General features: G+C 44.2%; 2 protein-coding genes across 7 annotated transcripts in view; one reads left to right on the top strand and one right to left on the bottom strand.

Annotated features, from left to right (window-relative positions):
• Positions 1-15,405: 15,405 nt before the first annotated feature.
• On the bottom strand, positions 15,406-35,601 carry ipmkb (inositol polyphosphate multikinase b). The gene is made up of 6 exons (XM_023993148.1): positions 34,713-35,601; positions 33,276-33,361; positions 32,351-32,447; positions 31,773-31,945; positions 19,714-19,795; positions 15,406-19,483 (listed from the first exon to the last, which is right to left on the bottom strand). The coding sequence occupies exons 1-6, from the start codon at positions 34,915-34,917 to the stop codon at positions 18,837-18,839; spliced, it is 1,290 nt and encodes a 429-aa protein (XP_023848916.1). The 5' UTR covers positions 34,918-35,601; the 3' UTR covers positions 15,406-18,836.
• Positions 35,602-57,061: 21,460 nt separating this feature from the next.
• Positions 57,062-72,089, top strand: part of LOC111968227 (neurexin-1a) — a 64,014-nt gene continuing 48,986 nt past the window's right edge. For 5 of the 6 annotated variants that reach the window (XM_023993150.3, XM_070444891.1, XM_070444890.1 and 2 more), the window contains exons 1-2: positions 59,147-59,573; positions 64,335-64,364. In XM_023993150.3, the coding sequence (XP_023848918.2) occupies positions 59,240-59,573; positions 64,335-64,364 (364 nt within the window). In that variant the 5' untranslated portion in view covers positions 59,147-59,239. Of the gene's footprint in view, positions 57,312-58,164; positions 58,841-58,923; positions 59,574-64,334; positions 64,365-72,089 lie in introns of those variants that run through there. The other variant, XM_070444894.1, reaches the window with a different exon arrangement.

The following is a 72,089-nucleotide window of genomic DNA, read 5'->3' on the forward strand; positions in this document are numbered from 1 at the left end:
GGTAAAGAACATCTAGGCACTCGAGAGCACCCTTACCTTAGGCTTTATTTTCCAGGTCTTTAACCTTTTTCCAGATCTTCTTGGGGTTAGACCCACAGAGAGATTACTGCTCCTTAAAGTAACTAACTTTGGCCTTCCAGGTAGCCTGAGTGCATTTGCCTGAACGAGAGCCAGTCTTGAAGTGGAGTAACTCTGCAAGATCACAGTCGAACCAGGGGCTGAACCTGTTTTAATTCTCATTTTCTTTATGGGGGCGTGTTTGCTAACAATATCAATTAAAATATAAAAAAAGAAGGTCCATATCCGACAGAGGGGATCAAGCTGATTCTATACCAATTTACAGAGGCCAGGTCATGAAGGAAGGCTTGCTCATAAAATAAAATGTGCAAGCGTCTATAACAAATCAGGACAGGTCGTTTCACTGAGCAGCCATTACGAACACAGGCTGTAAAACAGTGATCACTAAGGTCATTACGGAAAACACCAGACTGATACCGATTTCCCCTTATTTGTGAGGATAACATTGAGGAGAGTAGCCTTTTTTGGGTGTTTGGAGTCATACCTTGTGGGATTGGTAATAATCTGAGAAAGATTGAGGGCATCCAATTGCTTTAGGACTTGGTCAGGTGGTTTAAGCATGACCCAGTTTAGGTCACCTAGCAGGACAAATTCAGACTTAGTGTAAGGGGCCAGGAGAGAGCTTAGGGCAGGTAAGGTAAAGGCCGGTGCTGATGGAGGACGATAGCACCCAGCAACAGTCAATGAAGAGCTATTTGAAAGTTTAATGCTTAAAACCAGCAAATCAAATTGTTTGGGGACAGACTTGGTGGAGACATGCCGAAGCGACTTACGTATCCTTGGTAAAGATTGTCACTCCCCCACCTTTGGAAGATCTGTCTTGTCGAAAAAGGTTAAAACCAGAAAGGTTAACATCAGTATTCAAAACACTCTTCCTAACCACATCTCAGTAATGACCAACACATCTGGATTGGACTGTGAACCAACACTTTCAATTGATCCATTTTATTTATTAATAAGCTTCTAGTGTTAATGTGCGAAAACCCAGGCTTTTACGAGAGCAGAAATCAGTGAAACAGATTCAGAGTACAACTCAGAACGTGGCTAGCAACTGTAGATGGGTCAGGGTGTACATGCACATTTACAGATATCATCAACTGTAATACAATCAAGGCACGACGAGGTACAGGAGAGGTCTGTCAGTGTGATTGTTATATACTTTGAATGTGCAATAGATGGCAACAACGATCATATTACACAGCAATTTCATCAGATAACGATGAATACAAAGCCGGCGAGAGTGTGTGAGATAGGGATGGGAGGCCAAAAGTCTGGTGTAACCAATAGAGAGTCGCAGGGAGTCCCGAGTGTGGAACAAACATAGTCTGTCCCACTGTTGGGTAAACAAGAAAGTTCATAGTCAACAAAGCATGCAGGAGTCATGAGGCAAATAGCAAAAATGCACAAGAAGAAAATAGATATAAACGACTTTGGGACGTGTCTGTGTGCTGAGGCGAACAAAAATCTCAGGGGAGTGGATGGAGTGTGCGGTACGCCTTACCAGACATGGGAGACAACCAGGCAGACAGTGAACAAGGGGGGAGTGTGGTGGGGGTACTGTACCAGACATGGGGAGACAACCAGGGGAAGACACGTGAACAGAGAGGGGGAGTGTGACGTGGACCAATCATGTAGCGTCAACAATGTTTTAGCCAACCCAGGGCATGACAGGGTGAACAGGAGCGGGGGAGATGTAGGTCCGGGGAGGTACCCTTATGAACCACGATCAGGCGAACGTATCAGACCAAAGGCAGACACTAATGAAACCACTGAGACGGAGGGAAAGTCTTGGTGAGAGCCGCTACGAAGACTGAATTGCCACAACGAAAAGTAGGACTGGGAAACCATGCAAAGTATCCCAGGACAGGGATAGACAACCAGCATACACGAAGTTAAACAATGACCCTGGAGGGGAACGAGCGCCAAAACGAAGCCCCACCAGATAAACAACAAGGAAAGCGTGAGCGACGAAGAGTTACGCGGGCCGGTGACCGTCGGGCGGACGTGGGAGACGTGGAAACCCTGGGATGGCGAAGCACGCGAGGTGTGGATACTTGTACCAGACAAGGAGACAGACCAGGCAGACAATTGAACAGAAGAGGGGGGAGTGGTGGCGGGTACCTGTACCAGACAGGGGAGACAACCAGGGCAGACAGTGAACAGAGAGGGGGAGGTGTTTGGGAGTACCTGTACCAGACAGGGGGAGACAACCAGGCGCAGACAGTAACAGAGAGGGGGGAGTGTGGTGGGGGTACCCTGTACCAGACAGGGGGAGACAACCAGGGCAGACAGTGAACAGAGGGGGAGTGGGTGGGGTACTGTACCCGACAGGGGAGACAACCAGGGCAGACAGGAACACGAGAGGGGGAGTGTAGGTGGGAGTACTTGTACCAGACAGGGGGACAACCAGGGCAGACATGAACAGAGAGGGGGGAGTGTGGTGAGAGTACTGTACCAGACAGGGGGAGACAACCAGGGCCAGACAGTGAACAGAGAGGGGGAGTGGGGTGGGGAGTACCCGTACCTGTACCAGACAGGAGGGGACAACCAGGCGCAGACAGTGAACAGAGAGGAGGAGTGGTGGGTGGGAGGACCTGTACCAGACAGGGGAGACAACGCCAGACAGTGAACAAGAGGGGGAAGTGGATATGGTGGAGGTACCTGTACCAGACAAGGAGAGACAGACCAGGGCAGACAGTGAACAGAGAGGGGGGAGTGTGGTGGGGGTAACTGTACCAGACAAGGGGAGACAACCAGGGCAGACAGTGAACAGAGAGGGGGAGTGTGGTGGGGGTAACTGTACCAACCAGGGCAGACAGTGAACAGATCGCCAGGTGGAATCCAAGCAGCAGTGCAGCAGGTAACGGGAGTAGGGATACGACACCATTCTTCCACAATACATTTTATAATTTGGTGTTTTGTTGATGGCTGGTGGAAAACGCTGTCTCAGGCGCTGCTCCAGAATCTCCCATAAGTGTTCAATTGAGTTGAGATCTGGTAACTGAGACGGCCATAGCATATGGTTTACATTGTTTTCACGCTCGTCAAATCATTCAGTGGCCACTAGTGCCTGTGGATGGTAGCCAACATAGTGCCCAAAATAATGGCCTGCCCAGCATTTTTATACATGACCCTAAGCATGATGGGATGTTAATTACTTAATTACATCAGGACACACACCTTTGTGGAAGCCAGCTTCCTCGTTTACTCAATTGTTTCAATTATTTTGTCAGTTACCTGTACGAGCAGTCGAAATTTGGCCATAGAATTAATGACCGAAAAATACGTATTTTTTACGCCCGGAATATAGATATTTTTAACGTTCGGGAAAATATGTCTCTCGACGTCCAGAAAATATGTATTTTCGAAGTCTGGAAAACACGTATTTTCACCTTTCATTCAGCACCTAAAATGCACCTGACGTCAACATCTGGAGAATACGTTGAAAATACATATTTTTTGCTTACTGGGACTGGCTCACTGTTTTCCATCTGTGGCTGAACACTACTGGGTGTTCACATTCTAATCATCTTCAATTTAATTCATCGCCTCTCGCTTCCCATTCAGTGTCTTGAAAATGTGATCGCACACATTTATTTGAGAACAATGTTGACTGATCCTATGCCAACAATCATTCCCCTTTTGTCTGGCAACCGATTCATCACCCAATGAATGTACTGTAACAAAACAAACGGCACAACACATTGAAATGCCCAATCACACACACAACAAACAAACACATATGGATGCACACAAACACACACGCACACACAGCAGCAGCATCTCGGAAGCAAAGTCCACAGCCTATCTTTGGGGGAAAACTAGTAAACGTCTACTCCATTCTTCCTGTCACATTTTCCCTGGCGCTGTGGTTTCCCCACAAGGCCTCGCTCTCTTTCTGACAGTTCACTTGATTTTTGAAGTTCAACATGAACATCTCTGACAGAATTAGAACGTTACCCTTATTTCTCGTGACAAATCACCTCATCAGTGAGGTAAATGCCGTACCTTGCTTTTCATCCCGTCTCAACAGAACAGACTGAAGGAAGCAGCCACGGCCTCATGCTCTCTCTGTCTCCAAACAAGGAGATTTGGGGGGGGAACACGAGTTCAGTGGGGCAATCATTTACAAGAGCTTGAATGTGATATTTTGAAATGCAGAATGTAACAAATAACTTCATTTCACATCATAATTCATATCTGCTAGTAAAGTTGGGTGGAGGTACATGAAAGGGGTCAGGTTATGATATATATTCAATGTACTTTGTTCTGGAGTCAGACAACAACATGTAGGCCTGCTGTCATTTCATGGGAACTAAAGTAGGGTTATTTCCTGGCCTAGGATGATATGCATATTTTCAGTTTAGTGGTGAAGCACAAAACCCTTGAAACAATATGACAAAATGGAATTTCCTCTTCACATATCTTTGATATAGCATCATGCATACTGTATATACACGCATACCGTATATAGTCAAGCATGCTGTGCTTGACTATAAACCAGAGGGTCATAAAATGTGATAAACGTTCTGATAGCCATAATATGCTTTACATGTCAGATACAGTGTTTGAATTGGCGTTCTAAAAGCGATATGGTGAGAGGTCAATCAGACTAAACACAAACAGAAACACAAATCAGACGACACTTGAGGTTGTAGAATTCAGCGATATCAGTCCAAGACAAATAGCAGCCTGACAGTTTGGCATTGCTGATTTGCTAAGTCCAGACATTAATGAATCACTTTGTCCTCATAGCTGGGTGATTAAAGTGATGAAAGGAGAACAAAGGCAAAGCACTGGTACGTCCGCCTCACCTCTCAATACGGACTGATTGACAACCACCGCTTTGATGGATTGGAGAGGTCAGAGAAAAGCGGCAGGATCGATAAATATTAAAGTTGATGGCTCGTTTTTCCTCAGGCCAAGTCCTGTACAATAGGAAAGTCTAGGTATGATTCCATCTCACAGTGTTAGATTGGTTCTCTGTCTAGAGGACCAAACCTGAGTCTCCATCAAATTAATACCAGTAGTTGTTTTTGAGGGATAGCGAAAGACTATATCTCCCTAGATCTCAATAACACTTCATATTTTATCCCAATCAAATCATTTGAATGTCCAAATATCTGCTCAAGGAGCCATTTTAATAATTTGGGGCTATATCTGTGTTGTTTGTGTCGGGGAACACGAGGATTGCCTTTGACCTTATTGTGGATTCTGACTGTTTGACATTTGAGAGGGGAACTCAAGGGGTGTGCCAGGGTCCACAGAACTTTTTTTTCACTCAGCGCCACACTGAATTAGAGCTGTGTTACTGGCTTACATGCATTTTCCATGGCTCCTGTGATTGTGACGGTACAGTAGAGCAGAAACAAAAGCCCTTACGTTGCATAGATACGTCTCTAAGGGTGCCTGAGTGCCTGATCACCTGTCCTTTTGCTTTTCTATAGAAAAGTGTCCTTTCAGATTGGTAGCATTTTTGTAATTAATACATTTTTATTTTACTTCTAGTCTCTTTTCTCTCCTGTTCTGTAAATAATTGCCAATCAGACTAGCTAATTTCTCATTTTAGAATCTTGGGAAATTCCTCCTTCCCCGGTTCCTCTTCCCGCACGCGAGCGCCAACTGCTCTCGTTCTGCTATTGCACATGCAGAAACTACTGGTGGCTAGCGGTGGTATGAGTAGTAGCACTGGCACACTGGATACAGTCAATATGGGGAAGGAAAAACCCTGAGTATTCTGTACCAGGATCAGGGAACACCACACAGGAAGGTATGACCACTCTGACATGTTTGCCAAGGTAGCCCCATTACCACCAGACAAAATGTCAATAGGCACAGTATCTGTATCAGCTGGGAATGACAAACAGCTCTTACACAAAAAAAAGGGCATTGTCATCATTTTCACAGTATTATTCCAACCTCATAGTGTGGAAATATCTATTCTACACTGTAGTTCCTGGTCTGATCCTCTTGGCAATGAGCGACCGTTCTCCTGTTTGCATGACTAGCATGCCAGGGTTGCTTAGCCAGTGGCGGTGCCAGTCCCTGGCTCACTGCTGTCTCATCACATTGTTCCTTCCTGGTGGAGGGAGGCTGAGGATGAAGCTGAGGCTGTTGACAACTAAACTGTTAAGATAGAAAGACTCAGAACACCATCATTGTGTAGTAAAACCATGAAAAGTAGTGCACCTAAGCTGAGATCTAGTGTTTGGAGGTTGTTTGAATGTAAACCCTATGTAAGTGTCATGATATACTCAATGTATTTCAAAGCAGAATGGAAGTATTCTAAAACAACCAAAGGGGCTCGTCAATCTGAATACGTGTGTTTATGAAAGAGTGTTGTGAAAGGTGTTGGTGTTTCAGTGCATGTCCAGTAAAAGTCTCATATAATCAAATGTTTTTTTAAATGCATATGATTTATAGCATACATTTTGATTGATTATAAATATTGATTGAGAAGGTGGATGTGAACCTGGATCTCCTGCTTATCAAAACACTGCCATAGTCCACTCAACCAGTCTTCAGGACTAAACTGTTTTGCTGAACCACCCTTGTTACACTCAGCACATGGGGCTCCATTCAGATTTGAGATAAGTAGACTTAATATGGACTATATAAAAAATGTACTATAGCAAAAAAAAATGTATATGTCCATGTTAAATCAACTTATCTCATGTCTAAATAGGGCATAGAGAATGTTATTTGGTGAAAATGAACATTTGTTTTTTTCATACCTTCACATCAGAAGACAAATGTTTAGATTAAAGGCTAAATGTGAACATCAAACATTGTTCTGCTGTACTGTTCAGAAATCCCACAATCTGAAGCATGGAGGTGGAGAGAGGGCATTCGTGGCAGGTGTGCCCTCTAACAAACTCTATGGTCAAGTGTAAAAAACAGTCAACAGCTGTTGACTCGTCTATATTCGTGTCCTTCACGACAGATGAAAGCACACCGAACGCTCAGATGAAACGCTCCAAAACAATCCAAAAAAGTACGTGTCAATGAAAATGTGAGTACAAAATGATATCACATTGAAGAAGGAAATAGAAAAGGAATTCACTCAATAAGATCATTTGTTTTGTGTAGCATTTTCGTGTAGCATTGTGTAGCATTTTCGCCCGCTAATGCTAATATTCCAAGTAAAACAGCCATTTTGTTTAATTGATGAGTTATCTTGATGCTATATTTGCATAGCTTAATCACATACATGCTTTCTGCATATTGGTATTGATTTGTACTTGTATTCATATTGCAATTTATTAATATTATAGCATTTAAAATGTAGTTATACATTCATGTACTATCATTATTGTTAATTATTTGCCATTTCTGTCTCCCTGCAGACATACTACGCAGACATACTACGTTACTCACCGGCTGGCCAATCCTAACCAAAGCCAATCAAAACCAGGATCACTAGACTAATGTCAACTGAACTGTCAACTGTCAAGCATATCATCTAACTCAACTGTGCTGTGATTCAATTCATCTGAACAACCTTCCATGACATGTACCATCACCATCTGAATGTAAAGACTCAGGTCAGGACATTAGTATAACGGATGATTGGTGGACCGCATTGAGCCATTGGGCTGTTTTGTATGTGTGCTAGCAGTCGTTGCCTTTTTTTTTTTTTCATGAATGTGAAATATGCCACATTTCTGTTGATTTTGAAGAATAACATGATAAATACCTTACAGATCTTTGAACGGTTTGTTTCAATATAAAATGTGAAAGACCTCATTTGCGAAGAAAAGATAAAGCATTTCAAGCTTCATTTATGTCTTGAAACATTTTTTTTTTTTACCCATGAATCATTATTTAGAAACTTATAAGAGTATTTGGAAACTTGAGAAGAAGGGATCTAATTCTGCATTAGACAGGACTTGAAACACACTAATAGTCTTTTCAGACTTTAATTACTGCTCCCAGTCTCTGGCAAGGTGGTGCACAACTCTTGATTAAGTGGCGTTACAACTATTGGAGGCTGCTGAGGGAGGACGGCTCATAACAATGGTTGGAATGGTATCAAACACATGAATGTGAAATATATTTTTAATAACCAAAAATATTGTATTTTCACCGTTTCAAGCCAGTGTACAAAACTGAAAGTAAAAGAAAAATGAAACAAAAGAACATGAAGAATATACATTTTGCACATAGAACAGATCTACCGCTTCTTAGACTTGCTTGAAAATGAGTATGACAGATCTATAACTCCTATTTCTATATGAATTTGGTCAGGTCACCAAAAAAGTTACATATTGCAGCTTTAACTAAATGTAATCCTAACAATGGTCCTTTGGAGGAAGGATTGTTGACATATATTTGACATTTGTAACTAAAAGTATAATTGAGAAATAATTATTCAAAATCAGCATATTTTGAATTATTTTCACATTTAAAACTAGCAGAGATCCCACTCGGGAACTTCGATATGCCCATAGAGTATATTATGTTCAATATATAGAAAAATGTGCCAAATCAAACATTTTATATTTTCAATATTCATGTGTATTTATTTCAATATTCATAAATTAATGTCAATATTTTGGGGGGGGATATCAAAATACTAATATTTCAGAGAAAGCGTACAGCTTCATATGAAACATTTGTAGCAGATGAAACATGGACTCTTAAAGGGGGGTCTGGGTAAAGCCAAAATGTCATAAATATGCCAAGTTTGATTAATTATTTCTCAATTCTGCTTTTAGAGACAAATGTCAAATATATAAAATGTCAAATGTAATTTTCCACACTGAGGTCGAAATAACACTGACATTGTGAACATTTTGATAATGCCCTTTTAGTGTAAGAGCTTTAGGAAAAAAAACTGAACCAATTAAACATACAGCGATGATAAAATATAGATATACTGCATTGGGGCTTTAACAATTCTTCCTCCAAAGGACCATTCCATGGATAGTGAAAATCCTGATATTCTTTGGTCATGGTTTCGTATGGGAATCACATTTATAAGAAAGTGTCTGGTGTTGACCGATCTGGACACCCCTACCAGAAGTCCAATATGACTTCAGGCACGTTCCTCTGGCCAGAAGTTGCTGACACATGCCAGATCTTACAACTCCTGGATAGATATTTTAATTATCAGTTTAACCACATCACATGTTATAGCAATCTGTCAGTCGATGACGTGGCACGCAACCATTGGTTGATGCATGCAACGTCTGAGCAGGGAAACATTACCCTTATCTGGAAGGGAGGACTGCTCAAGGCTGACCTCTGACCTCTATTGCCTCTGACACCAGCCAATAGAAGGCATCATACTTCTATCCCAGCATCATGCTCCCTCCAGGTCTTCAACACATGAATAACACCACAACCTTCTGGGACATTTTATGGCACACAGTAGATCATTTGTCATATCATGCCTGTTATTGGGATAATGGATAACAGAAACAGGGGAGTCATTTGAGTTGAAGTACTCCAGGGGTCTACATGATTATTCAATAAGATATAGCTCGGTTTGTACAAATGTATGCGTCAAAAGTCTCCTACGTGTGTGTCAAAAGTGCATCTGCTGGGAAAGGATTTGACTGCAAAACTGAAGTGCAGGTGCGTAAATACATTTCTCTCTAACCTGCTGTTCAACTGAAGGCTAACAACCTAGCTAGCCGATTGTAACGGGCTAATGTGATGCTACATTAGCCGTTACAGGTTAGCTTATACAAGACTCCTGTTAGGATTTATGTTTATGCACTATAGCCTGTTAGCATATTGTTTGAAGATGAATATTGTTTTGTTACACACACACACAAACAATACAGAGGGGGGTGTGTGTGTAGGTGTAAGGACTGACCAACACAGGCCATAAAAGCTGTGGACAGTCTGGAGAGGGGAGGGGTGCATCTCTCTAGGGCAACCAGGAGGTTAGAATACTGGACAATACCATATTAGGAACTGTTTCAGTGTAGAATCGACAGACACAAGACGGATCTAATCTACCCAGCAACCAGATGTGGACAAAGGGAAMCGRCAAGGGGCTTGGACAAATCCGAGGGCCAGCAAAGGCGGGGCAAAGTCTAAACCGCGCCCAGCCTCTACTGTGATAGGCCAACAGGCGCGTTGGAACTACGTCATCACGGTATAAGAACAGCTGTTTACGTACTTCCTGCCAGTTCCCTGTTAACCCTGCGTGGTGATACAGCGAACCCGTATATACGAAAATTGCATTTGCCATTCATTGTTTGCGGTAATTAAACATAATTAAAGAAAGTTAGCAGACCTTGCTTTTTATTTATCCTGACACCGGATGTGTTACACGCAGCGTTCACACCACCATAGATTTTCAACTAACCTGCCCTTGGCAATACTGTGTCCAGTTGCAGGTGGTTCTACAAAAACCAGAGAAAACTCAAAGATATGAAATCCATGTTTAGTATAAAGTGATTAATGTCTCTTGCCTCTTGCCTTGTGTAGATCTTAGATTTGGTCGCACTGTGTGACACACTGTCCTCTACTTCTACACGTGGCCGCACATCGAAATTACTAGTTCCTGCAAAGATGCTGGGAAATTCTAGATGTGCGGCAGCTAACGTGTCAAGGAACCTCCTCGCATGGTAAAAAACATGTTTAATATCTTTTAGATTTTTTTTCTGGTTTGTCTACTACAGTACGTGCCGGTAATGCACCGTCCATAACGTTGGATGCCAACCGCTGATAAACCTGACAGAAGAAGAAGAAGTGATGGTGACAGTAGCTAACAAGCTAGGACACCGGTAGTCAGTGTCCTTTGCCAGCATGCAAGAACCAATGAAATGCTTGAGTGGGAACGCCTACATGCAGGAACGTCACGAATTGCGAACAGTAATCACACATTCTTGAAATGTATCAGTAATGCAAAAAAAATATGTTTCTAGCAAAGCGAGATGTTTTACTCTGCCCAATATCTGTCCATAAAAATAAGCCAAGAAGGAAGGACTTTTTGTATGGAGGTCAATGAGAGTGTGTCGCATTTGGTCAACAAAAAATTGTAATTGCTCATTTCTTACGTGAGGCTTATTTGATTGAATAGATGTTTCGTAATGATTAGGTTGTTACGAATGCACTGATCTAAGTGGAGGCACGTGGCATTTTGGCAACTTAGAAAAAACATCTTTATACCTGAGTTGTGTCTGTTGTCATAGAGATAGATAGAGGACTCATCATGGATATAACCTGTTTTAGCTTGGACAATGCCACTGAGGGCTTCCACCATTTTAAAGTAGTCAACTGGGTGGGGATGTACTATTTTAAAATGGAGATAGCATGGGCAGTGTCATTGAGGCAGTGTCATTGAGGCAATCACAGAGCTACAATGGCACAGGAGTCCTCAATCTATCTTTATGACCTGTTGTTCACGTATCTGCCCTCTCATTGACTAGAATGGTCCCACCTGATATTGCCTCCTCCCGCCTGCCTTCCATCTTTGAGGACATGTATTTTAATTGTTAGTGGTCACCCAAATATCTTGTCCATATAATAGACCATCTTTGATGAAAGTTCATCTACCTGCCATTGTGTTGAAAGGCAACTTCTGGATTTTCAATTGGTGGCCATGTTGGTTTTCGACAGTTAACGTTGGAGAAACCCATAAGTTGCCTTTCAAAACAATGGCGTGTAGATTGGGGGAGAGAAAATCTGTCCAAAACATTGACTGTATGGTATGACTTTAATTGGACAATTTATGCCATTACTTGATGCTGATCTACCAAGAATCATAATTGAAAGTGTGCCTAGTTAGCTTTTTTTTGAGTAGGCTAATACAACAATACTCCAGCAGTTCAGTTCACATAGTGAAATCACCCCCACTACCTTTCCAAACACAGACAAACACAGAGCCAGTAATTGGACTGTTGCATTTGTTTCCCCATGAAGATTCAAGGTCTCGCCACAAAACGAAAAAAACACAACATAAAACACATTTAAGAAATTAAATTCCTGAGGATGTTTGTCAACACATTTTGAAGGCAAGGCGAGGGAGTTGGGATATTGTACAAAGTCACTGGCAGTACAATGTTCCCCTGGAGACCCGCGCCTGAGAGTAAAGCAGGCAGCGGACGGCCTCCATAATTCTGAAACGTTCAATTAAATCAGACAGAATCATTACATAAGAGCTGTCAGGAGGTGATACGTATTTGTCAAATGTCATTCTTGGGGGCTCAGAGGGCACACTGAGTGAATTAAAACGCTTGGCTTTAAAGAGCAGGGGAATAATAAAATATCACCCCCACAGCGAATTTCTAAACTATATCATATGCATTCCTTGTTGTCCATTTAGCCAGGCTTGCAGTAGATGGAATCATTCCCCAACAGTACAGATATTTCCCCTTCTTACTTACAGAGACAGCATTAGGATTCTAATATGTGCATTCTTAAGGCCTGTTTGTGCTCACAGTTAGGTTGTGAATAGGCCAATAAGACTACACATCACCATCCATCTGCATTTAAAAACATCTTAAGTGTATTACATGTTCCACTGGCACTGACTAAACTAATCAACTATCTTGGGTCTGATTGATACTGTATGTTTACTCTGGTTTCAGTGTTCTGGCGCCACCAAGTGGATACACCCTACAGAGCACTTTCAAAACACAGAAATCATCCCCACATGATGTATTATAAAATCAAGTCAAATCCAATTGTATTGGTCACATGTTATTGCGGGTGTAGCGAAATGCTTGTGTTCCTAGCTCCAACAGTGCAGTAGTATCTAACAATTCACAACAATACACAAGTCTGAAAGTAAAAGAATGGAATTAATAAAATATATCAATATTAGGACGAGCAACGTTAGATTGGCATTGACTAAAATACAGTAGAATACATTCTATACATATGAAATTAGTAAAACAGTCTGTAAACATCATCAAAGTGACTAGTGTTCCATTATTAAAGGGGCCAGTGATTCCAAGTCTATGTATATAGGGCAGCAGACTCTTAAGGTGCAGGGTTGAGTAACCGGGTGGAAGCCGGCTAGTGATGGCTATTTAACAGTCTGATGGCCTTGAGATAGAAGCTGTTATTCAGTCTCTCGGTCCCAGGTTTGATGAACCTGTACTGACCTCGCCTTCGGGATGATAGAGGGGTGAACAGGCCGTGGCTCAGGTGGTTGATGTCCTTGATGATCTTGTTGGCCTTCCCGTGACATCGGGTGCTGTAGCTGTCCTGGAGGGCAGGCAGTGTGACCCTGGTGATGCGTTGGGCAGACCGCACCACCCTCTGGAGAGCCCTGCGGTTTGGGCGCTGTAGTTGCCGTGCCAGGCGGTGATACAGGATGCTCTCAATTGTGCATCTGTAAAGGTGTGAGGGTCTTAGGGGCCAAGCAAATGTCTTTGTCAGTGATGGGTACGCCGAAGAACTTGAAGCTTTTCACCTTCTCCACTGCTGTCCCGTCGATGTGGATGGGGGAGTGCTCCCTCTGCTGTCTCCTGAAGTCATCTCCTTTGTTTAGTTGACGTTGAGGTGATTTTCTTGGCACCACTCCACCAGGGCCCTCACCACCTCCCTGTAGGCTGTCTCGTTATTGTTGGTAATCAGGCCTACTACTGTTGTGTCGTCTGCAAACTTGATGATTGAGTTGGAGGCGTGCGTGGCCATGCAGTCATGGGTGAACAGGGAGTACAGGAGGGGGCTGAGCACGCACCCTTGTGGGGCCCATGTGTTGAGGATCAGCGTAGTGGAGGTGTTGTTTCCTACCTTCACCACTTGGGGGTGGCCCGTCAGGAAGTCCAGGACCCAGTTGCACAGGGCGGGGTTCAGAGCCATGAATATTTGTGCAAAATATAATTTCCAGACAGAATATTAAAGTTATGTCTGTATCCGGTGGATAGTTATCAAAACTGTTTTACAGAAGAAGAAAAAAATGTCCAATCTGGTCTCTGAATACAGACATAATTTAGAATTACTGAAAGATAAGTATTCTAATGGCACTATTTATGTGCTTCAGTTACTTTGTATACCCAAATTTGTGTATCAGGAATGCACTAGGCTATAATTAACATTGCAATAGCGCTTCAGAAAGCATCTCGTCTGAATGGTGGAAGCAGTTAACTGTCAGTTAAACTGTGGTTTGTCTCCCTAAAAGCGTCTCATTTCTTCTGACTGAATGGGAGTACTGTAATCGTCCTAGTCTGGGGCGGGAAAGAAAACCACAACAACTTGAAGACGAGTCCTATGACGCAATGTCATTCAAGGCAGCCTACAGCAACATTAAACATCTTGCAGGGGAATTTCAGAACAGCTGACTTCATGCTAAAAACAGATATTACAGCGCTGAAAAAAGCTAGTACTAACAATACATTTAATTAACAGATTCAAAAATATGACATGGCAATTGTATATTAAGCTTACTCGTGTGTTGCATCAAGGTCCAAATGAAACTGGTACGATGAAATATTCACCGTAATCTCCGCTCCTCATAAATAGCTAAACCCCAACCGGCAGGCAGGTAGCACCTGCAGACGGTGACTATATAAGGCCAGACAGTTCGCCAGCCACAAGTTGGGTTCACAAGTCTGGCTAATCATTAACCTCCACAGCTCTCTGGTACTGTATCTGGTGACGCATTTCACCGACTGACCCACTTGTGAGAATCATGTCTTCATATGACTTTGAGCCTATGCATGCATTGAAAAAAGATCACCCAGTCATGTCTGTGCTGTCTGTGTTCTGTCACAATCCGGATTCCATGGCTTCCAAGCATAATGCATCTTGGACTTAAAACATCTCTGCCCAGTGAATTGAGAGAGAGAGTGATCGTATCATTGCTCTGGGGTTGCGTGTCGTGGCATGGCTGTGGTGACATAAAGCAGGGTGCGTGTCACTGTCACTTCTCTCCTCCCAGCGACATGTCAGGGCTAAGACCCGGATTCTGTTGCTCCTTCCCCCCTTAGTGGTAAGACCCTGGCTGTCTGGAGGAAACATGGTCACCTCTGACCCTTAACATGCTGCGAGAAGACTATTCAACCTTCAGGATCACCAACTCCTCCGGCGGTAACCTACTTCTGTCACATTCACAGTTCTCTGTTGTATACTGTTCATTCGTGTAATTTCATTTAATGTCTTTTTTTGATGGTGCTGAAACCAGAGAATTGCTATATTGTATTATATGGTAGCTATAGAGACAAGGTAATAGCAGTAAATAAATAAAAAATGGCATTGAGCTAGAGACGGAAGCCAAACCCGAGGCTCTAGTCAACAATTCCCTCCTTTTCGGCACCTCCGTTACACTGTAAGCTACAGGTTATTCTTTATTCAGTCTGCACATGAAGGAAAATGGAAGTGGGGAGAACATACATGGATTCAAAGACCACAACAAAAAGATAAAAGAACCCGAATTTCATTGGGAATTTTATTAGTAATAATAATAATCTGCCAAATATACAGCCATTATTGAATCTCTCTACCTATTATACATTCTCATATAAGTCATTTACAAAAAGTAGTAATTAGTCATCAATTTCGATCCGATCAGATATGAGAGAAAAACAGCAGATACACGTCATCATTTCCCCTGCATATCATGTTACTGTATACGTCAGAACTGAAGAACAGATCAGCCTTCCCCCGGGATGGACAGACAGCAGAACCAACGGGAGGAGGAGATACAACATTCGGACACCACTGATAGTATACTCTACTATACTGGTGCTCCTGAAGGAAGAAGCATGAGACCAGCCAAGGCTCAATGAAACCCAGGACCTGTATTTACAAAGTGTCTCAGAGTAGGAGTGTTGATCTAGGTTCAGGTCCCACATAATCTTATTAATTATGCCAAATGTAGGCAGAACTGATCCTATGTCAGGGCTGCGTTTAGTAGGTTTTGGAACGTTCAATTGAACGGAAACGGTGCTGTACTGAACGACCAGTTCAAACGGGGAGGGGTTAGGTTGTGGAATGCTGTCAGCATGGCCACTGCTCTTTAAATACGTCACTCATTGCTACAAGCCACACCTCACCACACCCACCAAACGGGAGCAAGCGTACCGGCCTTTTTAAAAGCGTACAATAATGTTTTGGGGAAATGTGTTGTTTAGTACAAACCGTTCCGCAACGTAGCAAACGTTCAAGCGAACTGAATACGCCTCCGCACTCATACTCTGAGAATATGGCTGCGTTTAAACAGGCAGCCCAATTCAGATGTTTTTCCACCAACTGGTCTTTTGACTAATCACGTCAGATATTTTTCAGGACTGATCTGATTGGTTAAAAGACCAATTTGTAAATAAAATTCTGAATTGGGCCAACTGTCTATATGCAGCCTTTGTAAATAAGGGTTCAGAACAATAATTACAACAAGCTGGAAAATAAGTTGTTGATTCACTACCAAATCAATCTGATTACTTAGCTACAGTTTGTTGAAAAAAAATCTGAGAGAAATTGAGTTTGTCCTGTATATACAATAATGATAACTCACTTCTGATTAGCTCAAGTCGAAAGACAAAATCCAGTCTTGCCAAATGCCACACGAGTGTTTCAATACACCAACTTAAACATTTCAGTCAGGTATTATATAAAACTGTGGATAAACGAAACAACATTCCCACAATGGGAAAGTCATTGGTTAGTTCACAGCAAAGGGACAGACTTTATACATTAGCGATATTCATTTGTTTTTCAGTGCATTATTTGTTGGTTTTTTTAAGAATAGCAGACTTCAGCAAACACAAAACAAAACTATTTTTGTTAACTTCTTGCCCACTAACTATATGAAGACACCGTTTACCCAGAAAATAGAACCGGTGTGTAAACAAGAGATTTCAATTCATTGTAGAACAAGTCGGAATTTGACCTCACCCAGACGAAACGTAAAGTCCTATCTACCCGTTATGGCTCTAATGTATTACAACTTCCAGAAGAGCTGCAGAGGGTGTCAATAGTAAACAACCATCTTAGAGGTACATCTTAGAGGTACCTTACAGTAACGATTGACATTACTGTACCTCCAGAAACAGACCACTTATAGCACATCTATAAAACACAATGTTATGAAATGTTTAAAAAGCCGAAAGTGCTTATAGATGGGTTATGAGTTACTTAAATGAAGATAGTGTCACTGTAATGGAAATCATTACCACCCGTTGTTTACCTACAATTTGGAAAATTTTACTAACATAAACAATGCCCTGTTGCAAAATGCTGAAGCTGGTCGCTTGCTAAGGAGTTGCTGGAACAATAAAATGAAGACATTTTGAGTAAATGTAAAGCTGCCAGAATGATGAACGTTTTGAAATGAATATATGGAATAGAAAGAAATAAGGCAGTGATATTAACAGTCAAAATATCTTCAAAAGACTGTAAACATCTCTCAAAAAAGGTTGTTCCTCCTTACCATTTAAAATATGTACTAAATCGTCAAGTTCTTCTGACTGATAAGACTATCATCCAAAAATCATTTGTCTTTTGGTATTAGTTTTAAAATCAACCATAAAAATGTAGCACGGTCAGCGCATCTGTGAAAATATCTGCATATCTTCTGTTAAAAGAATACATCAAACATTCTATAGCTATCAGGGTTAAGAAGAAGCAAATGACAACAACATCTCTCTCCACTTAAACGATTGACAATATCTTGATAGAGGTCACACTGCGGAAGCATTGTCGGGGTAGAGACAACACCACGAGGATCTAATCTACCTCCAGGCCTCCAAGTTTAGAACTCTATCCAGACCTTGCTCCCTCTCCAAAAAAATGTAAATGAAGACCAGTACTTTGGCATTCTAATCCTCTGAGCATGAATCGCAAGATAAAACAAAACTCAAAATCTCTCTCTGGTCAGTTTGTTAATTCATTGTCATCACAGCAGCGTATTGCATTTCTTCACAATTGAACAGACCATGACACACAGCGTAGTGGGCAGAGGGAGGACAACCTACGTTACACAGATCGTCTTCAGCTCTCGTTGGAAAGACGCACGTAACAGAAACGGTAGTAGCATCTGTCGACAGACTTGTGCGGGATGTGATGACTTACGAGGAACTCTTTTTGTGCTATGCTGATTTTTGTGTCACTAATCGTTTGGACAAATCACGATTTCACAGGTGCTCGGATCTTTCGAATTTCGGGGAAGGGGACATTTGGCCCATAGGCTTGCCTGAAACTTGCAGAGTGTTTCTGTTTGGGAGGGGGGAGGGGGGAGGGTGGGGGGGGACTTCACAAGTCGCGCAAGTATCTCTTAACATCTCCCCCGAGAACTTAACAGAGCATCTGACATAATTAAACAAGACTTTAGTTCTTGTTTTCCGAGATTAATATAATCTTAAAAGTCAATCATGAACAAGTACCACTGCAAGGATACAGGTTAAGAAGAACAGGTAAGGCAATTTGGAAGCAAAACATATAGCCAGATAGAGAACAGCAATGCTAAAAGTACTTACCCTTTACTGAGTATAACTTAAAAATGGATAAATACAAATCATTCTGGGACAATTTAAAAGACAAAAGGATCTGAAATGAAACAAAAAGACACTTTAGGCACATTATATAAAACCTACGACATATCATATGCAAGCCAACAAAACGAGGGATAATCATTTGAGTATTGATTACAGTAGTTTACCTGAGTTAGATACCTGTTAACAGTGGTTAGAAATCATGAAGCACATACGTCGGACAAAGAGTTATGGAGAAATGACTTCATTGATATAGTGCATATAGTGCAGTGAATCACGGGGCAAGGGGACGAGGGACTGGGACTGTAAAACACAGATTAGGTACACTTGACCAATGAGAGACAAACCACTGGAGAGAGAAGGTTATTGGTGGAGGATCTGCTGCAGCACCTCCAGCAAGTGTTTCAGGCCGTAGACGTAGCCTTGGTCCTGGCTCTCGCTGGGGAAGACGTGAGCAAAGTCAATCATCCTCACCTCCACTTCGCTGGCCCTCTGCTCTGGCTGCGGCTCACCCCGACCTCCCTCCCCRACTTCCTCTTCTTCCAGTTGGGCTTTGACACCGTTGCCGTTGGGCTGCTCCGACGACACCAGACCTGGGCACTTCCACGTGCTSTTGTGCGCCTGGGGGTTGGGGTCTGTCGTGGCGTAGCCGCCGGTGGCGGTGACGTTGCCATGGTGACCCCGGGTGCAGCCCTTCTTGTGCATGGCGTACATGGTGGACAGGCTGTAGTCGAGCGGCACGGCAGCGCAGACGTTGTTGTTGTGTTCCAGTACGTCCTCGTTGGGCTCGCAGCAGGCGGCAGACGTGGTCTTCTCTGGGAGGCCCCTGGGGATGTGGCCCTCCGGGTTGGGAGGAGGCAGGCCCTCGTATACAAACAACAAGGAGCTAGCATAGAAGGTTAACTGGATCTGGCCCTCGAACCATCTCAGGATGTTCTGGACCTTGAGGATACTGGCAGTGATGGCGTCTTTTCTCAGACTCGTCCCATTATAGAAGAATTTTGATAAACCTGGGAGAGGAGAGGAACGGGAGAGGTAATTATTGTTGTTGTTGAGGAATACAATGTTTTCTGATAAGTAATGACGGCGATGATTTAATCTGTTTAGGAAACCGCGTCGGGCATCGTCTAATTGAGAGCAAGTTTGGCTAGCAACTACAAGTGAAACCCTGTGCAAATAGACAGAAGGGTAGACATGTTGTTTATTTTGTGCCGGGGTTATTATTGTTTCAGGAGCTCACCGTCTTTGACGGTGTCCTTGAGGAGGCCTCGTCCGTAATGTTGGTCATACGAGTCATAGCCGTCAGAGTTCACCTTGTACACCTGGAGTGTTCGAAAGACAGAAAGGAAGAATTACATTTATTTAACTAGGCAAGTCAGTTAAGAACAAATTCAAATTTTACAATAACGGCCTACCCCGGCCAAACCCTCCCCTAAACCGGACAACGCTGGGCCAAATTGTGCCCAGCGTATGGGACTCCCGATCACGGCCGGTTGTGATACAGCCCGGGATCGAACCAGGGTCTGCAGTGACTCCTCTAGCACTGGGATGCAGTGCCTTAGACCGATGCGCCACTCGGGCGGCCAAGAAACAGTTAGACGCAGCACATAGGCCTATTGTTTGTTCTCATATGGAAGCACTAACAAGCAATGCTTAACTTCAAAAAAGAGATGACCCGTCTCCATATAACAAACTCAGTGATTACAAACATGGGTGGAATACTCCCTCTGGTGGTGAAATTATTTTTACACACAATTTGCTCAAAACATTTCGAATATGATGCACATATATATGTGACATAATATGATACAGATTTTTCCCGGTGATATTAATAGCAATGCGAGTCGAAATCAGAAGTCTGTGAGGACTCCGAGATAATTCCATTCCCACGCTGAGAGGAGCAAAACTGTTATCTACACCAGAGGGATTCCTCCCTCCATCACTGCAATCCAGAACATCATTATCAGTAATTAGTCTTATCGCTCTGTGGTGATCAGCAGATTTTTCCATGCTCCGTGCCAGAAAGCCTTTGACCCTGGGGCAAACACAGGGCATGTCAGTGGACGACCCTCGCGCTGAAAGGTCTGTGTTCTTACAAAGCCTACACTATGATGAATCTCCTTCACTTCCTAGTCTACCTGATTGACTAGTAAGAGGAGCTGTAAGATGGGTGAGAAGACAACCTGGTATGGCAGAGCTGGCCAGTGCAGGTCCTAGGTCATGTGGAGGGAAATATTCCAGAAGTGAAAAATACACCGGTGGTCCTCAACATCCATTTCCCAAAGCAGAGTGCGACAGGCACTAATACGCATTCATTTGCCGATTGACATTTGAGTTCATATTATAGAGTTTGGATTTGAAAAGAGACTAAATTGTAGCACGTTCCCTGTTTACTCCACCACGTGGGACTAAAGGAGATGAACAGTTATGTTATCATGACCCTCGAGACCTGTGAGGAACACCCAAAGGAGGATGCATAATGGTGATTGGGGTAAAGGAAAGGTCCTAGTCAACAGATCTGAGATCAGTCAGATAGAAGCTAGCTCCATCCTGTTCTACTGATAGCTAGAGGCTTCCTATTACTGACCTCCCAAGAGGCTGCTGTTCGGTAACCAAAAGACAAACTCAAAATGTCGTCGCGCACAGAAAAAGGGAACAAATGAGTCACTGACAAACACAAAACAGGTGGGGTTTTTGAAGGGGTTCTAAAAGGCATCAATGTGGGTGACTACTGGGTGCTGGCCAAGCAACTGCAGTAGGGTCTTAAAAAACACCCACCACATCCACTGGATTTGCCTGAGAAAAGACAAAAAAAAAAAAAAAGTACCAATGGAAAACTGCCAGATGAAGGCTTTGTTCGGCTCTCTAAGGTGGAAGAGCTAACGTGAGGTGTAGTTCTCTCAACATCTCCTCTCCAACTGATGCACTGGGCCAGCTGGTCTTAAATTGACAGAGCTTTAGAACTCTGTCAATCACCATATTCTTATCGGCAGACTCAGTAGCCTCGGTTTTTCTAATGACTGCCTTGCCTGGTTCACCAACTACTTTGCAGACAGAGTTCAGTGTGTCAAATCGGAGGGCATGTCCGTCCTCTTGGCAGTCTCTATGGGGTACCACAGGGTCAATTCTCGGGCCGACTCTTTTCTCTGTATACATCAATGATGTTGCTCTTGCTGCGGGCGATTCCCTGATCCACCTCTACGCAGACGACACCATTCTATATACTTCCGGCCCTTCCTTGGACACTGTGCTATCTAACCTCCAAACGAGCTTCAATGCCATACAACACTCCTTCCGTGGCCTCCACCTGCTCTTAAACGCCAGTAAAACCAAATGCATGCTTTTCAACCGTTCGCTGCCTGCACCCGCACGCCCGACTAGCATCACCACCCTGACGGTTCCGACCTAGAATATGTGGACATCTATAAGTACCTAGGTGTCTGGCTAGACTGCAAACTCTCCTTCCAGACTCATATCAAACATCTCCAATCCAAAATCAAATCAAGACGGCTTTCTATTCCGCAAAAGCCTCCTTCACTCACGCCGCCAACATTACCCTAGTAAAACTGACTATCCTGTCGATCCTCGACTTCGGCGATGTCATCTACAAAATAGCTTCCAACACTCTACTCAGCAAACTGGATGCAGTTTATCACAGTGCCATTCGTTTGTTACTAAAGCACCTTATACGACCACCACTGCGACCTGTATGCCCTAGTCGGCTGCCCTCGCTACATGTTCGTCGTCAGACCCACTGGCTCCAGTCATCTACAAGGCTATGCTAGGTAAAGTGCCGCCTATACTCAGTTCACTGGTCACGATGCTACACCCACCGCAGCACGCGCTCCAGCAGGTGTATCTCACTGATCATCCCTAAAGCTAAAACCTCATTTGACGCCTTTCCTTCCAGTTCTCTGCTGCCTGCGACTGGAACGAATTGCAAAAATCTCTGAAGTTGGAGACTTTTATCTCCCTCAACAACTTTAAAAATCTGCTATCCGAGCAGCTAACCGATCGCTGCAGCTGTACATAGTCCATCTGTAAACTACCCACCCAATTTACCTACCTCACCCCCCATACTGCTTTTATTTATTTACTTTTCTGCTCTTTTGCACACCAGTATCTCTTCTTGCACATGATCATCTGATGATTTATCACTCCATGTTAATCTGCTAAATTGTAATTATTCGATTTATTGCCTACCTCATGCCTTTTGCACACATTGTATATAGATTCTCTTTTTTTCTACCATGTTATTGACTTGTTTATTGTTTACTCCATGTGTAACTCTGTGTTGTCTGTTCACACTGCTATGCTTTATCTTGGCCAGGTCGCAGTTGCAAATGAGAACTTGTTCTCAACTAGCCTACCTGGTTAAATAAAGGTGAAATAAAAAAATACCAGCTGGGCCTGCGCAGGTGAAACACATCCTGACTAACGAGGTGCTAGGTTACACACGCTAAAACGGAGAGAAAAACCCTCGCCTGTAACACTACAAATACTGAACACGGCTTAAATTTTTACAACAATTAGTACTACAGAATTAGTTACACAGGCAAGATAATAGACCAGCAAAGTGGGGCGTTTAACTGATTAGACTATTTGCCATGCATTCAAATACCTTTTTTGTCTGCGTGTACTTTTCAGGTATGTACAGTGCATTCGGAAAGTATTCAGACCACTTTCCTTTTTCCACATTTTGATACGTTACAGCCTTATTCTAAAATGGATTAAATTGTTTTTTTCCCCCTTCATCAATATATACACACAGTAACCAGTGATTAAAGCAAAACGTTATTCATTTTTATTAAGTGAAATATCATATTTACATAAGTACTCAGTACTTTGTTGAAGCACCTTTGGCAGCGATTACAGCCTCAAGTCTTCTTGGGTATTATGCTACAAGCTTGGCATTTAGGGAGTTTCTCCCATTCTTCTCTGCAGATCCTCTCAAGCTCTGTCAGGTTGGATGGGGTCAGGATGGAGTCAGGATGGCACAGCTATGTTCAGGTCTCTCCAGAGATGTACGATCGGGTTCAAGTCCGGGCTCTGGCTGGGCCACTCAAGGACATTCAGAGACTTGTCCCGAAGCAGGAGCAGGCTTTCATCAAGGATCTCTCAGTACTTTGCTCCGTTCATCTTTCCCTCCATCCTGACTAGTCTCCCAGTCCCAGCCGCTGAAAAACATCCCCACAGCAGGATGCTGCCATCACCATGCTTCACCGTAGGGATGGTGCCAGGTTTCCTCCAGACATGACGCTTGGCATTCAGGCCAAAGTAATCAATATTGGTTTCATCAGACTAGAGCATCTCGTTTCTCATGGTATGACAGTCCTTTAGGTGCCTTTTGGAAAACTCCAAGCGGTCATGTGCCTTTTACTGAGGAGTGGGTTACGTCTGGACACTACCATAAAGGCCTGATTGGTGGAGTGCTGCAGAGATGGTTGTCCTTCTGGAAGGTTCTCCCATCTCCACAGAGGAACTCTGGAGCTTTGTCAGTGACCATCGGGTTCTTGGTCACCTCCCTGACCAAGGCCCTTCTCTCCTGATTGCTCAGTTTAGCCTGGCAGCCAGCTCTAGGAAGAGTCTTGGTGGTACCAAAATTATTCAATTTAAGAATGATGGAGGCCACTGTGTTCTTGGTGACCTTCAATGCTGCAGACATGTTTTGGTACCCTTCCCCAGATGTGTGCCTCGACACAATCCTGTCTCGGAGATCTACGGACAATTCCTTCGACATCATGACTTGGTTTTTGCTCTGACATGCAGTCAACTGTGGGACCTTATATAGACAGGTGTGTACCTTTCCAAATCGTGTCCAATCAATTAAATTTACCACAGACGGACTCCAGTGAAGTTGTAGAAACATCTCAAGGATGATCAATGGAAACAGGATGCACCTGAGCTCAATTTTGAGTCTCTTAGCAAAGGGTCTGAATAGTTATGCAAATAAGGTATTTCAGTTCATTTACTTTTAATACATTTGCTAAAATTTCTAAAAACCTTTTTTCATATTGTCATTACAGGATATTGTGTCTAGATCGAGAATATTTGTATTTATTTAATCAATTTTAGAATAAGGCTGTAATGTAACAAAATGTGGAAAAAGTTAAGTGGTCTGAATACTTCCGTATGCAGTGTAAATATGCTGACGTGTAAGGCCATGTTCAGTTCAGTGAATTGGTCAATAAAACTATATAGCACGTGGTAGTATTTTGCAGTCCAGCTGTATTGAAATCTTGCGAATGGCATGACTGTTTAACAAAGTTTGAGGAAAGAGAAGCGTTGAGTTTTCCATATACCAAGGCAACACTGAAAGCTGCTCTATACATCTGCTAACCATGTGTATGTGACAAATAAAATTTGATTTGATTTATACTTAATCCATGATGTCAATGTAAAAGCATAACAATCCTGCTGTTGAGGGGGCCAATCAACTATATTACTATAGGCTGGATTTGGTCCTTGGGGTAGAGATGACGACTCTCCTGTAAGTCATTATGGAATGGAAGAATAGTGGTATGTTGGTTTTAGCCCTGTGTGATTGATTGGTCAGTGACGACCAACCCTGTGTTCAAACAGAGAGACTTCAGAATGGACCCGGATGAGAAATGTAACTCTTCATTGGAACAGGTGATGTTGGACTAATGAGATGCATCCACAGTGCATTCGGATGGTATTCAGACCGCTTCACGTTTTCCACATTTTGTTACATTACAGCCTTATTCTAAAATGTATTAAATGAAACATTTTCCTCATCAATCTACACACAATACCCCATAATGACAAAGCGAAAAAAACAGGTTTAGAAATGTTTGCAAATGTATTAAAAATAAATAAACAGAAATACCTTATTTACATAAGTATTCAGACCCTTTACTGTGAGACTCGAAATTCAGCTCAGCTGTATCCTGTTTCCAATGATGATCCTTGAGATTTCTACAACTTGGAGTCCACCTGTGGTAAATTAAATTGATTGGACATGATTTGGAAAAGCACCCACCTGTCTATATAAGGTCCAACAGTTGACAGTGCATGTCAGAGCAAAAACCAAGCCATGAGGTCAAAGGAATTTCCATGCTGTGAGGATGTTTTTCAGCGGCAGGGACAGGGAGACTAGTCAGGATGGAGGGAAAGATGAACGGAGCAAAGTACAGAGAGATCCTTGATGAAAACCTGCTCCAGAGCACTCAAGACCTGTGTGCTTAGGGACAACGACCCTAAGCACACAGACAAGAAAACGCAGGAGTGACTTCGGGATAAGTCTCTGAATGTCCTAGTGGACCAGCCAGAGCCCGGGCTTGAATACGATCAAACATCTCTGGAGAGACCTGAAAAAAAGCTGTGCAGAGATGCTCACCATCCAACCTGACAGAGCTTGAGAGGATCTGCAGAGAAGAATGGGAGAAACTCCCCAAATACAGGTGTGCCAAGCTTTTAGCGTCATACCCAAGAAGACTCGAGGCGGTAATCGCTGCCAAAGGTACATCAAAGTACTGACTAAAGGGTCTGAATACTTATGTAAATGTGGATCCGTTTTTTTTTGTGTGCAAACATTTCTAAAAACCTGTTTTTGCGTAGATTGATGACGGAAAATAAGGCTCTAACGTAACAAAATGTGGAAAAAGTCAAGGGGCCTGAATACTTTCCGAAGTTATCCTATTAGTCTCTTTTTTTAATTACTTTAAAAAATATATATATTTGTTACGTTTACAATTTCAGATTACTTCATACAGTTAGTTACCTCAAATTATTGGCAACCTTGATATAGATAAGCAAAAAATACAAAAATAAATACAAATATTGAGCTATATTGTATGCTAAAACAATGGGGAAATGATATTATTTTAGACTATGCCTTGCAGAGGCATAAATATCATACCCTCCCTCCAAAGAAAAGCTAGCCTCCCGTTATTGTTAATGGTTAGCATGTCTTGGGGTATGATGTTTGTGCCTCTCCATTTCACACTAATCATTGAAGATTATCAGCAATCATGGTAGCATCCACCTCAATGTATAAGTGTTCAGAAACATATCATATTCGTATTTAGAATAAAAGTTACTCCAAAATGACACAATACACCATTAATTTCTATTGAGCACAAAATAATCTAAAACACAACCAAAACAAACTGCAAATGCATCCAACACGTTTGTGGAGTCACAAGCTTGATGTAGTCATTGCGTGCTTGGAATCTGGGAACAAATACTAAACTTTTGTTATAAACATAGTTTAAGTGAACTTGTCTAAATACTTTTGGTTCCGTAAAAAGGGGGGACGGTGTACAAAAAGTGCTGTTTTAAACATTTCATCCAGTATGGATGAAAATACCCTCAAATGAAATCTGACAGTCGGCACTTGAACCTCAGTCATTTTAGGATTTCAAATCCAAGGTGCTGGATGGAGTACAGAGCCCAAAAAACAAAATGAGCCTCTGTCCAAATAATTTTGCAACTGTATGTATGAAAATATCCTCAAATAAAAGGTGACATTTGGTACTGTTGCCTCATCCTGTATGAAACATTTGAACACATTGTTACTTCACTGTATAAATATGGAGGGGAGTATATCTTTGAGAAAATAATATTACTTGTTAAACAAAATCTCTTTATCCGTGCAATTGTATAAGTATTCAGAGACTTGTCCCGAATCCACTCCTGCATTGTCGTGGCTGTGTGCTTAGGGTGAACCTTCGCCCCATTTTGAGGTCCTGAGCGCTCTGGAGCAGGTTTTCATCAAGGATCTCTCTGTACTTTGCGCTGTTCATCTTTCCCTCCATCCTGACTAGTCTCCAAGTCCCTGCCGCTGAAAAACATCCCCACCTCATGATGCTGCCACCACCACCATGCTTCACCGTAGGGATGGTGCCAGGTTTCCTCCAGACGTGATGCTTCAAGCCAAAGAAATCAATATTGGTTTCATCAGACTAGAGAATCTTGTTTCTCATGGTCTGAGAATCCTTTAGGTGCCTTTTGGCAAACTCCAAGCGGGCTGTCGTGTGCCTTTTAGTTGAGGTCGGCTTCCGTCTGGCCACTACCATAAAGGCTTGATTGATGGAGTGCTGCAGAGATGGTTGTCTTTCTGGAAGGCGCTCCACTCAGGAACTCTGTCAAAGTGAACATCAGGTTATTTTATACAGTATTTTTTGCTCATCTTTATCAAGGGTGCCAATAATTCTGGAGGTGGACTGTACATGTACAGTTAGATGGGTCAGAGGATCAGGTACACTCAAGGTCATGGATATTTTAACTTTGTTCAAAGGCAGTGTTTCTCAATCCTGGTCCCGGGACCCAAAGGGGCGCACACCCCCACACACCCAACCCCAACGAAAGGCTTGATGATGTTGAATAGTTCAATTTTTTTTAAATGAGAGAGAGAGCTAGGGAAAGCACATTGTTCAAAAGGTAGTGTTTCTCAATCCTGGTCCTGGGGACTTAAAAGGGGTCAGAGCCAGGGCAAAGAAACCCAACTCAAAAGGTACATGGACAAGTATGGTAGCAGATTCCCAGCAGGACCAAGCCAACCATACAGAATGGAGGCAAATCAGATATTTAAAAAATAAATAATAACAAAAGCAGCATCAACAGTCAAGCAAGCAATTTACAAGTCGAAAGGGGAGGTCTGGCCTCTGGAGAAGGAATGATATACATCATTTTGGAATGAAATACACTTTGAAAGGGAAAACGTATGTAACATACTTTTTCTAGTTTTACAAAGTGAACCAAATCCTGCAGCCATCAATTGTGCGATGATGGGTGAACGTTTTCCCACTCAAGGTCTATGCGTCTCTTGGATAGGACACTAGCAAAAGCGATTGCATCCTGCATTGCCCGGGCACCATTAAACCAGTAGGTGGTAGACCAAAAAGGGCGAGCAGAGGGCACACTTCTACATTGACTCTAAACATAAGGCATTGTTGCAAAAACACTTGACCTAAACACAACAATCTTTGAATCGTCCTTCTAGCTCTGGTTCGGCTGCCCAGGCAGGTTTATCAACACCTGGTAAAAGCCCTTGGAGGGATTATTGACATTGCGTTCCTGTGATTACAATGTTAACGGAAAACAACTAGTCTGATTACGGAGATGAGGTCATCGGGTATTGATTCATTCTACTTGTTCAATACTAGTGAGTGTACAAAACAAAAGTGTACAAAACAGTAGGAAGACCTTCCTAATATTGAGTTGCACTCCCCTTTGGCCCTCAGAACAGCCTCAATTTGTCGGGGGATGGACTCTACCGGGTGTTTAAATGTTCCACAGGGATGCTGGCCCATGTTGACTCCAATGCTTCCGACACTTGTGTCAAGTTGACTGGATGTCCTTTGGGCGGTGGGCCATTCTTGATAGACATGGGGAAACTGTTGAGTGCGAAAAAGCCAGCAGCGCTGCAGTTCGCCTGGCACCTACTACCATACCCCGTTCAAAGGCACTTAAATCGTTCGTCTTGCCCATTCACCCTCTGAATGGCACACAAACACAATCCATGTCTCCATTGTGTCAAGGCTTAAAAATCCTCCTTTAACCAGTCTCCCCCCCTTCATCTACACAAGTGGATTTAACAGATGACATCAATAGGGGATCATAGCTGTCACCTGGATTCACTTAGTCAGTTCCTAATGTTCAGTACACTCTGCGTATTGAGTTGAGGTCTGGCAAAAGTTTTTTCCTTGAACTTGATTTTTCTGACCATGACAACCTTGACATAACAGATAAACTATGAATATAATGAAGACAGTGAATATCAATAGTGCTCTAAATCTACCCTTCATATTGAAATAACCTCATATCCTGCCCTTCTCTCTGCCTTTACTTTCTCAAAATGGTTACTAATGCCAAGTAACCACTTACGATGAGCAATTTAGTCATTTCAATAACTTTCAATAAAGCTTTGAACCCACCTGTCGCTGACTTTAACTAAATATCTGTATTGTACAGTCTAGCAGTACTTTGAGATCCAACAGCATAAAAACGACAAACTTTCTGAGCATTTCTACCTCAAAGCGCCATGATGATCAAGTTGACCATATCAGTGCATTTGGAAAGTATTCAGACTACTTGACTTGTTCCACATTTTGCTACGTTACAGCCTTATTCTAAAATGGATTAAATTGTTTCCCCCCCTCAAACTGTGGGAGCTTTAATAGATACTGTAGGTGTGTGCCTTTCCAAATCATGTCCAATCAATTGAATGTACACAGGTGGACTCCAAATCAATTATCGAGTCATAGCAAAGGGTCTGAATACGTAGGTAAATAAGGTATGATTTTTAAATTTTCCAATTGACTCAAATGATGTCAATTAGTCTATTAGAAGCTTCTAAAGCCATGACATCATTTTCTGGAATTTCCCAAGCTGTTTAAAGGCACAGTCAACTTAGTGTATGTAAACTTCTGACCCACTGGAATTGTGATACAATGAATTATAAGTGAAATAACCTGTCTGTAAACAATTGTTGGAAAACATTACTTGTGTCATGCACAAAGTAGATGTCCTAACCGACTTGCCAAAACTATAGTTTAACAAGAAATTTGTGGAGTGATTGAAAAATGAGTTAATGACTAAGTGTATGTAAACTTCCGACTTCAACTGTACACCATCACAAAGAAACCCATTATAATTTTGTTTAGGTGGGTCTTAAGTGGGCTCCCGAGTGGCACAGCGGTCTAAGGTACTGCATCTCAGTGCTAGTGGCGTCACTACTGACACCGTGGTTCGAATCCAGGCTGTATCACAACCGGTCGTGATTGGGAGTCCCCTAGGGCGGCGCACAATTGGCCCAGTGTCGTCCGGGTTTGGCCAGTGTAGGCCATCATTGTAAATAAGAATTTGTTCTTAACTGACTTGCCTAGTCAAATAACGATTAAATAAAAATTAAAAATGTATTAAGAAACATTATGATGTTAAGAAAATGTATTTCAAAAGAACAGAATAGATTTTGAGTATAATTATGTTCTCTTATTACGTCTGTAGACTAGGCTATATTGCTGTGCCGTGCCAATGAAATCAACTAGTTTATTTAGCAGCCGAGACACGTTTAAATTCCCCTGTCCTTATGACAATCAACACATATATTTTACAATTAGAATATAATAGAAAAAAATGAATATTTTCCCCAGACAAGCTATTGCTGAGTGTCGCTAGTATTCACATGTTGAAAACATGTAAACATGGTGATTCTACAAAAAAAGTGATATTCTGAAACAGAGCCCAACCCCTTATTTTTTTAGTTGTTTGGCAAATGTACACTACCAATCAAAAGTGGGCTAATTGATCATTCGAAAACCCTGTAAGAAATCCCTGAGCCTGTAATCGAACCCACAAATTCTGATGCTCCAGACACTCAACTAGTCTAAAGAAGGCCAGTTTTATTGCTTCTTTAAATCAGAACAACAGTTTTCAGCTACGCTAAAATAATTGCAAAAGGGTTTTCTAATGATCAATTAGCCTTTTAAAATGACAAACTTAGATTAGCTAACACAACATGCCATTGGAACACAGGAGTGATGATTTCTGATAATGGGCCTCTGTACACCTATGTCGATATTCCATTAAAAATCAGCCGTTTCCAGCTACAATAGTCATTTACAACATTAACAATGTCTACACTGTATTTCTGATCAATTTCATGTTATTTAAATGGACAAAAAAAAGGTGCTTTTCTTTCCAAAACAAGAACATTTCTAGTGACCCCAAACTTTTGAACGGTAGTGTAGGTGTTAGAAAATGTAGTATCTGCTCTTTCCGGTGGTATATAGGAATCAAAACTCTTGGACTGCATGTGGCTCTGTAGGAGMATTGGAAAAAGTTACTTTTTTGGAGAGAAAAAAATATTTTTAAGCATGCGCTCCTTCACAAACTGTGCCTTTCATCAGTCAACTTCAGAACGGAATAGGCATTTACTGCAATTTCAGGTACAAACTCAATAAAACATGGAATACATTTCAGCTGTTTCAAAAACATTGCTCTGTTATTAAGATCTTTTACTGTACGAGTACTTCGCTTGGAGAGACAATCATGTTTACATCGGAGAGGGGTTACTCTTGGCCGAGTCTCACCCGCAAACCTCCACAGGTGGCACAGAGGACGGGACAATTTCTCAGCTTTACACTTCAGTAATAAGTAGTCGCAAGTACTTTTTCGATGCCGCTCAATAACTGCAGCGTAAAAACGGCCTAAGGTACTGCCTCCAAGGTCTCATATAGCCCCTCTCATTAACATGAATGGCAGTAGCAGTTAAGAGAGGCCTTTTCAACCCAATGGGAGGGGCTCATAGTGAGGCTGAATAGGGAGACTCACCCTCATTCCGAGGACCAGGAAGCCAATCTCCTCCATTAGCGGGTACTTCTTGATCTGCTGGTCCCGCTTCTCGTAGGAGGCGTAGGGGTCGTAGCTCTTCTGGCCTATCTTCACGTCCATAATACAGGGCTTCTGGAAGCGCCGAGTCACGTCCTCAAGTTTCAGGTACAGCTCTGTGATGTCATCAGAGGGCGGCGCAGAAATAAGGCGTGGGAGAGAGACATTTTGATCAATAAATCAACACATTTGGCCACTAGAATGATAGACGAGGCTTTGTTTCACCACTACAGTGTCATGTTTCCAGTAGCAAAGCAGAACACTGTCATGATTGTTTACATTAAACAGCTGGAGAGCTCCGCTGTGAAACCATCAGAATGACAGAAGTCTTTTTTGAAAGAAGTGCTGARCTAGGATCAGTTTAGCCCTTTAGATCGTAATGACTAACATTTTATGGGCAGGGAGGACCTGTTTCTAGATTAGCACTTCTCCTCTGAGTTTATTTGGGAATACAGGCCCTGGTACATGTCGAAATAATATCCCAGGTAGGTTTAAGGATTTTTCTATGTGCTGGTGTTTACCGTTAGGAGATTCAGGAGAGGACCAGGTGCCAAAGTATTTGGGGAGGTGATGCTGAAGGACCAACAGACACGGATCACAGCAGTCCTCGGCGTAGACCTGTCAGAAGCAAAGGACGCTTAGGACATACTTCATACTGGTTGAAGAATCATATCAGCTCCGTTGAGGGAACTATTCACCATCTCTATGTGGGAATGTCTGTCTTTATTGATTGGGATGTTGTTTTACCAACATGTCGCATGGAGAACAAATATTAAGAGTCTTGCGATAGTACAAAAACAAACATTATTTTCCTTCCCTTTTATCGTTCACTACAGTGAAATGATGGTGGTGAAAGTAGCCAAGTTTGTAATAGGTATCCAAAGCAACCATTTCACCCTGTGTACATTTAGTCCACATCAACAATAGTAGAGTAAGCGGTGCCAGTGGGAAATCTCTGATAATGCTTTGGTTAAATGTTGTTGCAGTGGACATGCTGAGGCAAACACCTCTCTTAAGCCCTTAAATAAACAGATAGCCCTCTGGTTTATACGTGGGGAGTGTGCTGACCTTGCCCATTGATTGAGCTAGTAGAGATGTTGTGGACTACATTACTGTGCCCAGTATTGCCATAACAAAGGCCCCCAGAGCCTGTCCCCCAGGGACAGGCGGCTAGGCTTCCTTAAGAACTATTCTGGGCGATTGAACGATAGAACGGTTTAGGAGTAATCGCTCACTTTTTGTTAACTCCTTTAAATCTGCACGTCAACTTGAACATAAACTTTGTTCAAACTGACATGGGAGAATTGCTCCCTAGTAAAAAAAAAAATTGAAAGTGATGCAGAACAGCAATTTCATAGAGCGCACACTGTACAGTGAAAATGATTGTACCTTCAGACAATAACATACATATCTTTTTGTTTTTTGCATCAAAAGGTGGATGGTTACCATGCTGTAGAACTGCATCTCTCTAGGACCTCGGGGAGGGGGCTGTAGCTGTTTGAGTACTGTGCCATCAGGATGTTGCAATATGCCTGTTGGGAAAGAAAAGGTGTGGGCCATTCTGACACTTAGCAAAGATCTAGTACTGGTTGCAGCATAAAGGTCAAAGTCAGAATATCTCAAAAAGACATCCTTCCAGCTCAATAATCGATGATCAGACATGACTGGATTGGAGGATGTGACCGAGAGCGCCCTGGCGTTCCCAATTGTGCAACCATTTTACAACTGCAGCTTCTTCAAGAGAGAAAGAATGGAGGCCTTTCTAAAGTATTCAGACTGGGCCAAACAGCTTGCCAGTCATACCCAGCTGAGAAGTGCAAAGGTTAACTTGTATTTAACGTGAAGTCATAAAAAACACCCGGGCACCAGTATCATATATAGTAAGACACTTTACACGCACTCTGAGTCTTGGCTCCGATATTAGATAGAATGGAGTGGGGAAAGAATGGACCGCAATCCACTCAACTAAATGTTACTGCCTCAGGCACAGATTGAACCTTACAACTAAAATCAGTTGAAATAGTGAAATTGAAAGCTGAGAAGCACCGGCATGTTTCTGTACGTTACGTCATATACAGTAGGCTATGCTGATTAGAATATGCACCGGTTGGTTGTGGTATTGGGGATTACAGCTAGCGATACTGTCTATGACAAAGAATTTACCCCAGCCTGGCCTTCCCACTGGTAGGAAATGAACACTCCAAGCGTCAGCGTTTAATCAACTCAGAGGTTAAACGTGTGTCAAGAGTCTTGACCTAAATACGAGTCCGACACCCAAGCCCTGGCTGAGGGTAGGATTCAACTGAAAGGCTCTTAGCAGAGAGACAACGAGGATTACATCCTACTGACACTGGCGCTCTGTCACTGTCTCCAAGGACAGAAATAATACATTGGCCCATTCAGCTAAGTGTTACTTCAAACATTGGATTTGTAAGCCTAATTCATGATTTAGGCTATAGCCACTGGTAAGTTGCTTGGTGAGTWTGTAGGTTACAACTAAGTGGATGATCAAGCGTGATAGTGGTGATAGAAGCCAAACTGGATTTCAGTTGCTTGATAACAATAGGAGAGCAGATACTACAGGCTTCAACTAAAGTACACAAAAGGATACAAGCAGGTGCTCTATTCTGTTATTGACTGCCATTATGAAACCTATCACCCATGGCTTGTTTGCTCCATAGCGTTGTCCTGGTGATAAAGAATCCTGGGGGTGAAAGTTTAGCCAACTTCTGTCAGCTTTTCTGAGGTATTGTCATTGAACAAAAAGGGAGCTATTCTACCATGCAGACCAAGATTGCACAATTAAATGTAACTCAGTAGTGGATAAACAACATGCACCGTGGCGGCGAAAGGAGAACATATTTGATAAGTCCAGTCACTGACCTACTTTATCAACGCCATACTTATGACCGGCCACCTGATGGGAGAGTGGCACACATCCGTTCAGGTGCGCCGCCTGCGATCCTCCCTGAGCGGTCTTCTCTTTCACTGAGCCGGAGAGGCAAGTTCCCAGGTTCAGCATGGGACTATTGATTTCCAGTCTTCCCAAAGCTAAAGATGAGTCCACTATCTGACGTTGAGTTGACATTAGCAATTCAATGGTTTTCAAAAAATAAAATAAAAATAGTCAATCTATAATTCACATGTTGATATTATGTAATCAGAGCGACCCCAGCACGATTTCGAACACCGAGGAATGTCTTCATCGAATTCGTCAAATGGGCTCGCGTTAATAAGCACCAAGTCTAACCTATTATTTACAATGTAGCGAGGCTCCAAAAGCACTGCTACAATGATTTTCATATCTTCGTCGGCAACATTAATACACTCTGGCCACATCCCACTTCCTCACAAGGGAGACGTACACACTCCTCTCACAAAAAAAAATTCTGATGACACAAGACCGATATCCGCATGCAATCTCGAAAAATGTTTGTCTCTTCGAAACTACCTCGAGCGCGACCGTATCTTTGGCTATTTGGGATACATACACAAACAAGCCCCGTTGTTGTCTGCTTACATTTACACGTCCCACAATGCTAAAATACAGGCTGCTAGCGGTGACATCACATCTGACACACAGGCTCCTCAACGCGAAATTGTTTCTCAATCAAAAATAAGCACGGGAAACAATGTAATGACGGACACACTATCGATATCTTTAAATAGTTGCAATGACGTTCACATTCGAACAGTACCCAATGTGGGCGGCTATCAACATGTCATCTTGCTGGCTACCTACCTAACCTACACTTGCGACACTGCCCCTACTGTCGCAATTCTGTCTACTTCTGGCAACAGCTTCAGTGCAGTGGCTTTTCCATCACTGTCGGAAAAAAATGCCTAAAAATTATAATGTAGACTACGCCTACTTTCTAGATGAGTAAGGTAAAACCATGATTTGATTTAATGTTTTACATTTGCATGAGGTTTATCATCACTGTGCACAAAGGAATTTAATGTAGTTGATGACTGTATCATTCTGAAACTTCAAGTTGTATTCGTCGTATGTACGGATATACGCATGATATACACTCATGGTAAACTAAATGCTTACATGCCGGTTTCTTCTCGGCAATGCAAAAACAAAAGGAAATAATAAAATATATGAATACGAACATAAAGTAAAAGGAGTCATGGTACGTTATCACTAGTTTTCTTTCCAGCGCTTTGATTGACGTCACATCCTGTAAATAAGACTCAAGAACAAATCACACTGGCCCTATAGTGGTAATTATAGGCCTTATCTGTTGTAAAATCTTCGTAATTGAGCCACATCTTGTAAACATGGTTGGTTTCTAAACAAGTTAATTGCATTCGAGATTTCCACTCAGCAATCATAACTTTGGAGATAATTAGTATACTGTTTATAGACCCACCCATAATGCATAATAGTCATTTAATTTAATCATAATGTTTAGATTATGTAAACAACACAACACACATGGAACAACACAAAATAGACCCCCCCCCCAAAAAAAAAAACATGAAAACAACATGTAAAGAACAATGTGGTGTCTTGTCCACCAGATGGCAGAGGAGACCAGGGCAATCTATCAATATGGAAGAAACGCTACATCAATCTCCCAGCCCCCCATTTCTCTCTCCCCCTACCTCTTTGCCTTTTCTCTCTCCCGTTCCCCCTCCTTTTCTCCTCTCTCTTCCCTTCCCTCTGTATCCCTCGTTTTGTGTCAACGGTGCCAATTGGAATAAAGGTATTTAAAGGTGTGTGTGTGTGTATGAATGCGTGCGTGCATCTGTCGACTTGTGCGTGTGTGTGTGTGTCATCACAGTTATGTGTGCCTGTCATCCTGCTCTTCTAGATCAATGGAACACAGTTGCGTAGCAACCTGGTGATGGGAGGACAAAGAGTAACATAGATTAGATAAAGACCGAGGAAGGGAGACAGAGGGACTCAGAGGTAGGGAGGGAGGGAGACCTTCACAGTGGTCTCTGGAAAAGTAGGAAAAAAGGCTGTGAGAGGGGTAGTAGGCGACAAATGTGTTTGTATGTGTGTGTCAGGGTTGGGGTCAATGCCATTTAAATTCCAGTCAATTCAGAAAGTGAACCAAATTCCAATTTTACATTTTCTTAATTTAAAAGCATTTAAGAGAAATGGGATTTCAGTATACTTCCTAAAATGACTGGAATTTAAATGGAATTGAACCCAACCCTGGTGTGTATATGAGAGCAGCCCAGAACTTGGTGCGAACTCGTGATGCTCGGAGCCAGAGCGTCAGACCACTGCGCTTTGGCAGTTCACAATGCTCTAGCAAGCCGTGAGAATACTTGATGATACTTAATGGCGGGGCCACACACCCCAAAACTCTGAGGAGTCACAAAGTAGGTGACGGTGGCTTGGGGGTGGAGAATATGTATAAATTATGCTTAATTCTATGTCAAATATGTGTCAACTTATCTGCATATCTAAGCATACCTCTTGAGCTGTCTGTATCCTTCTGACTGGTGCTTCTTTTTTAAAGACACTACATACACTCTGCATCTCTGCTAAAGTCTGGGTTAAAGATGGAAAGGAATGTGAGTCTTATTCAGTTAATTTAGTAATTGCTTGCTTTTCTAAAGTCTCCCAACCTTGCCAGCAGGCATGCCAGGTAAGATACACTATAGGACCAAGTATATGGACACCTGCTCGTTGAATATCTCATTCCAAAATTATGGGACATTAATATGGAGTTGGTCCCCCCTTTGCTGCTATAACAGCCTCCACTCTTCTAGGAAGGCTTTCCGTTAGATGTTMGAACATGGCTGCGGGGACTTGCTTCTATTCAGCCACATAAGCATCCGTCGGCACTGATGTTGGGCGATTAGGCCTGGCTCGCAGTCAGCGTTCCAATTCATCCCAAAGGTGTTCAATGGGGTTTAGGTCAGGGCTCTTTGCAGGCCAGTCAAGTTCTTCCACAGAATTAATGCCTAAACTGTTAACCTTTGAGTTGTTTCTGTTTTAACACTGTAACCACGCAGAATTAACAATGCAACCATGCAAAATGAATGCATCAAAAATAGATGTTCATTAATAATATGTCACATTTCCAGATCTTTTTTTATGAGAGATGGGGTACATTCTGTGTGTCTTATGTTTTTGGGGTGTCCACACAGCCTTGTAGGTAGAGTGTGAGAGGAAATGATGGTTATGTGCATAGAGATATGGTTGCTATGACAACATCTATTAGTCAGAAGGTCACTAAGTGTCCATTCTCTCTCCTCCATAAAGTTTAACAGCCTCTCAGTTCCCTGGTGTTATTGTAACACTAGACACCACACACACATAAACACACACACTCATACATACTCACACACTATCTCTCCCTCACACAGAGATACAGGTAGGTGTGTGTGTGTGTGTGTGTGTGTGTGTGTGTGTGTGTGTGTGTGTGTGTGTGTGTGTGTGTGTGTGTGTGTGTGTGTGTGTGTGTGTGTGTGTGTGTGTGTGTGTGTGTGTGTGTGTGTGTGTGTGTGTGTGTGTGTGTGTGTGTGAGAGAGAGAGAGAGAGAGTATGCTTTCAGCCACTTTGCTTGGAACAGATAAAGATAATTAAATGAGCAGCTAAACAGAGTGCTGCTGGCGTCACCATGGTAGCACTTTGATCTGCTACGTCTCTGTGATAGTATCATCAACTCATCGGTCTACACACACACACACACACACACACACACACACACACACACACAGAAATAGGGCACTTCCTGTAGATATACTCTTCCCAATAGCCCAGACAGCCCTTCTTCCTGAAGTTTGCACTTGTTCACTTCCCCCTCGCTGAAGTGTGCAATTATTGAACTGGTGGAAGAAATATGGTGTGGACATCTATTCTACAGTCTACAACAATCCAATGCTTTTACGTTTTTAAGTCCTTGAGGGGGAATGAATGAATGCACACTTCAGATAACAGGCGGTAGGTGTTGGATTTGGGCTATAGTGTTTAATTGGCACTGACCTCTAACCTCTAAGCCCTGACTTCCAACATTCACCCCCACCCCCACACATACACACGCACACAGTGCCTTGAGAAATAATTCATACCTCTTGACTTATTCCACATTTTGTTGTGTTACAGCCTGATTTTTTTTAAACTCTCAACCATCTACACAAAGTACCCCATAATGACAAAGTAAAAAAACATGTTTTTAGAAATTGTAGCTAATTTAGTATTCACACCCCTGAGTCAATACTTTGTAGAAGCACCTTTTGCAGCAACTACAGCTGTGAGTCTAACTGAGTAAGTCTCTAAGAGCTTTCCACACCTGGATTGTGCAACATTTGCCCATGATTCTTTTCAAAATTCTTGAAGCTCTGTCAAGTTGGTTGTTGATGATTGCTAGACAAACATTTTCAGGTCTTGCCATAGATTTTCAAGTAGATTTAAGTCAAAACTGTAACTCGGCCACTCAGGAACGTTCATTGTCTTCTTGGTAAGCAACTCCAGTGTAGATTTGGCCTTGTGTTTTAGGTTATTGTCCTGCTGAATGGTGAATTTATCTCCCAGTGTCTGGTCGAATGTAGACTGACCAAGTTTTCCTCTAGAATTTTGCCTCTGCTTAGCTCCATTCCGTTTATTGTTTAATCCTGAAAACTCACCAGTCCTTAACTATTACACGCATACGCATAACATGATAAAGCCACCACTTATTTTATTTATTTTTTATTTCACCATTATTTAACCAGGTAGGCAAGTTAAGAACAAGTTCTCATTTACAACTGCGACCTGGCCAAGATAAAGCAAAGCTGTAAGACAAAAACAACAACACAGTTACACATGGAATAAACAAACGCACAGTCAATAACACAATAGAAAAATCTGTATACAGTGTCGTGTCTTTGCTATCATTAAATTGAAGACTTAGTTTTTATCAAAGATTCCTGTAATTAGGGATTACGCGATCAACTGATTAATAACGTAACTAATTAACTATGGATTTGGGGGCACCAAGGAAAAATATTCGGATTACAAAGTTATCATTTCCTAAAATAACTTTTCAGATATTTTATCTGATCAATTAGTCTTCGAATTAATTAATTATTTACTTTACCTCACGTTAGTCTCATTCCAAACGTCGTAAATTGTTGGTTATCTGCACGAACCCAGTCTTRACTATMAGTCATCCATACATCAATTGTCTTAAATCATTTATTRATTACTAAKTAAGTKATTCACAGAAATGCATAAACAAACAAACAAACTTAAAATGGTTACATGAAATGATGGGAGAAATATGCCCTAGTGGGCTGAACCGGCATGGCGGCTTGTTAGACAAAGGGAAAATTGGGGTCGACTAAGAAGTCACTACAGAGTTCATAACTATAACAATTGACATGCTAATCCTTTACACATGAACGCTCACTCATTCGGGAACAATTGCAATCAATATATATATATTTACGCTCAGTGTGTCGTCTTGATCGCTGGAGAAAAGTTAGTTTTTGTTGGAGAGTTTGGTCCGTCTTTCTGTCTTGGTTATTGTGGATAGTTCAGAGTGACATTCGTTATAGAATGGTTGTTTCGGCGGTTGTCGTTCTTCGAGTTCAATGATACCGAATTCCTAGCTGCAGACTAGTAGTCAATATCAAAGACTTGTTCTTATTCGTCTAAGAGTTTAACCACGTGGTATGGTTAACAGATTCAGCAATGGTACTCAACCTTCGTTCTCCTCCTAATGGAGAAAAAACATGGTCTGCTGATAATTTCTCAAAGTTGGGTTTTATTCGGAATTGCAGAAAGGGGCTGTCCCAGGATGTCTGACCCAACTGCCTCAGGGGCGGGTCCTCGGATTTAGTTCAAATCAAAAGGGATTTGTATTTTTCTTCATTAAACAGTCCAAAATCATATTACACAATTATACAAAGAGTATCATACTCACTCATTCATTTTATACAACAATCAGATGTAAACCTCATATCTGAGGTTATTATATAAACAGCGGTATGGTAATGTAGCCACACAGTCTCCCATGAGTTTCCCACGTGGTGACAAACGGGCATGTCAATAGCTGGAATCTTCACCGATCTTTTATACTTTTRCCGGAAGATGAAATCTGTTCGTACCTCAAGCTCTGTGAGGTGGAAGAAACCTCTTTGTCCTGAAAGTTTACCCTCTCTCTAATACTGTTTGGCCATGAAGAGATTCTCAGTAATTTATGACGTCTCACTGTGACCACAGCATGGGTTGTAGGGGGCAGGGAGAGGGGGATGGGGCTTGCTATACCCAAGCAGGCAACGTCATGACAACAGTGTGTGCAAATGAAGTAAGGAGGTAAGGCAATAAATAGGCAACAGTGGCGAAGTAATTACAATTTAGCAATTAACACTGGAGTGATAGATGTACAGATGAGGATYTGCAAGTAGAAATAGTAGAAATACTGGTGTGCAAAAGAGAAGAAAACAAAAACAAATATGGGGATGAGGTAGGTAGTTGATTGGATGTGCTATTTACAGATGGGCTGTGTACAGCTGCAGTGAACGGTAAGCTGCTCTGACAGCTGATGCTTAAAGTTAGTGAGGGAGATATAAGTCTCCAACTTCAGTGATTTTTGCAATTCGTTCCTGTCATTGGCAGCAGAGAACTGGAAGGAAAGGCGGCCAAAGAAGGTGTTGGCTTTGGGGATGACCAGTGAAATATACCTGCTGGAGTGCGTGCTACGGGTGGGTGTTGCTATGGTGAACAGTGAGCTGAGATAAGGTGGAGCTTTACCTAGCAAAGACTTATAGATGACCTGGAGCCAGTGGGTTTGGCGACAAATATGTAGCGAGGACCAGCCAAAGAGAGCATACCGGTCGCAATGATGGGTAGTATTTGGGGCTTTGGTAACAAAACGGATGGCATTGTTACAGACTGCATCCAATTTGCTACGTAGAGTGTTGGAGGCTATTTTGTAAATGACATCACCGAAGTCAAGGATCGGTAGGATAGTCAGTTTTACAAAGGTATGTTTGGCAGCATGAGGGAAGGAGGCTTTGTTGCGAAATAGGAAGCCGATTCTAGATTTGATTTTGGATTGGAGATGCTTAATATGAGTCTGGAAGGAGAGTTTACAGTCTAACCAGACACCTAGATATTTGTAGTTGTCCACATATTCTAAGTCAGAACTGTCCAGAGTAGTGATGCTGGACGGGCGGGCAGGTGCGGGCAGCGATCGGTTGAAGAGCATCCATTTCGTTTTACTAGCATTTAAGAGCAGTTGGAGGCCACGGAAGGAGTGTTGTATGGCATTGAAGCTCGTTTGGAGATTAGTTAACACAGTGTCCAAAGAAGGTCCAGATGTATACATAATGGTGTCGTCTGCATAGAGGTGGATTAAAGAATCACCAGCAGCATGAGCGACATCATTGATATATACAGAGCAAAGAGTCGGCCCGAGAATTGAACCCTGTGGCACCCCCATAGAGATTGCCAGAGGTCCGGACAACAGGCCCTCCGATTTGACGCACTGAACTCTATCTGAGAAGTAGTTGGTGAACCAGGCAAGGCAGTCATTAGAGAAACCAAGGCTGTTGAGTCTGCCGATAAGAATACGGTGATTGACGAGTCGAAAGCCTTGGCCTGGTCGATGAAGACGGCTGCACAGTACTGTTTTTATCGATGGTGGGTATGATATAATTTAGGACCTTGAGCGTGCTGAGGTGCACCATGACCAGCTCGGAAACCGGATTGCATAGCGGAGAAGGTACGGTGGGATTCAAAAATGGTCGGTGATCTGTTTGCTCACTTGGTTTTCGAAGACTTTAGAGAGGCATGGCAGGATGGATATAGGTCTGTAGAGTGTCTCCCCATTTGAAGAGGGGGATGACCGCGGCCGCTTTGCAATCTTTGGGAATCTCAGACGATACGAAAGAGAGGTTGAACAGACTAGTAATAGAGGTTGCAACAATGGCGGCGGATAATTTTAGGAAGAGAGGGTCCAGATTGTCTTGCCAGTTGATTTGTAGGGATCCAGATTTTGCAGCCTATCAGAAAATCAGCTGTCTGGATTTGGGTGAAGGAGAAGTGGGGGGGGGGGGGGGGGGGGGTTGGGCCAGTTGCTACGGGGGTGCAGAGCTGTTGGCCGTGGTTGGGTTAGCAGGTGGAAAGCATGGCCAGCCGTAGAGAAATGCTTATTGAAATTCTCGATTATCGTGGATTTATCGGTGGAAACAGTGTTTCCTCACCTCAGTGCAGTGGGCAGCTGGGAGGAGGTGCTCTTATTCTCCATGGACTTTACAGTATCCCAAAACCTTTTGGAATTAGTGCTGCAGGATGCAAATTTCTGTTTGAAAAAGCTAGCCTTTGCTTTCCTAACTGACTGTGTATTTTGGTTCCTGACTTCCTGAAAAGTTGCAGATTGCGGGGACTATTTGATGCTAGTGCAGTACGCCACAGGATGTTTTTGTGCTAGTCAAGTGCAGTCAAGTCTGGAGTGAAGCAAAGGCTATATCTSTTCTTGGATCTACATTTTTTGAATGGGTTCATGCTTATTTAAGATGGAGGGGAAAGCACTTTTAACGAACAACCAGGCATCCTCTACTAACGGGATGAGGTCAATGTCCTTCCAGGATACCCGGGCCAGGTTGATTAGAAAGGCCTGCTCGCAGAAATGTTTTAGGGAGTGTTTGACAGTGATGASGGGTGGTCGTTTGACCGCGGACCCATAACGGACACAGGCAATGAGGCAGTGATCGCTGAGATCCTGGTTGAAAACAGCAGAGGTGTATTTAGAGGGCAAGTTGGTCAGGATGATATCTATGAGGGTGCCCATGTTTACGGATTTGGGGTTGTACCTGGTAGGTTCCTTGATAATTTGTGTGAGATTGAGGGCATCTAGCTTAGATTGTAGGACGGCCGGGGTGTTAAGCATATCCCAGTTTAGGTCACCTAACAGTACGAACTCTGACGATAGATGGGGGGCAATCAATTCACATATGGTGTCCAGGGCACAGCTGGGAACTGAGGGGGCTCTATAACAAGCGACGATAGTGAGAGACTTATTTCTGGAGAGATGGATTTTTAAAAGTAGTAGCTCGAACTGTTTAGGCATAGACCTGGATAGTATGACAGAACTCTGCAGGCTATCTCTACAGTAGATTGCAACTCCGCCCCCTTTAGCAGTTTCTATCGTGACGTAAAATGTTGTAATTGGGGATGGAAATTTCAGAATTTTTGGTGGCCTTCCTAAGCCAGGATTCAGACATGGCTAGGACATCAGGGTTAGCGGGGTGTGCTAAAGCAGTGAATAAAGCAAACTTAGGGAGGAGGCGTCTGATGTTAACATGCATGAACCCAATGCTTTTACGGTTACAGAAGTCAACAAATGAGAGTGCCTGGGGACACACAGGGCCTGGGTTATTCTCTACATTACCAGAGGAACAGAGGAGGAGTAGGCTGAGGGTACGGCTAAAGGCTATAAGAACTGGTCGTCTAGTGCATTTGGGAACAGAGAATAAAAGGAGCAGAATTCTGGGCGTGGTAGGATAGATTCAGGGCATAATGTACAGACAAGGATATGGTAGGTTGCGAGTACAGTGGAGGTAAACCTTGGCATTGAGTGACGATGAGAGAGGTTGCATCTCTGGAGGCGCGGTCTCAGCATGTGTGCGGGGTGGGACAGAGGAGCTATCTGAGGCATGTTGAGCGGGACTAGGGGCTCCGCAGTAAAATAAAACAATGAGAGCTACCCTAAACAACAGTATACAAGGCATATTGACATTAGAGGGAGGCATAAAGCAATCACAGGTGTTGATTGGGAGAGCTAAGACAACAACGGTGTCACATCAATTGACGCTGGAGAGACGAAGCAGGTACGGGGAGTAACATTTAATAAATAACGGACATTGAACTAGACAGGAACAGCATCAGCAAACAGAATACAAAGACAAAAAACAATCAATGCAGCAGTGGGGAAAAGAGCTGGGGAACTGACAAATATAGGGGAGGAAATAAACAGGTGATAAGTGAGTCCAATAACGCTGATGCGCGTGACGAGGGAAGGCAGGTGTGCGTGATGGATGGCAGGAGTGCATGATGCAAGGCAATCTGGCGCTCTCAAGCGCCAGYGGAGGGAAGAGCGAGAGCAGACGTGACAAACGGGTTAAGACAACAACGGGTAAACAGCTAAGACAACAACAATGGGTAAATGCCGTAAATGGGCAGAGAGGGTCAGTTAGCTATACACAGGGTCTGAGTTTGAGGCTGGGGCCGACAGATAAACAAAATGAAGTACCATGTTAATGAACAGTCCAGCAGGCATCAGCTGTGAAGCCGAGTGATCATAGGGTCCAATGAGCAGCAATAGGTGAAACAGGGAGCCGTTCGGTAGTCGTTACTACGCTAGGCGAGCGGGAGACACGGTGTTCAGGAAGCTAGCGGGCCGGGGCTAGCAGAAGGGTCTTCACCGACATCCACAACACAGAGGCCGGTTGAGAGCACATCGGCCAAATTACGTCAGCAAACCAGTCGTGATGGATCGGCGGGGCTCCGTGTCGACAATGGGTCCAGGCCAATTGGCAAGAGAGGTTTTGTAGTTGATGTACTTCGCTTGCTAGCCGGGAGATGGGCCTAGTTCGAGGCTAGCTCGAGGCTAGCTGGTGCTTGCTTCTGGACAAGGGCGTCAGCCACAATAGCCACTCGGTAGCAGTTAGCAAGCTGCGATGATCCGGTGTAATGGTCCAGAGCTTGCGGCAGGAATCCGGTGATGTAGTGGTAAAAAAGCAGTCCGATATTCTCAGGGCTGATATCGCGCTGTGCAGACTGGCAGGTATTATCCTTGCTATCCGGGCTAAAGCGGCTGGTGTCTGAGCTAAAGGTAAAGACCGCTAGCAGTGGCTAACAATGACTAAAACGCTAGTATCTAATTAGCTGGCTAGGTTCTGATGGCTAGATTCTGATGGAGGTTCCAGTTATAAGGTCTAAAAAATAGCAGATCCATACCACATTGGGTGAGGCAGGTTGCAGGAAAGTATATTTAATTCYTAAATGAAAAAAAGATAGAAATATATTGAAATGTATACAAAATAAATGAAAAAACTCAATATGTACATGGGACAAAGACAAACACATCTTACTGCTACGCCATCTTGGAACACTATACTTGAAAATATGTAGATGTAAGAGGTGCGTAACTGGCTGCAGGGAAGTCAGGCGCAGGAGAGCAGACACGGGTAACAACCGGAGCAGTTTATTTAGGCAAAACAAATTGCACCCAGAAACAACAAAATACTGGTTGAAATAACCTGTCGCCAACCAGTCAGAAAAGCAGATACACTTTACAACAAACAATTCCACACACAGACATGGGGGGAACAGAGGGTTATATACACGTCACGTAATGAGGGAATGTAAACCAGGTGTGTGGGAAAACAAGACAAAACAAATGGAAAATGAAAGGTGGATCGGCGATGGCTAGAAGACCGGTGACGTCGACTTCGGCGGAAGTCGTGACAGTACCCCCCCTTGACGCGCGGCTCCAGCAGCGCTCCGACACCAGCCTCGGGGACGACCTGGAGGGCGAGGCGCAGGGCGATCCGGACGGAGACGGTGCAACTCTGAAGCATTGAAGGGTCCAACACGTCCTCCACCGGAGGACGGGTACGGTCCGGAGGCCCACTCCCCGAGGTACTGAAGGCCCCTCGCCCGACACCTTGAATCCAGTATGGAGCGAACGGCGTACGCCAGGACACCCTCGATGTCCAGAGGGGGCGGAGGAACCTCCCGCACCTCAGACTCCTGGAGCGGACCAGCCACCACCGGCCTGAGGAGAGACACATGGAACGAGGGGTTAATACGGTAATCGGGGGGAGCTGTAACCTGTAACACACCTCGTTCAGTCTCCTCAGGACTTTAAACGGCCCCACAAACCATGGACCCAGCTTCCGGCAGGGCAGGCGGAGGGGCAGGTTTCGGGTCGAGAGCCAGACCCGGTCCCACTGCGGTGACGGTCTGCGCTGGCTTTCTGGCGCAGCACGGCGCACTGAAGGTGAACATGGGCGGCGTCCCATGTCTCCTCCGCGCGCCGGAACCAGTCGTCCACCGCAGGAGCCTCGGTCTGACTCTGATGCCAAGGAGCCAGAACCGGCTGATACCCCAGTACGCACTGGAAGGGGGAGAGGTTAGTGGAGGAGTGGCAGAGTGAGTTTTGGGCCATCTCTGCCCAGGGTATGAACGCCGCACCCTCCCCCGGCCGGTCCTGGCAATATGACCGCAGAAACCTACCCACATCCTGGTTCACTATCTCCACCTGCCCGTTACTCGCGGGGTGAAAACCTGAGGTGAGGCTGACCGAGACCCCCAGACGTTCCATGAACGCTCTCCAGACCCTGGACGTGAACTGGGGACCCCGATCAGAAACTATGTCCTCAGGCACCCCGTAGTGCCGGAAGACGTGTGTGAACAGGGCCTCCGCAGTCTGTAGGACCGTAGGGAGACCGGGCAAAGGGAGGAGACGGCAGAAAATCGTGGTGTTGCCCTGTGAGGGAGGAAGATCCGTCAGGAAGTCCACCGACAGGTGCGACCACGGCCGTTGTGGAACGGGTAAGGGTTGTAATTTCCCTCTGGGCAGGTGCCTGGGAGCCTTGCACTGGGCGCACACCGAGCAGGTAGGAAACATAAACCCTCACGTCCTTGGCCAAGGTGGGGGGGAGTGGGCTCTGTGCGTAACGCCCGCTCGATGTCCGCATCCAGCTCCCACACCACCGGTGCCACCAGGCAAGAAGCCGGAAGTATGGGAGTGTGATCCATGGACCGCTCCTCTGTGTCATACATCCGGGACAGTGCGTCTGCCTTAGCGTTCTGGGAACCTGGTCTGTAGGATAGAGTGAAAACAAAATGGGTAAAGAACATAGCCCATCTTGCCTGGCGAGGGTTCTGTCTCCTCGCCGCCCGGGTGTACTCCAGATTGCGGTTGTCAGTCCAGATGAGAAAAAGGTATTTAGCCCCCTCAAGTAAATGTCTTCACGCCTTCAGAGCCTTGACAACAGCCAACAGCTCCCGGTCCCCCACATCATAGTTTCGCTCCGCCGGGCTGAGCTTCTTCGAAAAAAAATCACAGGGGCGGAGCTTTGGTGGCGTGCCCGAGCGTTGAGAGAGCACGGCTCCTATCCCAGCCTCGGACGCGTCCATCTCCACTGTGAACACCAAAGAGGGATCCGGATGAGCCAGCACGGGAGCCGAGGTGAACAGAGCCTTCAGGTGACCAAACGCCCTGTCCGCCTCAGCCGACCACTGAAGCCGCACCGGTCCCCCCTTCAGCAGTGAGGTAATGGGAGCTGCTACCTGACCAAAACCCCGGATAAACCTCCGGTAGTAGTTGGCAAACCCTAGAAACCGCTGCACTTCCTTTACCGTGGTGGGAGTCAGCCAATTACGCACGGCTGAAATGCGGTCACTCTCCATCTCAACCCCTGACGTGGAAATGCGGTACCCTAGGAAGGAGACGGACTGTTGGAAGAACAGACATTTCTCAGCCTTGACGTACAGGTCATGCTCCAACAGTCAACCAAGCACCCTGTGCAACAGGGACACATGCTCGGCGCGTGTAGTGGAGTATATCAGTATATCAGAAAGTCCCCGAAAATCTCGTCAACAAAGGCCTGGAAGACTGATGGAGCATTCATCAACCCGTACGGCATGACGAGGTACTCATAGTGCCCTGAGGTGGTACTAAATGCTGTCTTCCACTCGTCCCCCTCCCGGATACGCAACAGGTTGTAAGCGCTCCTGAGATCCAATTTTGTGAAGATGCGCGCCCCGTGCATTGACTCGATCGCACTGGCGATGAGAGGCAGCTGATAGCTGTAACTCACAGTGATCTGATTGAAACCTCGATAGTCAATACACGGGCGCAGACCCCCATCCTTTTTTTTCACAAAAAAGAAACTCGAGGAGGCAGGTGAAGTCGAGGGCAGAATGTATCCCTGCCCCAGGGATTCGGAGACATATGTTTCCATAGCCACCGTCTCCTCCTGTGACAGAGGATACACGTGACTCCTGGGAAGTGCTGCATCTACCAGGAGATTTATCGCACAATCCCCCAGTCGATGAGGTGGTAATTTAGTCGCCCTCTTCTTACAGAAGGCGAGAGCCAAATCGGCATATTCTGAGGGAATGCGCACGGTGTAGACCTGGTCTGGACTTTGGTCTGCACCGATGGAAACCCCCACACACCTCCCTGAGCACTCTCGTGACCACCCCTTGAGAGCCCTCTGTTGCCACGAAATAGTGGGGTCATGACAGGCCAACCAGGGTATGCCCAGCACCACGGGAAACGCAGGAGAATCAATAAGGAAGAGACTGATTCTCTCCTTATGACCCTCCTGCGTAACCATGTCTAGTGGAGCGGTGGCTTCGCTAATCAGCCCTGACCCTAATGGTCGACTATCTAGGGRGTGCATAGGGAAGGGCATATCCACAGGAACAAGGGGGATCCCTAAACTATGGGCAAATGAACAGTCAATAAAATTCTCAGCTGTGCCTGAATCTACTAGCGCCTTATGCTGGGAATGCGGGGAAAACTCAGGAAATTAAATAAACACATACTTGTGAGCAACAGGGGGCTCTGGGTGAGCCTGGTGCCGACTCACCTGGGGTGACACGATAGTGCCCTGCCTGCTGCCACGACTCCCTGAGGAACTCCCCCCAGCACCGACCAGCAGTGTGCCCTCTGCGGCCACAGATGGTGCAGGGAATGGCCCCTCCTCCGGTCGCCCTAAGTGCAGCACCTCCCAGCTCCATTGGCGTCGGAACGGAGGTGCTGGGGGATGGAACTGACAGGCCCCGATCTGGACGTCCACGGGCAGTCAGCAGGTTGTCCAGCCGGATGGACAGGTCCACCAGCTGGTCCAATGTGAGGGTGGTGTCTCGTTAGGCCAACTCCCGACGGACGTCCTCACGCAGACTGCACCGGTAGTGATCGATCAGGGCCCTGTCTTTCCATCCCACGCTGGCGGCCAGGGTCCGGAGGTCCAAGGCGAAATCCTGCGCGCTCCTCGTCCCCTGCCTCAGGTGGAACAGACGTTCACTCGCCGCTCGACCCTCAGGCGGGTGGTCGAACACTGCCCGAAAGCGGCGGGTGAACTCTMCGTAATGGTCCAAGCGTCTCCTTCACCCCATACGGCGTTGGCCCACTCCAGGGCTTTGCCTGAGAGGCAGGAGACGAGGGCGGACACGCTCTCATGCCCCGAAGGAGCCGGGTGGACGGTCGCCAGGTAGAGCTCCAGCTGGAGTAGAAACCCCTGGCATCCGGCAGCCGTCCCATCATACTCCCTCAGGAGTGCGAGTCGAATTCCACTGGAACCGGGTGAAGGAGGGGTGGACAGTGGGACCTGCTGTAGTGGGGCTGGTGGAGGTGCTGGAAAACCTCCTCCTCTCTCCCAACGATCCATCGTCTGCAGCACGCAATCCATGACGGTGCCCAGACGTTGCAACATGGTCACGTGCTGCTGAACTCGCTCCTCCACTGCAACAGGGAGGGCGTCTGCTCCTGCTGACTCCATTCTTCGGGTGAGTGATTCTGTAAGGGTCCTGTGTGTAGCTGGTGTAGAGAGTCAGGCTCAGGACAGCAGATATGAGTAATCAACGTATTTTACTCAAAAAGACAAATTTACAAAGTAACATCACGAGCCCACAAAGACGGACCGAATTACAATAAACAATCACTCACAAACACAACATGAGGAACAGAGGGTTAAATAATAAACAAGTAATTGGTTGAGTGAAACCAGGTGTGTAAGACAAAGACAGAACAAATGGAAAATMAAAAGTGGATCGGCGGTGGCTAGAAAGCCGGTGACGTCGACCGCCGAACGCCGCCTGAACAAGGGGAGGGACCGACTTCGGCGGAAGTCGTGACAGGTGCCTTATTGCAAACAGGATGCATGTTTTGGTATGTTTTTATTCTTCTTTTCACTCTGTCAATTAGGTTTGTATTGTGGAGTAACTACAAAATTGTTGATCCATCCACAGTTTTCTCCTATGACAGCCATTGAACTCTGTAACTGTTTTCAAGTCACCATTGGCCACGGTTTCCTTTCTCTCCGTCAACTGAGTTAGGAAGGATACCTGTATCTTTGTAATGACTCGGTGTATTGATGCACCATCCAAAGTCTAATTAATAACTTCACCATGCTCATATGTATGTTCAATGTCTGATATTCAATGTCTACCAATAGGTGCCCTTCTTTGCGAGGCATTGGAAAACCTCCCAGGTCTATGCGGTTTAATCTATGTTGGAAATTCACTGCTCCACTGAGGGACCTTACAGATAATTGTATATGTGGGGTTGTTATTCAAAAATCATGTTGAACACTATTATTGCACAGAGTGAGTCCATGCAATTTATTATGTGACTTGTTAAGCACATTTTTACTCCTGGACTTATTTACGCTTGCCATAAGAAAAGGGTTGATATTTCAGCTTTTTTATTAATTAGTAAACATTTCGAAAAACATCATTCCACTTTGAAATTATGAGATACTGTGTGTAAGTGAGTTGTAAAACAACACAATTTCTTATCCATTTTAAATTCAGGCTGTAACAGAACAAAATGTGGAAAAAGTCAAGGGGTGTGAATACTTTCTGAAGGCTCTGTATACAGTATATATACAGTCAGGTCCAAAATTATTGGCACCCTTGATAAAGATAAGGAAAAAATACTATCAAATAAAAAATACAAATACTGAGCTATATTGTATGCAATTAACCATTAATGTGTGCTTGGGGTTATTGTCTAGTTGGAAGATCCACTTGTGGCCAAGTTTCAGCCTCCTGGCAGAGGCACCCAGGTTTTTGGCTAAAATGACCTGGTACTGGGTAATGTTCTAAAAGCTTGCCCTAAAATAGTGTATGAGATCATACAAAATATTTTTCTGTGACTCTTATGTGTATGCAACCAATATTTTTTGGTCTGATGTGATTAATAAGGAGCATCCAGATGCTGCACTTGACTTCTTCCAATTATTAATAAACATGCACCTGTTAAGAAACGGACTGTTAGAACTGTTAAGGCTCCATGTATTGATGAGGAATTGAAAGAGATGGGGCAAAGGGAGTGGCTAATAAGTCCGGCTGCACATCTGACTGGCTGACTTACTGATATTGAGAAATTATGTGACTAAACTCAACAAAAAGAAGAAGAAACTGTATTATAAAGCCAAGATCAATAATACATAATTATACATTAATCTACTATGTTTGAGGCTATCAATATACACTATATATACAAAAGTATATAATTAGTGGATTCAGCTATTACAACCACACCTGTTGCTGACGTGTATAAAATCGAGCACACCGCCATGCAATCTCCATAGACAAACATTGGCAGTAGAATAGCCTTACTGAAGAGGTCAGTGACTTTCAACATGGCACCGTCACAGGATGCCWCCTTTCCAACAAGTCAGTGTGTCAAATTTCTGCCCTGGTCAACTGTAAGTGCTGTTATTGTGAAGTGGAAACATCTAGGAGCAACAATGGCTCAACCGTGAAGTGGTAGACCACACAAGCTCACAGAATGGTAACGCCGAGTGCTGAAGCGCGTAGTGCGTTAAAAAAAGTCTGTCCTCAGGTGCAACACTCACTACCGAGTTCTAAACTGCCTCTGGAAGCAACGTCAACACAATAACTGTTTGTCGGGAGCTTCATGAAATGAGTTACCATGGCTGAGCAGCCACACAAGCCTAAGATCACCATGCGCAATGCCAAGCGTTGGCCGGAGTGGTGTAGTGCTCTGGAGCAGTGAAAATGTGTTCTTTGGAGGGATGAACCACGCTTTACCATCTGGCAGTCCGACGGACAAATCTGGGTTTGGCCGATGCCAGGAGAACGCTACCTGCCCCAGTGCATAGTGCCAACTGTAAAGTTTGGTGGAGGAGGAATAATGGTCTGAGACTGTTTTTCATGGTTCGGGCTAGGCCCCTTAGTACCAGTGTAGGGAAATATTAACGCTACAGCATACAATGACACTCTAGACGATTCTGTGCTTCCAACTTTGTGGCAACAGTTTGGGGAAGGCCCTTTCCTGTTTCAGCATGACAAGGCCCCTGTGCACAAAGCGAGGTCCATACAGAAATGGTGTGTCGATTGGTGTGAAAGAACTTGAATGGCCTGCACAGAGCCCTGACCTCAACCCCATCGAAAACCTTTTGGATAAATTGGAACGTTGACTGCGAGCCAGGCCTAATCTCCCAACATCAGTGCCCGACCTCACTAATTCTCTTGTGGCTGAATGGAAGCAAGTCCCTGCAGCAATGTTCCAACATCTAGTGGAAAGCCTTCCCGGAAGAGTGGAGGCTGTTATAGCAGCAAACGGGGGACCAACTCCATATTAATGCTCATGATTTTGGAATGCGATGTTCGATGAGCAGGTGTCCACAAGTGTATAAAGAATGATGGCAAAAAAACGTATTTAAATTAAATTATGGGCAGAAAGACATTCAACTCCATCTTTCATCGAATCAGATGGTCTATTCATCACAAAACCATTTGATGTTGCCAATTATTTTAATTATTACTTCATAGGCAAATTAGGTACACTTAGGCAGGGAATGCCAACAACTAACAGTGAGCCATCGTATTCATGCATAGAAAAAACTAATAATGAAAGAAAAGCATTGGAAGTTTGAATTTTGTAAAGTTAGTGTAGCAGAGGGGTCATTTTTTAAATTATCGATCAATAATGACAAACCTCCTGGCATTGACAACTTAGATGGAAAGCTACTGAGGATGGTAGCTGACTCAATAGCCACTCCTATCTGTAGAATCTGAGTATCTGAGCCTAGAGGAAAGTCTTTGTCCTCAGGCCTGGAGGGAAGCCAAATTCATTCCACTACCCAAGAGTGGTAAAGCGGCATTTACTGGTTCCAACAGCAGAACTATCAGCTTGCTGCCAGCTCTTAGCAGACTGTTGGAAAAAATTGTGTTTGACCAAATACAATGCTATTTCTCTGATAACAAATTAACAACATACTTTCAGCATGCTTATAGAGAAGGGCACTCAACATGTACTACACTGACACAAATGACTGATGATTGGTTGAAATAAATTGATAATAAGAAGATTGTGGGAGCTGTACTGTTAGATTTCATTGCAGCCTTTGATATGATTGACCATAACCTGTTGTTGAGAACTTATGTTTTATGGCTTTTCAACCTCTGCCATATCGTGGTTTCAGAGTTATCTATCTTATAGAACTCAAAGCGTTTTCTTTAATGGAAGCTTCTCTAACGTCAAGCATGTAAAGTGCTGTGTGCTGGGCAGCTCTCTAGCCCATCTACTCGTTTCTATTTCTACCAATGAGCTGCCACTGGCATTAAATAAAGCATGTGTGTCGATGTATGCTGATGATTCAACCATATACGTGTCAGCAACCACAGCTAATGAAGCCACTGAAACCCTTAACAAAGAGTTGCAGTCAGTTTTGGAATGGGTGGCCAGTAATAAACTAGTCCTAAATCTCTAAATCTAAGAGCATTGTATTTGATACAGATCATTCCCTAAGTTCTAGACCTCAGCTGAATCTGGTAATGAATGGTGTGGCTGTTGAGGAGAATAAATGACTTGGCGTTACTTTAGATTGTAAACTGTCATGGTCAAAACATATAGATTCAATGGTTGTAAAGATGGGGAGAGGTCTGTCAATAATAAAGAGATGCTCTGCTTTTTTGACACCACACCCAAAAATACAACATGCCATGAAAAGGCACGGGGACGAAGCCCAAAACAAACACGTAAACAAAAACACAGGGATGTAACCCAAACAAAAGAGCGAGGATAAACCTCTAATAAATACAAGGGACGAGGCCCAACACTTGTTGTGTGTATGTATGTACGGACGATTACTGTATGCGCAACTGATAGATGCACACAACACACACACACACACACACACACACACACACACACACACACACACACACACACACACACACACACACACACACACACACACACACACACACACACACACACACACACACACACACACACACTACATGTTAATGTTTTTAAATGTATGTAAATAAAAAAAATATGATGTTTTGTCTGTAATGTATTTTTCGTTACGTGTCGGACCCCGGGAAGACTAGCTGTCGCCTGTTGGTCGCGCTAATGGGGATCCTAATAAATCAAATCAAATTTACCTGCAGGCGCCTAAGTGGCCTGAGGAAGGTTCTAATGAACTATTAGATCTATAGTCTTTCTGTTAGGATACACCGACACACACGCACATACACAGGTCTCTCTGCTCTGCTGTGTCAGTCTCTATCTGTTGGTCAGGTGATCAATACTAAATCTGTAGAAGGTTCTAATGAACTATAGATCTATACCTAACATACTGTCTGTGTGTGTGCGTGCCGTGCGTGCGTGCGTGCGTGCGTGCGTGCGTGCGTGCGTGCGTGCGTCGTGTGTGTGTGTGTGTGTGTGTGTGTGTGTGTGTGTGTGTGTGTGTGGTGACGCGTTAATGTTAATTTGCGTCTAGAACTTGCAGTCATTCGATAATGTTGCCGATAGTATCATTATAAATGAGAGTTTGGCAGAAGAAGGGTGACCTCCACTACCACACACACACACACACACACACACACACACTCAACACACACAGGTGCACACGTAGCTGTTTGCACTATTGGCAAGTGGAATGAGTGAATATATGAGCAACACAAAAACTCATTACAACACGATTAGAAGCAAACCTCAAATTTAATCTCATTTACAGAGGGCTGTTTGCCTGTCAGACACACACACACAGGGGCGGACTGGGATCAGAAATCGGCCCATTATTTTCCTTGAGGCCCCCATTATTAGCCAGATAAATATAGTTTTGCGCAAAAATCTAAGTTAGGCCCACTGAGCTAAAAATGGGCCAGCTCATCTGGCATTTGCCCAAAATGCCAGATGGCCAGTCCGCCCTTGCACAAACACACACACAACACACACCTCCCTCTCTGTCTCTCACTCTCTTTCTCTCTCGCTCTCTCTCCATCTCTTTGTGACCACCCATTGAGTCTCATTGAGAGTGGGTGTATCTGTCTGACCCATATAGACCTGTGCACCGCTAAACACCTGCATATGGCATTTACACACAGACACACACACACACACACACACATACTGGCACTCACTCTGTATGCTGACAGCTGAGGTTTTATTTTTGGCTGTATTTTCTCTCTGCCGGCAATTCACATAAACACACACACGCACATACACACAGACACACACACAATAACACATACACAAACAGTGTGCCCTGACCTTCTCTCTGCTGAGTGGGCAAAGAGTCAGGGGTCACTGCTCACTGTCAGCCTGTCAGAGAGAAGGAGGGAGGGAGGGGATGGAGGGAGAGGAAGAGGGGTGGAGGAAGGGAAGGAGGGAGCGGCAGGGCCAGGGAGAGAGGGGAAGGAGAGGTAGAGAATGTTAAGCCAGTGCAAAGCCAGTGTTGATGCTGAAATGTAGGAGCTTATAAAAGGCTGTGGCCACATAGACATTTAATTACCTGTCAAAAGCGCTTTTCCACTTCCTGTCCCACAAGCTTACCGGGAGTTCTCGTATCAAAATGGCCGTAGGGTGATGGCGTGCATACAGCATCAATAGGAACACATAATTAGATACTTCCAAGCACAATCAGTCATCGTGTGTGTGCAGCTGTGCATGCAGCTCAAAAGAGTGGGCAGCAGCTGGGGTATGGTACCCAGAGAGACCGTTCTGATGGACAAGACTCAGCTGGGACTCCCTCTCTGGAACAGATAGGCCTACACAGATTAATCCGAAATGCACACCTCACTGTAATAAACAAGTTGGAGATACAGTTGGAGGTGTGTGTGTGTGTGTGTGTGTGTGTGTGTGTGTGTGTGTGTGTGTGTGTGTGTGTGTGTGTGATGGGGAGAGAAATAAGAGAGAGCGAGATAATTGACGGCAGGAGCAGAAGGGAGAACGCCGCTTGAGCGTGACGTGCAAACACCACTGTTGTTTTTCTCCCGCAGTTTTCTGTCTCGAGCCATGAATGTTCTCTCTGTTCAGAAGTCTCTCTTGATCAATCAGTGATTACTTCATGACTGACGATTAATCACCTTAGATTCTCTGCAAATACTTTATCACACCGACAGTCATTATCATAGCAAATTGGGTAATGACTCGGATGTTGCCGCCGTATTCCGTGAGTCCTCTCCGGTATTCAGACAGTGAGCGCGCGCTGTCCAAGGTGCCGCAGCAGAGCGGCCCCGCCCATCCTCTCCTCCTCTTCTACCCCCTTCATCATCCACGTGATGCACGGAGCAGCAGACTGCACCTTCGCCTCCTCGGTAGAGAGAGAGAGAGAGATGCGTTTGATTCCACTGGTCTGTTTGATCGAGAAGAGGCTGTGATTGTTTCGGTAGGCCTATCTAACAGGTATTTACCGGGAAAGATTTGGCTGCACTCAGCATCTCCCCTCACAACGCGGTGATTGTTATCAGATGACAAGGAGAAAATCGATGAGTAGCCACAACACCGACCAGAAGATGTGTGTAAGGTAGGCTGAGACGTTTTTATCTCGGTGTGTGTGTGTATTGTATTAGGTCTTTGCTGTAGGCTATATATACCTATTTTATTAGTGGGCTAATATGGGCGTTTTCTTGCAGCAGTGTTTTTGGTGTATGGATTCTTACGCACAGGTGAGGTAGATGGAAACTCGGAGTAGCGGGTGAGTTCGAGCTCACAGGAGGAGAGGAATAGCCTACGCACGCACACACACACACACACACACGGAGACTCTTAGGAGGGGGAGAGGAGAGAGGAATGGCCTTTGATCGATAATCGATATTTAAACCTGCTCTCATCTCACCGCGTCTTTCAATACTGTGATTTGGAACCCTAATCTCAACCACATCACTAGAGAGACAGACGCCGGAGAGGTGTGAGGCGCTTTTTTCCCATGGTGCGAAAAAGGGGATAATTCGATAAACAAGGTGCATTTGAGTCATCCTCCGCATCGCACGAGAAACCGTTCTTTGTGGCGCTTCCGAGTCCCTTGCGGAGGCACGAGGTGGGCATGGTGGAATGTCTTTTGCCGTCAGTGAGGTAAAACGTGAAGAACGTTGTAGACATTAAGGTAATGAGTCGAGCTAAAATTATACCCTTCTACCTGACTGACAATAAGTTATATACAACACATGAAATGCATCTGAATATTCTGTATCTTTCTGAAAAGACTCACTGGTATATCACATGGTGGTGGTGATAGGAGAACTGTCTGGAAAGACTCTGCGTGTGTGTGTGTGTGTGAGAGAGAGAGAGAGAGAGAGAGAGAGAGAGAGTGTGTGTGTGTGTGTGTTTCCATGTATGTATCTGACCCAGGGTGATAGTGCTGTCTCTTCCCTCTGTAGGTCACTGGAAAGAAAAGAGTGATGGCGCGACAGTGAGGGACACACTCACAGTGCTCAACCCACAAGCCCCGCTGATAGCGACAAGAAAGAGGGGGAGATGCTCTGATAGTCTCTCTCTGTTTACGGTGTGTGACAGTGTATGACCATATTCTCCCTCTCTCTCTGAGGGGAACGGGCACTAACGAAGACACCGATATGGTTCTCACACTGCACCCCTCATTTCTCTAACACACACACACACACCATTGAAGGAAGACAGCGGAGGAGGACCGAGGAGAGACAGAGACGAGAAGATAGAAGACTAACATTGGGAACACTTGGAACTCTATAAGGAGCCAGCTCCCTCACTTGACTGGCAGACAAAGGAACACCTATGGAGGGTGTAGGGTGCTACTAACGGGGCTAAGAAGACTGTAGGGTGCTAGGAAGGGCCCTAGGAAGACTGTAGGGTGCTACAAAGGGCCCTAAGAAGACTTAAGGGTGCTCTCAAGGATGTTTGCGCCATGAGCTGTAGAGTAGTTCGTGCTGCCCAGCTCTAGCCTTTGTGTCTGCGTGTGTGCGTTGTGTGTATGTGTTTGCGCGTGTGTGTGATGGCGGTGTGTGTGTGGGCCGCGGCCCCCCTGCTGTGTGTCTGGCTGTGCCTCTGTAGCGTTGGGGGATCCAGAGGGGAGGGGCTGTGTGGGTGTGGGCGGTGTGTGTGTGGGCCGCGGCCCCCCTGCTGTGTGTCTGGCTGTGCCTCTGTAGCCTTGGGGGATCCAGAGGGGAGGTGCTAGAGTTTGGGGGGGTGTCGGGACAGTGGGGGCGGTTCCCGGTGTGGAACGCGTGCTGCGAGAGCATCCTGTCGTTCAACGTTAGAACTCACAGTGAGGACGGACTGCTGCTTTACCTTGACGACGAAGGATTCTGCGACTTCCTGGAACTATTGTTGCTACGTGGGAAACTCCGCCTACGATTCTCCATCTTCTGCGCCGAGCCGGCTGAGGTGAGTTCCGGGGTCGCCGTGAGCGACGGAAACTGGCATGTGGTTCGTGTGAAACGGGACTGGAGGAACACAAGTCTTGAGGTGGATGGAAGGATGGAGGGATGGGCGGAGGTGAAGAGCAAACGGAGAGACATGACAGTGTTTAGCCACACCTTTGTGGGCGGGGTTTCCCCGGAGCTCCACGCCTCCCCTCTCCGCCTCACTTCCCCTGGCGTCAGAGACCACGCCCCCTTTTCTGGCTGGCTCACTGCGGTGACCATCAATGGATCGGCGGTTGTAATGGAAGGATCGGATGGCGTTACCGTGGGGGGAGACGGGTGTGGGCCGGACCACGTGTGTCAGAATGGAGGGGTGTGTTCTGTCGTCGAGCGGAAGAACGTTTGCGACTGTACCGACACCGGCTACAAAGGCAACGACTGCAGCGAAGGTAAGGCCCAACCCAAACCCTACCTTGAAACATTGTGATTTCATCTCGCACACACATTTAAAAACACACACACAGGGCCGGCTCTAGCCTTTTGGGGGCCCTAAGCGATATTTGGTTGGGTGGTGCCCTACCAAGTGGAAAACAAAATAATTGTTGCGAAAAATTTTGCAGTTTTAAAGCAAGTTTTCTGCAGTTCTACACATTTTATCATGGGACGGAGAGAACATTTAGCAATTCTATAACACATTTCATGCAATTCTGGTTATTTTGCCATGGGGCAGAGAGACATTTTTGCAGTTTGAAAGAGAATTTTCTGCAATTCTACACATTTTGCCATGACTTATGCCATGTAAATGATATCTGAGTGAGAGTGACTAACAAAATCAATGGGGGCCCCCTGGAGGTCAGGGTCCCTGGGCAAGTGCCTGACGTGCCTGATCGGTATTCAGACATGATTCCTACAAGTTTAGATAACTGGCTAGACTAACTTACCAATCTAAAAATTGTTAGCTGACATGGCAAAAAATTGCTGATGCACAACCAAATTTCCAACCTTGTGTATTCTACTATTCTAACTCTCAATAGTAAGTTGAGACCCCGACGGAGGCCCTAAGRGACCGCTTATGTCGCTTATGCCATGAGCCAGCCCTGCACACACATACACACAGACCTCCCCCACACACAGGTTTAAACTACTGGTGTCCTCTGTTATTTGTAGTATATAGTGTAGAACATTGAAACGCATATCTTTAATATGCCTGTTACATAGTGAATCACAGCACCAGCCATTCTCCCTTTCCTATACAGTGGTGGTTAGTAGATCCTAGTGGTGGTCAGTAGATCCTAGTGGTGGTCAGTAGATCCTAGTGGTGGTTAGTAGATCCTAGTGGTGGTTAGTAGATCCTAGTGGTGGTCAGTAGATCCTAGTGGTGGTCAGTAGATCCTAGTGGTGGTTAGAGATCCTAGTGCTGGTTAAGGTAGCAATCCTAGTGGTGGTCAGTAGGATCCTAGTGGTGGTCAGTAGATCCTAGTGTGGTCAGTAGATCCTGAGGTCAGATAAGATCCTATGGTGTCAGTAGATCCTAGTGGTGGTGGATTGATTCCCAGGTGGTGGTTAGTAGATCCTAGTGGTGGTTAGTAGATCCTAGTGGTGGTCAGTAGATCCTAGTGGTGGTCAGTAGATCCTTGTGGTGGTGAGTTGCGTTCAGAAACAAGCCTGTTTGTGTTCATCAGCTCCCTGTGTGTTTGTGTTTGTGTGTGTGTGTGTGTGTGTGCGCGCGTGCGTCTTTAGTCTGAGATCTAGGCCCCTCCTTTGTCTCCATAGCAACCCTGTCCCCTTTCTGCTGAACAAGTTACCATGGAGACAGCAGGGCTCTGAAAGAGAGACTCAGTTACATATGCTGCCCTATGCCTCCATCCCTCTACTTATTTACCTATCACACCCTCGATGTATCCCTCTTTACAGTTTAATCCTTCTCTAATAGGGTGGTCAATCGATCAAAAAATAGTTGATTCATTTGGATTAATTGGTTGGTAAATCTCGGTTGGAAACGTAGTATGTTGTCATAAGAACGTGAAATATGTGGCGAGTGTAGTGTGTTGATTAGTGTGMTGGGTGTTGGAAAGAAGGCAAGTGACATATGTTGGCGCGACAATTGTTTTGACAATACTGCAGCGCGGAGCACATTTTCGAACACCGGGACTGAAGGTGAAATTGATGTCACATTGCTTAAACCTATCCAATTATTTCAGATCGACGGGTAGGGACTGTACCAGGCCTTTAATTAGTCCAACTATTAGCTTTTCCTTTCACTAATTAAAGGCACAGTGCAGTCAAAAARGTGTTTTTCCTGTGATATCTATATTTCCACAGTATGAGGTTGGAATAATATTGTGAAAGTGTGAAAATTATGATCTTTGAAAAGACCACCTGAAATTTCATCTCGTTTTGGTGGGATGGAGTTTTGACCTGCCTGGTGACATCACCAGTTAATAGTTCTAAACCCCTCTGCCAATAACAGCTAGTTTTCAGTTTTCCCTTCCCCCCACTCCCAGACAGTCCTAGCTAAATTATTGCTTGAGAAAATACGCTTTACTAAGAAGCTATTTATTTTCTTTTTGACCATATTAATTGAAAACAATCACAGTAAGGTACTTAAATGTTACCCAGAAATGATTCAATTTTGAGATAAAAACGGCTGCATTGGACCGTTAATAAGGGACAGAGGAAAGGGACATTTGGTTCCGAAGACACACACACACTCCAGTACTGACCCCAGCATGTTTCCCCCCTGCACTGCTGTTTTCTATCATCAGTTACCCGTTATCCATTGATCTATTCATTTACTGCAATGGTCAATGTGTGTGTGTGTCTGAGTGTGAGCGTGAGTGTGAGTATGTGTGTGTGTGTGTGTGTGTGTGTGTGTGTGTGTGTGTGTGTGTGTGTGTGAGAGAGAGAGAACATGTGCGTGTATTCTGTGCTCTGGTACAGGAGGCTGTAAGGTAAGTTCTGGGTGAATAAATGTTCCAGATTCCAAACACACAGGTAGGAGCGTCCGCTTTCATCCACCCTGGCCACTGTGTGTGTGCGCGTGCCTGTGCGCGTGCCTGTGTGCGTGCGTGCGCTTGGTTTGGGGCAATTCAGTCGATTCCGTGTATTGAAATTCAAGTAATGTATTGAAAATCGACTATTGTGGAAGATTTTTCAATTAACTGAATTTCGATGAACTTCCGGAATTGAATAAATTGGCCGCAACCCTGACGTGTGTGTGTGTGTGTGTGTGTGTGTGTGTTGTGTGGCTTTTGTGTTGTGTGTGTGTGTGTGGTGTTGTTGGTGTGTTGTGTGTTGTGGTGGTAGTGTGTGTGTGGTGGGTGTCGTGTTGTGTGTGTGTGTGTGTTGTGTGTGTCGTGGAAGAATGTAAGGCTATCACTGCCACATGGTTCAATGGTGAATGTTCTGGGTGGATCTGCATGTGTGGTTACAAGGTAAGGCTGCGGGTGTGCACTGTTACCGTGGTAAGCAGACGGCTAGTGCATGGGCGTTTAATGAATGTTCTGGGTCTCTTTCTCTCCTATCGTCTTGGTAACGCTCCAGAACACACAACCCAGGTGGGTCTTCTCTACTCGTGCTTTCTCTCAATGCCCTGCTCTCTTCTTTACACTAATCCCATTCCTTCTTGCCATGGTCTGATTTGGGGCACCGAAAGGTGTGGGGGGTGGTCTGTGTGTGTGGTGGGTTGTGTGGCTGTGGGTTTTGTGTGTGCTGTATGTGGGTTCATCTGACGCGATAAGTAGAACTCCTTCATGGACAAATGAGTAGATCCATTCATGGACATATACGGAGTTTCAGTGCTCTCTCACTCAAAGATAGAACGGAGGCAGTGTATATAATAAGGTTTGATAAGAGGTTAGAGATTGACAGAGTAATAATTAGATAATAACAGTTGATTTGATATCCCTAGGCACAATTCAAGATTCCCTAGGAAATTAAAGATACCTAGGACAATTACAATATACCTACGGAACGATCAACCAAGGATACTAGGGAGCATTACGAATTCTAGGTAAATCTACAAGATACCAGGACAATTACAATATACCCTAGGAAAGTTACAAGATTACCCTAGGACAATTACAAGATACCCTACGGGACAATTACACAAGCTGTAAATGTGATAAAATAGCAGATATAAACATCGATATTACTAAGTCAAGAGCTGGCAAGAGAAAAGCAGCATGGCCGAAGAATAAACAAAGCAAATTCAGGGGATAAAAAGAAAGGTCATCGGGAAGGCAGTTGGAACTAACGAGGCTGACTAGACTCAGCACCTCCTTTCGGCGAATGATGAGATACAATATTTGTTTTTTAAACGGAATAAGAAGAGCAAGACCAGTTGTACGTTGGTGTGTGTGGTGTGTGTGTGTGTGTGGTGTGTGTGTGTTGTGTGTGTGTGTGTGTGTGGTGTGGTGTGTGTGTGTGTGTGTGTGTGCGGTGGTGGTGTGTGTGTGTGTGTGTGTGTGTGTTGGCCGTGTGCGTGGTGTGTGTGTGTGTGTTGTGTGTGTGTGTGGTGTGGTGTGTGTGTGGACTTTGTGGGATGTGCGCGGCGCGTGGCGTGTGGTCGTGTGGTGTGGGGCGTGTGTGTTGGTGTGATATTCCGCAGTTATTTGATATATGTAGAAGCTACACACACATATACACCAACATGAGCAGACAACAAGTTTAAACATGGTGTGTGCCTTAGACGTGTGGGTGGCAGGGTTTGTTGTAGAACCCCTCTGCCAGCGGATGGTGCTCCACACAGATCAAGGGTGCGTTCAAAAAGACTTTCATTTGCAGTGAACTCTCAGCTTGTAACAGTTACAGTTGAACGATTTGAATGAACGTACCCACACTTTACAGGAATGCGTCACTAGGTAAGGATAACTCTGGTAGTGTCTGCAATTTATTTGTCTACAAATTCCAAATTGTAATTTATGTCTACAATTTAAGTATCTCCAAACTGAGAATCACTGTGCTATTCTAACTATATACAGGATTTAATAGAAAGACTACATTTTAATCTTATGTTCACCGCACACTAGCATCACTGTGAGCAAATGTTAGCAACGGTCGCTATCGTGATTGTGTGTGAGTGTGTGTCTACGTGTGTATGTTTGAGCGGGTGTGTGTGGGCACATGTGTGTGTATGTATGTGTGTGTGTGTGGACAAAATCACGTCATGCTCCTCTGCTGTGCTGACTGTGCTCTTGTCTTCCTTTAAGGTCTGGCTCACCTGATGATCGGCGACCAAGGTACGACCTATTACATCACTATGACATCACTTCCCGTTCCTGCTGCTCCCCATCACCTCCCCACCTCCCCACCCCCACCACACCCCTCACCCCAAACCTCATCATTGCCGGACCCTAGACGCTGATCCAAGGTCAGGTTTGATTTTTGTCTATATTGGGTTATTTTGGGTATATTAGGATTTGGAGAGGCTTAACTGATCCCAGATGTGTGGTTAAGGTGAGGATATGGGTTTAGTGTTAGGATATGAACTGATCCTAGATCAAGGTCGGGTTCCGTGGATGGTTTGTTGTGTGTGCGTGTGCGCATGTGTGTGTGTTAGTGATGCGTGGGTTGACTCATAACCCACAGTCCCCCTGGTTATATCTGCGGGTTTAGGGTCTTGAAATATTGTATGGATGAAGGGCGGGTTGAATAAAGAGAAAATAATACATTGAAATGTCATAAATGTATAAATCTTGTCCAGTTCATATCTACAGGCTACATTGAGGTTTTTATTTCATTATTTTGATTTGCCTTTAGTGCGTAACCTAAGCCTAAGCTTTAGGACCTAAAGCTGACCGAACTTGGGCAGAAAYAGTTAACGTCGATCCACTGAGGCAAAAAGGACAATGTCGGAGTTGAATTCAATAAGAGAAAAGCTGCGAAATGTAGAGTTGAAAATAAATAGAAGGAGGGTCAGAACAGTAGCATGATGTCTGGGGAAGATTTGGTGAAGTGGTGAAAGAGGATGATTGCAGTGGGTTAAATGGAATAGTAACTGAAATCTGGACACTGACTGTAGTTCTATAACCTCTCGCATAGCCTAATGTAATATTAACTCCTGCAGAATTATGCATTTCTTGCAGTAAAATGATACACCAAATGTACATTTTGACTCGGGAACAGGAGTGGAGAAATATGATTTCTTTCAGCATCTTGAGAGAATGACTGCACGGTTAGGGACCGTCTGTAAAAGTGCTATCGTTATCAGCATCATAAAAGCTGGTAGTATTTCAACCATAAAATATGCATCCAAACCGAACTGAATTCTTATTAGGAACATGTTGGGTAGTTTTCACAGCTTTTAATTTCCTTAAAACCGGTCAAAGGGAAAATCGTTCAATTTTCTTTGTTATTGAGTTTTCTCCCCGGTCTCTAAATGTCTTTGCTGCATGAGAGAAGCAGAGATGAAAGAAAAAATGTCACCGATGTCAACTAGATTCAAGGCTTCATTCTATCGATTTATGACATTATTCTGGTGAGCGAAGGTTTATTTTGTATTCTAGGGCAACAAGTAATGACAGAAGAGAAGCTGCATGTATTTAATTACAAACAAGTTGACTAACAAATAGCCACTGCAAATAAAATGTCTTAAATTAAAAGCAGGAACATAGGCTTATCTAAAAGGCCTGTCAGAGAATTGCTCTCTGTACAGCGCATTTTCTATTTTCTGCTGCTTAGGGTCGGGTTCGGACCTCAGATTTTCACTCTATCACATATAGTCGGGCGGTTGCGGATGGGTTATTAGCAATTGCGGGAGGGTGCGAATGAACAAACAGCTTACCCGCGCATCACTAGTGTGTGTGTGTTGTTGTGGCTTGTATGTCTGTTGCAGGTTTTTGGTGCCTCATCCTAACCCCTCCCTGCAGCAATCCCTTCCCCTCCCATTGCCTGCCTCCTGCACATGGGAACTCCCCTCTTATTGGCCAGTTCTCTGTTCATGTCATTTTTAACAGTGTACTAAAATAAACAAAAGTGTATAAAAGCAGTGCTGTCAAACACACCGCTGTAGCTCTGTCCTATCTGTAAAGGCACGTGACAACTACACAAACACACCGCTGTAGCTCTGTCCTATCTGTAAAGGCACGTTGACAACTACACAAACACACCGCTGTAGCTCTGTCCTATCTGTAAATGCACGTGACAACTACACAAACACACCGCTGTAGCTCTGTCCTGTCTGTAAAGGCACATAACAAACTACCAAACACACCACTACTACTTTTATTACTTATACTACTATTACCACTGCTCACTTTAGTGGTACTGTACTGTACTGCAACACACCACTTCAGACTCAGAGGTAAATCAAACACAGTTTGGAATGTATCGGTGACAGAATTGAGTAGTTTGTCTCTTACATTCTAGACCTTCATACAGCATACTGTAGTTGGTGGTGGGAGTGCTACTTACCACTGCTACGTGCAGTGTGGTACGCATAGAGATATATATAATACAATACGGTGTAATAGTGTTCTTAAAAACTCGTATTCTGCTCCGTTGGGAGTATTTTGGTCTTGTTTGACGCCAGTGCTGCTTTTCTATCTTTTCAAAATGGTTCCCCTTTGCTTTCTTAGTTTCACACAAACAACTTACTCTCTCCCTCCTTCCCTCTTCCCTCTTTCCCTTTCTCTCTTCAATATCTGACTGTAGGAAAGCTCAGAGGTATACGATTCCTTCTTGCTTATGGCTATGTATGGCTATGAGCTCGAATGTATGGCGGTGAGCTATACTGAATGGCCACACACTGTAATAATGTAAGATGCTGTATGTGTGTAGAATTGGAATGTTTCTCTGTCCATGTAGCTGCTGTACATGCAGGTGGTGTGTGTTTGTGTCGTGCTTTGTTGGCCTGTGCGGTGTTGTGTGTGTTGTGTGTTGTGTGTGTGTGTGGTGTGTGTGGTGTGTGTGTGTGTGTGGTGTTGTGTGTGTGTGTGTGTGTGTGTTGCGTGCGTGCGTCGTCTGCGTGCGTGCGTGCGTGCGTGCGTGCGTGCGTGTAGTGTGCGTCGTGTGTGTGTGTGTGTGTGTTGTGGTGGGTGTGCGTGCAGAAATGTAAAAGCAGTCAGAAGGGGCTGAAAGTGCGTCCGGCTCAGAGTAAAGAAGCTTTCTGAAGCGTGACTATCTGAAATGTGTTTCTCTGAAGAAGCGGGGAAGGGGGGGGGGTTGTCTGTGGGTGTGAGAGAGGGGAGGGCTAGATAAAGAGCGAGAGAAGAAGTGAGAGAGAAGGGAGAGAGAGAGAGAGAGAGAGAGAGAGAGAAGAGAGAGAGAGAGAGAGAGAGTGAGAGGAGAGAGAGTGAGAGAGGAAAGGGAGAGAGAGAGAGAGAGAGAGAGAGAGAGCAGAAGAGAAGAGAGAGAGAAGAGAGTGAGAGAAGAGGAAGGAGAGAGAGAAGAGAAGAGAATGTTAAGTCCTTAGATGTCTAGGGTCTGTATCTCCAAGTGCCAAGTCATCAGTCCTGCCCAGTCAAACTTCACTCTGACATCAATGTGTGCGTGCATGCATTCGGGCATGTGACTGGTGTCTGTCTCATCGGTCCAAGGAAATGAAGTGTTTTGGATGTTGTTTAGAAAGACTACTCTCGTGTCATGATGCACAACTCAAGTGATGTAATTACATTCAGCTATTAGACAGCATATCAAACACAAGCAAGACCACAGACACACTGTCTAACTAGCGATTTGATGTTATTTTTGAATAAACATTGCGAACATTGGCTAAGCAGGAAGGCAGACATGCAGTCAAAGTAGTAGTGGCTAGTAGCTACGATACGGCAACAAACTCCAACGATTTAGCTGACATCATCACACGAATGCAATGTGACTGAAATATCCGTTACAACAGACAGAGAAGGTTATTTCAGCTGGTATGAGACAGAAATACAAACCCCATCTCCCCTCAATGAATTTCATTCTTCATTCATTCATTACGATTACAGGAACATTGACTTTTTACAGTATATACAGCCAATTATGGTATTGTACTGTTTCCTTGCACAGTACTTGCTTTGATACTGTGTTTAGATTACAGTAGGTGTACTGCAATATGAAATAGAGTAACTTACCACTAGCTGCCTGTAAGTTACTGTCATATTCATGGCAACCCCTTTACAGTGTGGCTGTGGTTAGCTAGTATAGGTGTGTGTGTTGTGTGTTGTGTGTGTGTGTGTGTTGTGTGTGTGTGTGTGTGTGTGTGTGTGTGTGTGTGTCGGTGTGTGTGTGTTGTGTGTGTGTGTGTGTGTGTGGTAGTGTAGTGTGTGTGTGTGTGTGTGTGTGTGTTGTGTGTGTGTGTGGTGTGTGATGTGTGTGGTGTGTTGTGCTACAGAGAGGACAAACCCAAACCGATATCATCACACAACAAGCGTTCTCTAAACATGACCTCTTTGAACACACACACACATGCTCACAGACACACACACAAATAAACCTTTATCGAGTGCCTTCTTTCTGTGTGTGTTGTGTGTAAATATGCATGAGTAAGGCTGCCTGTGCATTCTCTTCACGGTATGTGTGGCATGCATGGCATACATGCAATATGTGTGTGTGTGTGTGTGTGGGGGGGGGGGGGGGGGTGTGCACTGCAGGCGCGTTGAGTCGGTATGTGTTAAGAAGGAGGTTGGATTGTGACTCATCACTTTTGACTCATAAAGCGTTGGCAATCAAAAGAACTCATTTTACACACACACACTCACTCACACACACACACTTCAACCCTCACCACTACATAGACCATACACACACCAGACCGACAGAGAGAGGGAGGGCCGAGAGAGGCAATGGAGAAAGGGAAAAAGGAAAGAGGGGGCATGTATAGGAAGGTGTTCAGATGAGCAGAAGAAAAAATAATGCAATTGGGAGATGAGAGGGAGAGGGAAGTCAGAGATAGGAAATAAATGGCAGAGCCCTGATGTACCTGAGAGAGACAAGAACAGCCCTTCTGATACGAAGGGGGAGACGAGAGGAGAGAGAGAGAGAGAGAGAGAGAAGAGAGAGAGAGAGAGGAGAGGAGAGAGAGAGAGAGAGAGAGAGAGAGAGAGAGAGACGAGAGAAGAGAGAGAGAGAGAGAGGGGATAGACAAGGTACAGTATTATCTGGGCAGAGATAGTCTACACCAGTCTATACACCATAGAATAACAGGCTGGCTGTCTAGCTGGCTGTCACTCCGAAACTACACACAGGACACAAACACAAACATGCCACTGCACTTATTGCGCATCCACATAGGCCAACTCCAATGGCGGCAAGACGGGAACCGGATTGTCATTGTTTTCAATTAAACATTCGACAGCGAATTCAACGAGAGGGCAAGGTGGAAACAATAAAACAACAAACGTCGTGATCTTGATCGTGTTTACTCTCAGGTAAAGTTTAGTAAGAGCTTCAGGTTTTGATAAGAGAAAAACAGGCTTTCTTATCTTTTCCCAGTCAATGAATCTGTGGATGGAATTTAGAAATACTGATGTTTACCATTCATTCTGTCATCTGGCTATAGTTACTACCTACTTGCAGCTTCATCTCCCTGTGGTTTCCCTTACTTCCTTTGTGCGAAGCTAAATAGCAGTTACTGGCATAATCACCACCAAAGGTAAAGTTCTGGTTTCATGGCTGACATAGCTAGCCCCAACTAACTCACAACTTTATTGTAATCTAGAATATTAGCAAGGTTCAATTTGGGCCAATGCCTAACCAATAGACTTATTTTCACACAGGGATTGCATTTTTTTAAAAACAACCAACAGTGTTGCCTATGCGGTGCACCTACCTTCATTGCACTTGTCAGCTTGTAACAGGCCATGCTGAAGTAGCCAGACCATTAGATTATAAACCCATTCTGTTATTGATGCCCATTCCGAAGCTGTTCTGACTTTATCACATTCTTAATACCTGCGCTTAAGGTGTGCTTTTTCTATGACTTGGTGGTCCGATCATCAAGGAGCGTTAATCTGCGGTGTGTTGTAAATGAGTGTGGTTGTGTGTGTGTTGTGTGTGTGTGTGTGGTGTGTTGTGTGTGTGTGTGTGTGTGTGTGTGGTTGTGTGTTGTGTGTGTGTTGTGTGTGTGTGTGTGTGTGTGGTGTGTGAGTCTTGGATAAAACTGATCTTATCTAGCTTAAGACAAAATACTGGGCTTTAACTGGAGAGATTGTCAGTGGCAAACAGAGAGAGAAGAGAGAGAGAGAGAGAGAGTAGGGGTTTGAGACTAGGGGTAAAGAGAAAGGCTATAGGTAACAGAGACCAGTCTGTAGGTGTTAAATAGTGCTAGAAGCTAGTGTGCACTATATATTTTAAGGGTTTTAGTTTCAGGGTGGCAGGTAGCCTAGCGGTTAGAGTGTTGGGCCAGTAACCGAAAGGTCGCTGGTTTGAATAACCGAGCCGACAAGGTGAAAAATCTTTTGATGTGCCCTTGAGCAAGGCATTTAACCCTAATTTGCTCCAGGGACGCCGTACTACTATGGCTGACTCTGTAAAACAACAAATTTCATTGCACATATCCGGTGTATGTGACAATAATATATATACACTACCAGTCAAAACTACGAAATAAAACATATGGAATCATGTAGTAACCAAAAAAGTGTTAATCAAAATATATTTGAGATTCTTCAAAGTAGCCACCCTTTGCCTTAATGACAGCTTTGCACACTCTTAGCATTCTCTCAACCATCTTCAACTGCAATGCTTTTCCAACAGTCTTGAAGGAGTTCCCACATATGCTGAGCACATGTTGGCTGCTTTTCCTTCACTCTGTGGCCTGACTCTTCCCAAACCATCTCAATTTGGTTGAGGTCGGGTGATTGTGGAGGCCAGGTCATCTGATGCAGCACTCCATGACTCTCCTTCTTGGTAAAATAGCCCTTACACAGCCTGGAGGTGTGTTGGGTCATTGTCCTGTTGAAAAACAAATGTTTGTCCCACTAAGCCCAAACCAGATGGGATGACGTATCGTTGAAGAATGCTGTGGTAGCCATGCTGTTTAAATGTGCATTGCATTCTAAATAAATCACAGACAGTGTCACCAGCAAAGTACACACACACCATAACACCTCCTTCTCCTCCTCCATACTTTACGGTGGGAAATACACCTGTTCGCCCACACTGCATCTCACAAAGACACGGCAGTTGGAACCAAAAATCTCAAATTTTGGACTCCAGACCAAAGAACAAATGTCCACCGGTCTAATGTCCATTGCTCATATTTCTTGGCACAAGTAAGTCTCTTATTCTTGTTGGTGTCCTCTAGTAATGGTTTCTTTGCAGAAATTCTACCACGAAGGCCTGATTCACACAGTCTCCTCTGAACAGTTGATGTTGATTTGTCTGTTACTTGAACTCTGTGAAGATTTATTTGGGCTGCAATTTCTGAGGCTGGTAAATCTAATGAACTTATCCTCTGCAGCAGAGGTAACTCTGGGTCTTCCATTCCTGTGGTGGGCCTCATGAGAGCCAGTTTCATCGTAGCGCTTGATGGTTTTTGCGACTGCACTTGAAGAAACTTTCAAAGTTCTTGAAATGTTCCATATTGACTTTCTCTTTGCTTATTTGAGCTGTTCTTGCCATGATATGGACTTGGTCTTTTACCAAATAGTGCTATCTTCTGTATACCCACCCTACCTTGTCACAACACAACTGATTGGCTCAAACGCATTAAGAAGGAAAGAAATTCCACAAATGAACTTTTAATTAGGCACACCTGTTAATTGAAATGAATTCCAGGTGACTACCTCATGAAGCTGGTTGAGAGAATGCCAAGAGTGTGCAAAGCTGTTATTAAGGCAAAGGGTGGCTATTTGAAGAATCTCAAATATAAAATCTATTTACATTTTTTGGTTACTACATGATTCCATATGTGTTATTTCATAGTTTTGATGTCTTCACTATTATTCTACAATGTAGAAAATAGTAAAAATAAAGAAAACTCCTTGAATGAGTATGTGTTCTAAAACTTTTGACCGGTAGTGTATATATATTTTTTT

Source organism: Salvelinus sp. IW2-2015, linkage group LG8, assembly GCF_002910315.2.
Source record: "Salvelinus sp. IW2-2015 linkage group LG8, ASM291031v2, whole genome shotgun sequence".
Taxonomy (NCBI): Eukaryota; Metazoa; Chordata; class Actinopteri; order Salmoniformes; family Salmonidae; genus Salvelinus; species Salvelinus sp. IW2-2015.